The 72,089-nt window shown below is 39.1% G+C and overlaps 3 protein-coding genes and 1 long non-coding RNA gene across 5 annotated transcripts; all 4 read left to right on the top strand.

The window, feature by feature from the left end:
• Positions 1–27,960: 27,960 nt before the first annotated feature.
• Positions 27,961–29,378, top strand: LOC145028969 (putative F-box protein PP2-B12). Its single transcript, XM_078977641.1, has 3 exons — positions 27,961–28,291; positions 28,591–28,709; positions 28,798–29,378. Exons 1-3 carry the CDS (start codon positions 28,019–28,021, stop codon positions 29,345–29,347), a joined length of 942 nt encoding a protein of 313 aa, XP_078833767.1. The 5' UTR covers positions 27,961–28,018; the 3' UTR covers positions 29,348–29,378.
• A 9,031-nt stretch (positions 29,379–38,409) lies between these two features.
• On the top strand, positions 38,410–39,874 carry LOC145028967 (uncharacterized). 2 transcript variants are annotated; one of them, XR_013676295.1, is made up of 4 exons: positions 38,410–38,502; positions 38,624–38,735; positions 39,629–39,690; positions 39,774–39,874. It is a non-coding gene; the product is annotated as an uncharacterized LOC145028967 (long non-coding RNA). The 2 variants fall into 2 exon arrangements; XR_013676294.1 differs by having other exon boundaries at positions 38,416–38,735.
• A 3,791-nt stretch (positions 39,875–43,665) lies between these two features.
• On the top strand, positions 43,666–44,562 carry LOC145029910 (uncharacterized). Its single transcript, XM_078978354.1, has one exon. The coding sequence runs from the start codon at positions 43,666–43,668 to the stop codon at positions 44,560–44,562; it is 897 nt and encodes a 298-aa protein (XP_078834480.1).
• A 3,886-nt stretch (positions 44,563–48,448) lies between these two features.
• LOC145029909 (putative serine/threonine-protein kinase PBL23) lies at positions 48,449–49,036 on the top strand. The gene has a single exon (XM_078978353.1). It carries the CDS (start codon positions 48,449–48,451, stop codon positions 49,034–49,036), a length of 588 nt encoding a protein of 195 aa, XP_078834479.1.
• Positions 49,037–72,089: the final 23,053 nt, after the last annotated feature.

Here is a 72,089-nt window from a genome sequence, read left to right as displayed (position 1 = left end):
CAAAAACATAAAGTGAAAAACCGTAAGCACGAAGCTTAGAGAATTTCCCCCAAATACCACATACCATACATATAAAAGATATAATGAGCCCCGACCGATTAGTGTAACACTCCCCGCTCTAACTCACATATCGGGCCCTACCCATGAATATAACGTGCCTTGCCGTAAATTGCATAACTGACCCCGCCTACTGAGTGTAACATGCCTCGCCTTAACTCGCATAACGGGCCCGACCCACTAAGTATAACGGGCCTCGCCCTAACTCGCATAACGAGCACCACCCAACATACAAAACATACATGTATAACAAGGTGATAACATACAGGATAACCATCGGGCCCCACCTAGTAACCATACAAGCACATACACATGCAAGAGTCACACAAACATCTAGCACCTTAACATAACAAACCATGGTTAGGAAGTGGTGACTTAGACCTACTAATAATGTTGAGGAAATTCACCTCAGACTGCTGAATCTCACAGATAAATCTCTAGATGCTGGTCCAAAAATCCCTGTGCTATCATCATAAAATAACAACCAATTAATCATTGGATCCCGACTCATACTAGGAGTCCAAACTAGGGTAAAAGACCAGTTTACCCTTTACCTAACTTGGCCCAAGGCCAAAGCCCAAACCAATTACTTAAAAAGGCCTCATTCCAAAAATGGTAACTCAAGCCTAATTATGGACCAATCTTCCAAATTGGGCCAAATCCCTTTGTGGGCCTTCATCTAAAACAGTCCAAAAATCAAAATTTGATGGCCCAACAAGACCCTAATCTCCAAAGGTCTAAACATGGCACAAGATTGAGAACCCCAAAATACGAAGCCCATTTGCTAAGTATGCCAGCGAACTCAGCTTGTATGCTTGTCGTACACACTTTAGGTCTAGTACTCACAACGTACCAGCTTGTACGCCCAACGTACTCCCTAGTTGGCCACCTCACATCATTAAGTAATTAATCCATTCAACCCTTATTCCGTACTCTCAGATCTTGTCCCAAAAGATGATTTATCACGTAAAGTTGGCAACTTTATGTGCATGCATGGCTTAATGGGGTTCTAGATATCAAAAGAGCTTAACAAAGGGTTTTAACATATGCATGAGTCCATACACAAGCCCGAAAGAAGATCTGTACAAGTAGTTGACAAGTTATGGAATTTATACCTCAAAATTCACGAAATGAAGGAGCTAAATCTCGATCAATAAGCTCTTCTCCAAAGAATGACTCTTCAATCTTCTTCTACAGCTTCAAGATACAAAAAAAAAACCCTAAAACATGCTACACAAGAGCTTCATAACACCAAAACAAAGGCTAAGAGCGAGGTGAGGGGTTTCAAGGTATGGAGGCTGGTCTAAAATGGTATGATGAGGCTACCACAAGGATTAAATAGGGTGTAAACCCTAAAAATTAGGGTCTCACCCATGCCCATGTATGCTGCGTACTTCATGTACGCCCCCGCGTACGTGGTTAAGACTCGTGATCCTCAGTTGCACTGGTACGCCCAATGTACTCCAACTTTTCGGAAGTTGGCAATTCCGCCCCCTAGGGACCAATTCTACAAAAAATTAACACCCCAGGGTCCAACCTGATAAATACTTTGAAGCGGGTGCTACAACACTCCCCACTTAAATTAGATTTCATCCTCCAAATCATTCCTTACCATCCCATTCATACCAAACAGCCTGAGAAATTCAATTACAACCACAATGCAGACCAAGTAAGTAACAATCAGCATAAAACAGCCTTCCAAAATGCAACCAAACTCATCCTTAGCAGGGCTCCCAAATCCTGACAATGAACGGATCCTTACTCAAATTAAATTAACCCTAGAAGAATAACTATTTCTACTCTACCCAAAAACCGAATCTTAAACTTGTCTGACTCCTCGACAGACAACCCATACTGAACCACTTGCTAACTCAACTCCACTTTGTATACCAAACTGACTACCCAACTTCTGATTACTTGATGTTTCTACTGGAAAGCAGAATCATAGACCATTTGCTACTACCGGAAACTTTCCATTTGACAAAAGGGATTAGATAATCCTTTAAGTAAAAGACTCATTTTGAAGCTAACGAATCCATGAACATAATGCACAACAAGAGATAATCTGGGAGTTAAACCTATAGTGCTAAACAAGTCACTAATTCCTTAACTGATGAATTAATACGCTACTGATATAAATCTAAAGTCCTAAAACTAGCCAAACCTACACACAGGTAGAATCATTCCAAGGCATGATCAATTTTTCTACCCTCAGAACTAAAAACATCCCTTTTTTCCTTGAACCCTTCAGCTGATGCCCTTGGCACATAGATTCCTTAATTCAAACTTTGTTGAAATAAAGACCTTGCATATATACACTCATGATCCCCAATGTGAATTTCAATCAAAAACCAACTCGATACATAACCATAACTGGAGATCCAAGGATTTACATTTGCATTTAACCCGAAATCTTCTGGTTCACGGAAACTATTCACTAATCTGGGAAATAAATATCCCCAAACCACCGCTGACACTATCATTCTTACACCTAGTTCAGCCACTAGGCTCCTGAGAGTCCAACTGATAAGGCTACCCTAGCCTATGCATTACCTTTTTCCACTCACTGACCACATCATCACCCTTACTAAAACCATGATCCAATACCTTGACCCAACAGGTCTCTACCAGGTCCCACATGCACTGCCATAATCACACGGGACTTGCACATGGGTCTCACCCAATCTAGAGCTACATAGGCCTAACCTCGCCTCGGACCCCAATAGTCCTCCTCCTATAACAGAGAAATGTTCTCCGACAATCCTGTCCGCCTTGCCTAAGGCACGAACTTATCCTTCTGTATACCAACAACCCCCAAACAACGGTCTATCTTAATATGGTGAATGCTACAATCCCATCATAGACTTATAACACCCCCATACAATCTGCCAATCCATTTAATGTTACATCCGCTAATAATCTAAGCACACCTCTACCACATCATCCCCAGTTACCTTGATTCGAACCCGCATCTAACTGAATCCTAATCAGGTGTTCGGGTAATGCTTCGAACCCCAAAGCCTTCATTAAACGAGAACAGGTAGCGAGGCTCTAATACAAGCCCCACATGGATCCATCCACATGTCTGTTATACCAGAAGGAAAATGCCAACCAATGTTGGTAGTTTCCTGAACTCCAAACTTACAAAACCTCAATCCAGACGACCACTTGAGTTGTCTTTCCTCTCGACTGGGATGTGAAACTCACCCTAGTTTCAAGCTTGATTCAGCTCCTAGACATATGAACGATTCTCCCCCACTTGGATTCGTCAATGCTCTCCCAACCCACCAAATTTGATGGACTCCAAACCGATCTTACCTCCTTATAATTTGAATTGTCGATGACGTGCGCTTGCCACTACTAATGTTTCATTACTATCGAACCCCGTTGATCGTACAACTCTTGAAATCTAGATGAGTACTCTTCAAAATCTTAGTAAATCCGATAACACCAATCGCTCCCCATGTTACAACACCAAATCCTTAAGTCCTTTATGCTGGTGACAAAGATTATAACCCTAGACCTGAAATGGCGAATCTTCACTCCAATTTCCCATCCTCAGAAGGATCTCTAAATTCTAACCATCTTCACCCCTTATGATTATGAAATTCCACTGACACATTCAATGGCCAAACAAAATCATGCCGCTTCCATCCACTTCTTCATGCTACCGCTCCTTCCCTAGAAACGATAGTGATTGGACCTAAAGGTCCTGACATAGTTGACATTAGATGCTACATGAATAAATGATATCACGTCTGAACTCCGACTTCGCTGATGAACTATTACTGCTGATTCAGCCATAGGTCTTCCAATCAATACCCTTGAATAGAACCCATCGAAATAAATGAATAATCAACTGAACAACTAAATCCCGCTCAACAAGATACGACCCACTAATGACTCTTGGCATGAAAAAAATGGCATATAACAATTCTTGGTGATATAACCCAGACAAAAAAAGATAACTAACCTAGAGATAACACTTACCCATACCCAACAAGATTTCAAAGCAAAGTAGATACTGATAATAATCAAGAGGAAACCAAAAGATAGTATACCCGCAATAGCATCTGATGAAATCTTAACCTCCTTTTCCTGCCAAAGCATCTACAACGGAACGTGAGCTGCCCCAACCACTATGCAAAGGCAATTCAACCTGATATGGCTAGCTGATGACAACGATGACACAATTCTACCTCTAGAGTGCATTTTTGGTGGTGGTGACCCTTCCGTCCTCACATGGCGCATTTAGACTTCCCACACACACTCTCATGTACTCATTCATCATTTGTGTAAAAATCGTGGCACCTCGGGTCTCTAACACTAGCAATGGCAACATCCAACTACTCAGATAGCTGAGTCAGACCATGAGTCTGATTCCTCTTCCCCATTTGCCTCTCTAAACCAATCTCCTACTCCTAAGTCATATCAACCATCCCATCAACCGCCTGAATAGCCATGACCCGACCATCGAACTTTGTGACTAATCTATCAGTGAGATGACCAATGATGTTGGGTAAGTCCATGCGTAAAGCTCATGACGCCTCAGTTGCAATCCAATCATGGGATCGATACCCTTAAAAACATGATGCATAACCCACCTCCGATTCCTAACGACAAGAGCTAGCAGTAAGATTCTCCTTCCTGAATGATTCTAGAGCTCCACCATCTTCGAGCTCTAGATGGTCCCCCTAACTATCCAGCTACAATCTCGATCTGATAAGTCCCGAGATGACCATCCAAGAGTTCTGGAATCCCCTCCTTGACCGAACCAAAGATCAAAGGAGTCCTCTCAAAAAAACCATGGGTAATCACTAAAAAGATGAATAGCTGCATTCGTTCATCGATCGGCCAAGTACCTACACTTGAGCCAGAACCCGCCAAGTACCTACACTTGAGCCAGAACCCGAGCCGAACCTCCTTCCTGAGTGTTCACCATCGTTCTGAAGAACAACAACGGAAATGATCATAACATATCTAAGAATCCTCATCCCACAAGCTTCCTGGATTCTCCAAGACTCCTTGATTCGAGTATGGATCATGTGCTTTCAGTAGTACAAGTTGAATACTACCTTCCACACTTATCCATACTTTTCTCAAGAATCATCTTAAATCCTCTAAGTCACATTGGCAACTGATACTCCAAATGCTCGATAAATAGTGCAAATCAACCCACTGAAGCACTTCCTAGGCTTTCCAAGGTTCCTGGCCTAACCCAACCATTAATTGCTAAAGAACTTTCCATAATGTCAGTTAACCACCTCGTGAATAAAATCACATGCAACAAAACTTAGATAATCCTTCGAGTAAAATACTCATCCCTATAACGGTTAGAATCAAACGAGAGTTGTTCTATAGGTCCAAATCCATCACTCTAAGATTATTCAACCTTTTTCACATGTGACTTAACATATTTACTTAATAGCTAACTCACATCACTTAAGAGTTCCACAAAGCACAAAGCAAGCAACATTATGCAGTACCACTTCAATCAATAGAATAAGTAAAGAACATTCAAACTTGCATACTACAATTCATTCTAGGCAATTCCACTCTCACTGTCGGTTGCCTTATGCATGAAAATTATATATAATACATGATCAAATAAACTGTCAAATAAAAGAATCCACCCTAGGACCACAACCAAACGAGGAACAGGAAATAAGGCAAAATCAATCATTCTAGGGCTACATGACACTAATCGTATACAAATTTTAAATTATACACTTAGCAATTACTGATTCCAAAAGATATTCCTAATCCAACATAGCATCCAATGCTTCCTAGGCTATAAGGCATGATATATCTGACCAACCTATCACCTACATATCAGTACTAGCATGCAAGTCTACAAGCTCATAAAATAGGCATACAACGGCATATCTCCTAGTGTTCCATCATGTAACAATTGAGAAGATCCTTAGCCCTAACTAGCATGTGATTCACAGATTCATAAATCAAATCATATCAGATAACATGCATGGGTATCTTGGGAAAGCATACTTGAGTTCGGTCAATTGCATGCACCACAGCCTTTCTTGTGCTAGAAAACCCTTTTCTTTGAAAACATTTCCTTTTTGAAAATTTTAACAAATACTCGGTTTGAGTTCAGACAAACCCGAGAATATGTCTGAATCCCTCAAACTAAGGCTCTGATAACAACTTATAACGTCCCAAAAATAAGACCCAAAAATTTCATTTTTCAATTAATAAAAACAATAACCCAAAACATTTTTTAAAATCCCAAGTGGAACAAATGTATCAAAACATCATAAAATATCAAAGTTATCATAAAGTGCGGAACAATATCGTGTGTGCATTGCAATTACCCTAAGCTCTTCCCTTTTACAGTAGATGTACCTAAACTATAAATTGAAAATAGTAAGCATGAAACTTAGTAAGTTTCCCCAAAACACCGCATACCATACTTATCAAACATATAATCAGCCCCGCCCGATGAGTGTAACAGGCCCCACCCTAACTCGCATAACGAGCCCCGCGGACTAAGTATAATGGGCCTCACCCTAACTTGCATAACGCCCCCCCCCCCCCCCCCCCCGCCAATTGAGTATAACAGGCCTCACCCTAACTCGCATAACGGGCCACACCTAACATACAAAACATACAAGTATAAAAAGGTAATAACATATAGGATAACCATCGGGCTCCGCTCGATAAGCATACAATCACATACACATACAAGAGTCACACAGAGATCTAGTGCCCTAACATAAAAAACCACGGGTCGGCATCGGTGTCTTAGACCCATTGATCATGGTGAGGAAACTCACCTCAGACTGCTGAATCTCAGAGATGAATCTCTAGTTGTTGGTCTGAAAATCCCCACGCTATCATCATAAAATAATGTCGAATTAATAATTGGATTCTGACTCGTATTAAAAGTCTAAACAAGGGTATAAGACCAGTTTACCCTGTACCTAACTTGGCCCAATGCCAAAGCCCAAACCAATAATTCCAAAGGCTTAATTCCAAAAATGGTCACCCAAGCCCAATTATGTCCAAATCTTTCAAATTGGGCCCAATTCCCTTCATGGGCCTGCATCCAAAAGAGTCCAAAAATTGAAACCTGATGGCCTAATAAGACCCTAATCTCCTAAAGTGCACACATGGCCCAAAACCAAGAAGCCCAAAATACGAAGCCTATCTGCTGAAGACTTCAATCTCCACCACAAGGTATGTTATCCTAACTAGATTCTTGTGTGGTATATAACAATTGTATGCTAGTTATAGGTTTAATACTTTAGAAACACCATTGCATGTAGTGAAAACATAGATCCAAGGTATTTAGGGTTGCATGAACACCTTAGGAGTGTTAGAATGCTCAAAACCCAACAGAACATGCATGTGATGAGTTATTAGATAGAATGGTATAAATACTTTTGAAGGTTGGATTTATCTTCCTATCCTTGATGTCCTGAAAGTATTTTGGGCAGCTTCTCTTCCAATTCCCCTTATCTTGCAATAGAAACACGTTGCATCCTTTGGATCGAAGGTGGGAGGGAGAGAACAGGTTTTTCCTTTGGATCCACTAGAAGAAGATTCATCATGAGACTTTCCCCTCTAGTTCCTTGAGGGAGCTTTCCTCTTCTTTCTCTTTCCTTGTCCAATTTCTAGGATAGAAGCAGTAGGAGGAGTGGATTCAACAACTTTTCCTTTCAATCCACTTTCAGCAGTTCTAAGCAGACCTTGAAGTTTGCTCAATTTGACTTCCTCATTGCTCAAATGACAAGTCATGTTAAACTGATCATAGCAAGCAGGCAAAGAGTGCAAGACTATATCTATAGCCAGCTCTTTGTCAAATTTAACATTCAACTAGATCAAATGATCCACATATCTTTGCATTCTTTGCAGGTAGGTCGTGATGTACTCTCCATCCTTCATTTTGGTCGTGATGAATGATCGGACTAACTCATACCTCTCCTAACGTGCTCTTTGATGATACTTTTCCATCAAGTCCTTACACATCTCGTAAGGAGAGTACTCCTCGTAGAACCGTTGTAGCTTAAGAGTAATGGTGGCTACCATAATACATGACACCTTAGTAGCATCCTTGTAGTGAACCCCATACTCAGTTATTTCTTCGGTAGTAGCTTTGGACTCATCAATCTCGTTCAACGGTTTTTTGAGGACATATTCTTTGTCCTCATAACGCAAGTCCATTCGAATGTTTCGGATCTAATCATTGAAATTGGAACCATCGAACGTAATCCTCGCACAAATTTTCAAGAGCAAGAAAGAGTTGTTGGAGTTGTTGTTGGAGGAACCGGAAGCATTGTTTGAGGTAGACATCTGCAGAAAATAAAAAAAAAATAAAAAAAGGACAAAGTTTTATTAGATAAGGAATCCTTAATATAACACCCAAATGAAATATTAAGGCTAGGACTCAACACAATAATTCACAATTTAGATGAGGGATGCCATAATCCAATTGTAAATTATTTGAAGGTAGGTAGATGACGATTTACCAATTCCACCATGAAAAACGAAATTAAAAGAACTAGGTTTTAAATAAAATGAAATTCCTAGATCTTTTGAGATTCATTGAACTTTTTCAATGGCATGTTTAATCTCGATTATGCCCTTCAAGTTTGTGACTAGGATACCGAGGAACACAAACAAGGTGTGAATAACCATGCAAATTAGGTCAGTAATCTCGATGTTATTTACCACCTAATCAATGTGTCGATTAACCACACACGCTCCATTGATCTATGATAATTTTTGAGCTACCCATTGACACCCTTGTTATTCGAAGTTACTATGCCGGTTAACCACACACGCTCCACTAATGACTTGACAAGGTGCAATGTGCAATTTCATGGATTAGCATCAAATTCACATTTTCCTAAAGTAACTAAGATTGGGAATTTATAAAAAAACATTTAGTTACTTTGTCTTTATCATTATACTTATTAATGAGAGAATTAATGTCCTATCCTACCCTTTCGGATAACGACCCTCTACTAGTCAATAGTGCGGTGGGTAAGAATGGATACCTAAAGCTCGTCATTTTATAGGTCACATCCTAAAACACCCTTTATAGACCAACTTTGTGAATGAGGCCTACTAACGATAAGACTTACTTATCTTATACATATATAGATATATATATATATATATATATATATATATATATATATATATATATATTAATCTTTTAACATTATAATAGTATAAGGGTTGTATTTTAAACTTTTAAAATACTAGGGTTTTAGAATTTAATATTTCAAAATTAAACTTTTAATTTAATTTTAAATTCCAAAACTTAAAGGATGCAATTTGAAACTTTTTAAAATTATTAGATCAAATTTTAAATAATTAATTAATCACATAATTTAGGCATTATCTTAAAATTTGACCAAATCCATCTATTTTGATAAGAAAATCATATTACCATTCAACAAAATCAATTTATGGTAATTATCCTACTCCAAAATAGATCAAAATTTTGAAAAATCAGCTACAGACGAGTCAACTCGTCGAGTTAGGGCATGGACTCGTCGAGTTCCTCTTTGGGCTCGTTGAGATCATCAAGCAGATTGTGAATCTGCTTTGATTTTTGTTCGGACAAATCACTATCGCATCACATATAACAGAAAAACATCCTAGGCTCTGATACCACTGATGGGTATTGAGCATAACAACATTCCTATGTGTTCATGCAACCCTAATTGCTTTGGATCTAAGTTTTTCTCTAGTTATACAAGCAAATAGAAGGTCCAAAGCAATAACCCTAATACTAGCATACAATTTTAGAAATCAATATGAAAACTAGCGTTAGAACATTACCTTTCTTGCTATCTTGTAATAACAAGTATTCCACGAATGATCTTGACTCTTGAAAGATTTAGTGCCTCATGTGTTGCATCTCTAATGGAATCGCAAACACCAAAAGCAAAGGATGAATGAGAGAGGGGCAAGAAATTGGCTAGGGTTTTTCCTTGGGAAGCAGTGGCCGATTTCAGGAGGTCTATGGGCCTTTATATAGTTGTGGTAGCTAGGGTTTCTAGGTGAAACACTAATTCCTTGCTTAGCCTCCAAGCAGCCCATGGACATCCCTTTTGGAAGGCCATATACAATTCCTATAGGGCCTCCCTATAGAAATTCGTCCACCCCATTCCAATAGAGTCCAGGAGCCCAGTTTGCAACTATCAATGATTTGCAAAACTAGTCTTCGTACTTTAATCAGTTCCTTTAATCCCAAAATTAATACCAAATTAATTTCTGATTAAATACTAAATAAATAACATGATTTCTAATTAATATATTATTCTTATAATATATTAGTAAATAATTAAATAACCTTTCTCTCTCTCTCTCTAAAAGTGATCCTGTCAAGTTGTTATGGTGAAGGCAACCCAAAAGGACCATGCTACTATTAGATCAAGTACATACAATTTATAGGTATGGGATTAGATACCTAATGCAATAGATTTTATGGTAAAACCAAAGAAGAGTTATGCCATTGAAGATTTTGATGTCAAACAACTAGATTTACCAGTTAATCATTCGTTGTTCGTCTTTCCTCAGTTCAAGCATGTAGAGAGTTATAAAGATTAGGATGAGTTTAAGAAGCTAAAAATTCCTTTTCATGTTGTTCTTAGAAAAAATGAAGAAGATATGTGGCCTTTAATGATGATTATAAAAATTATGCCGATAACTCCTAATGCTCTGTTCGAAAAAGCTTTTCAAAAATTTTGATACAATGTTGTCCGAGCAAACAACGTATTATTTGACTTCACCCTAGCTTATTTTCCTATAATGAATGTGAATGATATCATGACAACTACAAAGTTAATGGGTGATTTAGGTAAATCTCAAATTCCATATAGAGATGCGTATATTCGTGGATATGGGCACATCCAGAGATTTTTGGATGCTTATATGACACACTTGGCATTAACAGATATTGATCTCTCAATTGCCTACACCAAAACGTCAAAAGTTCCTAAGGATTTATTGAAAGGAAAATTGAACATTGATGAATATAAAGATGTGTTTAAACCCATTTTGAACGATCGGTGGATGCGGAAGAATAATATCTCGAGATTTAACGAGTATAAAAATGAAGAACATATGAGGAGAAATTCCATAGATTACAAAAGAGAGATAAGATATTAAAATACAAGAACATGGGTGGGAGAGAGAACTCTCCCTTAGTGGGAGAGATCCCACCACTTTCTCTCTCTCTCTCTTGCAAAGCTACATGGTGCACTCTTACAAATAAAATGACTAACTCTCTCTTTATATAGGAGAGAGAATATACCAACAATACAATAAAGGGAAAATAATAAACCTAACTTATCACTCAATATTTGTAGAGCATTTGTAACAGCCCGAAATCCAGGTTAGCTTTATGACCCCTCTATTTTGGAGAGTTGACAAATTAGTCCCTTAAAGTTGAAAGGTGGATTTGGTAAGTACACTGGGCGTACTGGGGTACGCCGCGCATACTTGCACGCTTATTCTGTATACAGGTTCATCCGGGTATGCTGGGCGTACCCAAGGTTACGTCGGGCGTAACCGGCCTAGATGCAAAACCCTAATTCCTGGCCTTGCAATATAAAAGGAACATGTAGTCCTTTGCCCTAGCCACCATACACCCTTGAGTGAGTCCTTGGAGAGCTGAGATTCGTGCTTTAGCTTGTGTGTGTGTTTTTGAGCTTGAAGTTATCTTTTCAAGGTGAAGAAGGAGAAGAAGGAGCCATTGTTGGAGCTAGAAGTTGAAGAACAAGTGTAGATCCGAGTTCTATAGTGGTTGGAGATCCTTTCTGAGGTAAAAAGCTCAAACCTTTCCTTGTTCTTCATAAGTTTTGCTTGTTGGACCATTTTTAGGGTTTTTGGTTCAAAGTTGGAGACTTTATGTGCAAAGAGTCTCCATAAGCTTAGATCTGACCTTTTCTGGTGTAATATGTGTTGAGGAGTCACAAAAATCTAGTCTTGGACGTGGATCTTGTGTCATGCATGAGTTATAGTCTCATTATGGAAAGAGGAAAGGTGTTTTGAGCATAAAGATGCCTTTACAGCCATGCAAAGGCTTAAAGGTTTCAACTTTATGGATTAAGTCATATTAGAGGAGTCAGATCTGAAGTTTGGATGAAAGTCTTAACCGATTAAGACCTGAATGTGTTGGATAAAGAAACTGGGCATTACGCTGGGCATAATCCCAGTACACGCCGCGTAAGGGGTCGCGTACCCCATTTCTGGAATGCAAAGGTACGCCCCGCATACAGGATTTGGTACGCCCCACGTACTGCTTGTTGTTGACTTTTGTTGACTTTTAGGGTTTTAGTCAACATGTGGATTTTTGGGTCAGGGAGGGGTAGAATGGTCTTTTACCCTTCTGTAGAATTGAAGAAAGGATTATAGTATAGCCTTGAGAGCCGCTAATGATTTGGAATAATTACTTGATGTGATTAGGCGAGGCTAGGTCGTTGTTGCGAGATTCAGAGATATCGAGCATGTGAGACACTAGACATCATACGAGGTGAGTCTTCTCACTATACTGTACCTAGAAGGGTACCTATGTGTGACCGGAAGGTCTGGTATGATATAAGATATATGCGTTGTATGATATTAGTTGCCTATTTTGTATGCGTTATGTATGTTATGCTTGATATGGGCCTGAAGACATTATGTTATGGCCCGGAAGGCATTATGATGTAGACCGGAAGGTCAGAGAGTTATGGACCGGAAGGTCGACACGGGTAGGACCGGAAGGTTTACCGGGTTGGGACGGAAGTCCCCTGAGACACATGGACCGGAAGGTCATGGCCTGGAAGGGCGTAGGTGTGTAAGTGGTATTTTGGGGAACTCACTAAGCATTTATGCTTACAGTTGTTGTGTTATGTGTTTCAGGTACTAGCGAGGATCGTGGGAAGGCACCGGCATGACTCGTACACACACCCACATGCGGATTTGGATTTAGTTGATGTTGGGATTTGACATGTTTTGTATTATGACTACATTACATTGGTTTTTTATGGTTTGTTTTGAGTGAATTATGTTTTAAAGAAATGAGAAATTGTTTTGAAAAATTACGTTGTTACAAGTTGGTATCAGAGCCTTGGTTTGAGGGACTCGGATGCGCCTTTGGGCGTATCTGAACTCAAACTGAGGATTTGAGAAATTTTCAACAATAAAAACTAAATTTTCGAAAAGAGCAAGGAGTTTTGAAACAAACAGAGCAGAGCAGTGTGTACTATCAGCCAGCGCCCGAACGGTGAATCCCCAGAATACCCTTACATTATGTGTTATGAGATATGCTATGTCATGTTATGCATGCTAGAGTAGGCTAGGTGTTCATATTAGGACTAGAGTGGCCTGATTTGTGATGCCTTAGCGTAGGAGAATCCTGCTGCTATGAGATGCCTTGAGAGCGAGTAGGTAGCCAATGCATAATGAGAATAGAGTACTTGCGATCCGGGATCCAAGGAGGAGGACTTGGGGTGAATGATGATACATTGTAGTCAGTAGTATAGGTCTCGTACTACTGAAGACACCGGATCAGTGAGCAACCCAAGTAAGAATCCTTTGAGTATTGGAGGACGAGTAGGGCTGCGTTATCGAGTGCGAGTATGCTCGATTGAGTCTCTGATACTTTTATGTTGTATTTCAGAGGCATTATGGTTAGGACACGACACACACCTGAGAGCAGTGGGGTCAGTGACGAGGAGATTCGTCGATTGATTCATGAGGAGGTGGCTGCTGCCATCCGGGCTGAGATTCCAGAGATGTTTGGGGACTTCAAGACCATACTGATTGAGACCTTTGATGAGTGGTATGCAGCGGTGACTGAGGTTGCAGATGCTGCAGCTACTACAACTATTGTTGCTGCCAGACCTCAGGGAGGTGACTCGTTGTTGTTTCGGGATTTCAGCAACACGAAGCTACAAAAGTTCGATGGTACGCGGGACCCGATTGCGGCGATGAGGTGGATCACTGACATTAAGGGATGTTTCTATACGTGTTCTTGTCCGGAACACTTGAGGGTGCAGTTCGCTTTGAACCACCTTCGCTTCGGAGCGAAGGATTGGTGGAAGTTCGTGATGGCGAGCTTCACTCTGGCAGAGATTTCTGAGGCGACCTGAGAGAGGTTCACCGCCATGTTCAGGGACGAGTATGTTCCCCCGGTGGAGAGGGAACATTTGGTTCAGGAGTTCTTGATCCTCAAGCAGGGTAATGATTCGGTTACTGTGGTTACCCGGAAGTTTCATGAGAGGGCTATGTTCTACCCTGAGCAGGTGTCTACTAAGCAGGCACGGATGAGCCATTATTTGGGCATTTTGAGGAGGGACATTCGAGAGTTCGTGTCGAACTCGACGTACCGTACATTTGCTGAGCTTCAGGCAAATGCCCGGAAGCGGGAGATCGAGTTGGAGACTCAGGCCAGGGAGGAGGCCGAGTCTCAAAGGATAGATCGGCGGCCAGCTCAGTCTCAGACGGCAGCCAAGTGGGCCAAGCCCGCTGATTCGAGGACTAGAGGCCACAAGGGCCTCACTTGTGGGAAGTGTGGCAAGGGTCATGAGGGAGTTTGTCGATCGGGTGCTTGCTACAAATGTGGCAAAGAGGAGCATATCGCCAAGGATTGCCCCAAGGGATTTATGGTTTGCTTTCATTGCAACCAGACTGGCCATCGGAAGGCCGAGTGTCCACAGTTGCATCATGGGTCAGCCCAGGGATATGCACCTGCTCCTAGGGTTACCGAGGTTCGATCAGTGAAGGCCGAGGCTCTGAAGGCTCGTGGGAGAGCTTTCCAGTTGACAGCGGAATAGGTCTGCGTAGCACCTGCGTTGTGGCCAGTATGTATTATTCTCTCTATTTATTTAAGTTTGAGATATTATGCTTATATTATGTTATGCGTTGGTACTTTTCTTGTGAATTATGTACCTGCCTTAGTGTTATTTGAATCGGGAGCGAGTCGGTCTTTTGTGTCGTTAGCCTTCAATCGTCATATCAGTATTTGTCGAGAGGCCATGAGTCGACCTCTGCGAGCTTCTATAGCTAATGAGCGAGCAGTGTATGCCACGGATGTGATTCGAGGATGTATCCTTAAGATCTTCGGTGTAGATTGTGAGCGTCAGTTGGTGACGATACGAGACCCTAGTGGGGGAGTACTTACGGTGTACGGTGAGGGTACTCATCCTGAGTCAGCATTTTGTTCGGCTGCTAGGGCGAGACAGTGTTTACAGCTGGGCTGCAGAGGGTTTGTGGCCTATGTGATGGAGACGCGAGTGGCCGCTGGGAGACCAAGTTCGATCGATGAGGTCCCAATTGTGCGGGCGTTCCCTGACGTTTTCCCTGAGGGGTTGCCGGGTGTGCCCCCCGAGAGGCAGGTGGAGTTTCATATCGACTTGGTGCCAGGGGTGGCACCTATTGCCAAGGCATCCTATCGCCTTGCGTCGTCCGAGATGTAGGAGTTATCCTCTCAACTTCAGGAGCTGTTGGGAAAGGGGTTTATTAGACCGAGTAGCTCACCTTGGGGAGCATCGATCCTTTTTTCAAGAAGAAGGATGGTTCACACCGGATGTGTATTGATTATCGGGAATTAAACAAGCTGGTGGTCAAGAACCGTTATCCGTTACCGAGGATCGCCGATTTGTTAGATCAGTTGCAGGGAGCGTCTTGGTTCTCCAAGATAGATTTGAGGTCGAGTTATCATCAGATGAGGGTTCGGGATGAAGATATCCAGAAGATAGCATTCAGAACTCGTTATGGGCATTACGAGTTTGTGGTGATGCCTTTTGGGCTCACCAATGCACCAGCTGCGTTCATGGATCTCATGAACAGGGTGTGCAGACCGATGCTGGATCGATCGGTGATTGTTTTCATCGATGATATATTGGTATATTCAAAATCCAGAGAACAGCATGAGGAGCATTTGAGGGAAATCCTCGGAGTCCTGAGATCGGAGAAGCTTTACGCCAAATTCTCCAAGTGTGATTTTTGGTTACAGGAGGTTTAGTTCCTAGGACATCTCGTTAACCAAAAGGGGATATTGGTCGATCTGGCCAAGATTGAGGTTGTGATGAGTTAGGAGGTGCCGGGGTCATCTACTGAGATTAGGAGTTTCTTAGGGTTGGCAGGCTATTATCAGAGATTCATCAGGGATTTCTCCAAGATCACCGTGCCACTCAACAAGTTGACTCGGAAGGGTGTTGCATTTTCTTGGGATCCAGAGCAGCAGACCTCGTTCGAGACACTTCGCCAGAGATTATGCGAAGCCCCGGTGTTAGCCCTTCCGGAAGGGATGGAGGATTTCGTGGTATATTGTGATGCATCGATATCCGGGTTGGGAGCGGTGCTTATGCAGAGGGGGCATGTGATAGCTTATGCATCGAGGCAGCTTAAGCCTCATGAGTCGAGGTATCCCACTCATGATCTGGAATTGGGGGCTGTAGTGTTCGCCCTCAAGATTTGGCGTCACTATTTGTATGGGGTTCGGTCTACAATATACACGTACCACGAGAGCTTAAAGTATTTGATGGATCAGCCCAACCTGAATATGCGCCAGAGGAGATGGTTTAATGCAGTAAAGGATTATGATTGTGAGATCCTATACCATCCAGGCAAGTCTAATGTGGTAGCCGATGCCCTGAGCCGTAGGGCGGAAGGCGCCCCGATTCAAGATATTTGCATGAGATTGACAGTGATGACTCCTGTATGGGACACCATTCGAGGGGCCCAAGCGGAGGCCATGAGACCGGAAAACCGCAAGAGAGAGTGAGTGATCAGGCAGGTATCGGAGTTTGTTACTGATGGTCGAGGACTTATGACCTTCCAGGGTTGGGTTTGGGTAACGTTTGTGGGTGGGACGCGTACCGTCTTGATGGAGGAGGCGCATAGATCGATGTTCTCGATCCACCCCAGGGCCACTAAGATGTATTTGGACCTGAAGAAGGAGTACTGGTGGCCCTGTATGAAAAGGGATGTTGCATGGTTCGTAGAGAGGTGCTTGACCTATCGCAAGGTTAAGGCCAAGCACCAACGCCCGCATGGTAAGTTACAGCCGTTAGAGATTCCCGAGTGGAAGTGGGAACAGATCTCCATGGATTTTATCACCAAGTTTTCGACGATTGTCAGGGGTGTCGATGCGATTTGGGTGATCGTGGACAGGTTGACGAACAGCGCTCACTTTCTTGCTATCAGTGAGAGCTCTTCTGCTGAGAGGTTGGCAGAGTTGTACGTGAGGGAGGTGGTATCGTGGCATGGAGTTCCGATCTCGATTGTTTCAGACTGAGATGTGCGTTTTACTTCCATATTTTGGAAGAAGTTTCACGAGGAGTTGGGTACGAGGCTGCATTTCAGTACCGCATACCACCGACAGACCGACGGGCAAAGCGAGCAGACGATTCAAACGCTCGAGGACATGCTTCGGGCGTGTGTATTGGATTTCAGTGGGAGTTGGGACACGTATTTGCCCTTGTCTGAGTTTTCCTATAACAACAGCCATCACTCAAGCATTGGTATGCCACCTTTTGAGCTGTTGTATGGAAGGAGGTGTCGTACCCCCATTTGTTGGGGCGAGGTAGGGGAGCGTGTAATAGGTAGTACAGAGATAGTGCTTTAGACAACCGAGCAGATACAGCAGGTTAGACAGAGGTTGTTGACCGCTCAGAGTCGCCAGAAAAGTTATGCAGATAGGCGACGATCCGAACTCGAGTATATTGGGCCATTTAGGGGTGATCACGAGGGTGGGCAAGGTAGCGTATCGTTTGAAGCTACCTGCGGAATTGGACCAGATTCATGATACCTTCCACGTGTTGCAGTTGAGGAAGTGTATTGCCGATGAGTCGGCAGTGGTACCATTAGAGGATATCCAGGTGGACGCAAGTCTGAATTATGCTGAGAAGCCGATCGCAATCTTGGATCAGAGGATCAAGGTTCTGAGGAAGAAGGAAGTGCCCCTGGTTCAGGTCCAGTGGCAACATCGGAGAGGGTCCGAGCTAACCTGGGAGCCAGAGTCGGAGATACGGGAGCAGCATCCAGAGTTGTTCACAACATGAGACATCGAGGGCGAAGTCTGGTTCTAGTGGGGGAGAATTGTAACAGCCCGAAATCCAGGTTAGCTTTATGACCCTTCTATTTTGGAGAGTTGACAAATTAGTCCGTTAAAGTTGAAAGGTGGATTTGGTGAGTACGCTGGGTGTACTGGGGGTACGTCGCACGTACTCACGCGCTTATTTTGTACACAGGTTCATCCGGGTACGCTGGGCATACCCAAGGTTACGCCAGGCGTAACCGGCCTAGATGAAAAACCCTAATTCCTGGACTTGCACTATAAAAGGAACATGTAGTCCTTTGCCCTAGCCACCATACACCCTTGAGTGAGTCCTTGGAGAGCTGAGATTCGTGCTTTAGCTTGTGTGTGTGTTTTTGAGCTTGAAGTTATCTTTTCAAGGTGAAGAAGGAGAAGAAGGAGCCATTGTTGGAGCCAGAAGTTGAAGAACAAGTGTAGATCCAAGTTCTACAGTGGTTAGAGATCCTTTATGAGGTAAAAAGCTCAAAGCTTTCCTTGTTCTTCATAAGTTTTGCTTGTTGGACCATTTTTAGGGTTTTTGGTTCAAAGTTGGAGACTTTATGTGCAAAGAGTCTCCATAAGCTTAGATCTGACCTTTTCTAGTGTAATATGTGTTGAGGAGTCACAAAAATCTAGTCTTGGATGTGGATCTTGTGTCATGCATGAGTTATAGTCTCATTATGGAAAGAGGAAAGGTGTTTTGAGCACAAAGAGACCTTTACAGCCATGCAAAGGCTTAAAGGTTTCAACTTTTTGGATTAAGTCATATTAGAGGAGTCAGATATGAAGTTTGGATGCAAGTCTTAACCGATTAAGACCTAAATGTGTTGGATAAAAAAACTGGGCATTACGTTGGGCGTAATCCTAGTACGCGCCGCGTAGTGGGTCGCGTACCCCGTTTCTGGAATGCAAGGGTACGCCCCGCATACAAGATCTGGTACGCCCCGCGTACTACTTGCTGTTGACTTTTGTTGACTTTTAGGGTTTTAGTCAACATGTGGATTTTTAGGTCAGGGAGGCGTAGAATGGTCTTTTACCCTTCTGTGGAATTTTAGAACGGAATATAGTATAGCCTTGAGAGCCGCTAATAATTTGGAATAATTACTTGATGTGATTAGGCGAGGCTAGGTCGTCGTTGCGAGACTCAGAGATATCGAGCACGTGAGACACTAGACATCATACGAGGTGAGTCGTCTCACTATACTGTACCTAGAAGGGTACCTATGTGTGACCGGAAGGTCCGGTATGCTATAAGATATATGCATTGTATAATATTAGTTGCCTGTTTTGTATGTGTTATGTATGCTATGCTTGATATGGGCCGGAAGGCATTATGTTATGGTTCGGAAGGCATAATGATGTAGACCGGAAGGTCAGAGAGTTATGGACCGGAAGGTCGACACGGGTAGGACCGGAAGGTTTACCGGGCTACCGGGTTGGGACGGAAGTCCCCTGAGACACATGGACCTGAAGGTCATGGCCTGGAAGGGCGTAGGTGTGTAAGTGGTATTTTGGGGAACTCTCTAAGCATTTATGCTTACAGTTGTTGTGTTATGTGTTTCAGGTACTAGCGAGGACCGTGGGAAGGCACCGGCATGACTCGTACACACACCCGTAGGCGGATTTGGATTTAGTTGATCTTGGGATTTGACATGTTTTGTATTATGACTACGTTACATTGGATTTTTATGGTTTTTTATGAGTGAAATTATGTTTTAAAGAAATGAGAAATTGTTTTTAAAAATTACGTTGTTACAACATTTCCATGATTCAACAATCTCTCCCTAAATGCTCGCGAATGATGAGGGATACAATAAGTGATAAAAGTCTAAAATACAATAATCCGACTAGCAAGTGTGATAATAAAATGAAACATAATAAGAACCAAATACTGAAATATCTCTGAAACTCTGAAGTGTCTGTGATGTCTAAAACTGGCCATGAATCTCTCAACAGTGAAGGTCTTCAGCTTCAAAGCACCACCAATGAAGCAGAAAAATAAGATCCAAATCTTCAAACTAGTCATAAGCACCATGAGCAAGTAGAAGATCCAATAAAAGAAACACTTCGGCTTCAAAAAGTCTGAAAAACATCTCTAATTCTCGAATCATAATACACTCAAAATCCTTCAAAGAATAACCTGCTGAAAATGTGAAGCATCCATAAAAATGAAGTCTGGATAATAAATAATGTGATTCCACAGTTTCAACAATATTATTTTAAAACTCTTGAAAATATCATGTAAATAGTACCACATGGAACAGAAAATTATGTAATTATAAGTCTTTTATTTTTCTAATTACTTACATAGAAATTAAAATTTTGATGCGACCGAAAAAACAACCTACCGTCTACAAGATTAATAATAAACTAAACAAACACAAATAAAATGACAAAAATTATGCTAATCTACAATACATCTACCTTTTATTATAACAAAAGTTTATTTAAAGATTACGACATAGATAAAAGGTAAATTGTAAAAAATGGTTTTTTTTTTTTTTTTTTTTTTTTTTTTTTTTTGAAATAGAAAATTGACAAAACTGCAAAAATGGTCCCTGTGGTATGCATTTTTTGAGGTTTTAGTCCAAACCACGATTTTTTTGGATTGGTGGTCCTTTTGAGCTACTTTCGTTGCGTTTTTGGTCCCTCTGAATAGTGAAATGATTGTAATACCCATGGGGTATTTATTTTCCATTTTTAAATTCATTTTTTTTAATTTAATAATTATTTATTCATTTTAATTATTAATTTAATTATTAAAAAAATGAAAGGGCCCACCTCTCTCTCTCTCTCTATTTCTCCTCTCTCTCTCTCTCTCTACAAAGTCCATCCCTCCTCCTGTTCAGATAATCAACCACCACCATTTATGTTGCATGGAAGGCAGGAAACCGCCATCCACCATCTTCATCGACGAGAAAACCACCCACAACCACCGCCACTGTTGATTCCGACCTCCATCGAGTTCCCCCTCCTCCTCCACTCGTGTCTCGATCTAATTAAAAAAAAAGGGGAGCGACAGAAGGCCGTCAAAGCAGCCCCCTGCCGCACGCCATCGCAAATTGCTGCCATTCGCTGTTGCTGCCGTCGATAGCCTCCAACCACCGCTGTCTGCTGCTGCCGGCGTCGCTGGTAAGCCATCCATCCCTTCATTCCGTGTAGATTGGTCGTTCCCCTTAATATGTTTCACTAGTCGAATCGAGGGACGAAGGTCTCGATTTTTTTTTATTGTGTGTTGAAGACAAGTCTGTAAATCACGTGTTGGAGAATGGTGGTGCAGGTAAGGAAGAAACAGAGAGAATGTTCGAGAATGGTGGTGCGGGTAAGGAAGAAGAAGAAGAACGGGTAGGGAAGTGGGTTTTTTTCACAGAGAGAGAGAGAGAGAGAGAGCAAGTAGGTGGGCCCCATTCTTGATTTGATTTAACATTTATATTTAAATGAAATAAAAAAAATAATTAAGTAAATGCAAAAAACAAATTAAAAGGGAAAAGTCGCCTTTTCAAGTTTATCGGGGACCAGTTTTACAATGAAACTAGCCCAAAAGGACCACGAATCCAAAAAACTCATGGTTTGGACCAAAACCCCAAAAAAATGCATATCACAGGGACCATTGTTGCAATTTTGTCTAGAAAATTATATTAAAATACCCAAGCCAAGCAAGTAGGTATACAAGAGCATGACAGGAACAAACCAAGAAAGGAATAAACAATTTACATAAAAGAAAATGAGAGATATTCCACTCAACCGAGTTACAATTTCCCTTGTTACCCATGCATTGGATCCATAGATATATTGGGGATTTGATGTAATATTTATGTGTGGTAGGCGAGGTAAAGACGTGTTGGAATAGTCTAATGTTTCTAAACTTCCATCACCCCCCAAATCAATCCATAATATATAGTTTTGAATCTATTGTGTTTTTTTCACATGTTCCCTAATTTACTGCATAATAAAAGTAATTCTTGTACATTATTCATGTCAATATGATTCAATCCACAACATTTTAGATTTTGTTTACGCATCACCTGAGCGTAGGAGCATCTCACAAGCAAGTGATCTGACTGTTCCATTACGCCAATGTAGGAGCTACATAGAGAATGTAAGGTTAACCCTGTTGGAATAAGTGTCCAAGATGATAACAAAATTGGTCAACGTCATCACTAAATTGATATAACTTTATATCATAAAAGTAAAGTCCTCTTTAGGTTGCCTTCTTAAAAAAATAACTACAATTCATAATAAGAGAGATATAAAATGATTTTGTTAATATATTATATGATTAATATAATGATTAGAAAATTTTAATTAATGATTTGTTAATTTATTATATGATTAATAGATTAATTAGAAATAGATGAAATTAAGTGATTATTCACCAGAATTAATTTAGGATTATTTAAAGGTGCAAGGGGTGAAATGTAATTGTTCAATAGTTGAATAGAAGAGACAATTCTAGAACCTCCCATAGTAAGGATGGTTTTAAGGAGCATTCTAGGTTTCTAGAATCCTTTTGGTAGCATATAAGGAAATGATTTGAATTAAAGGTTAAATATAATATTTAATTATTCAAATCTGGATTTATCTATATATTACCTAAACTATAAGTATGACCCTTTAGCTGTGATTTTTCTTTCATGACATTACCTGAAAGATAAAATATGATTTTACTTTTATCTCCTCTTTTTTTTTTTTTTTGTAGTGTTCTAGTGTTTTAGGTGTGAATCATTAGAGGCGTACATACTTTTGGTGCATGCTTTCCATGGAGCATTTGAAGAACTCAAGAGATTGGCATATTTGATTTTTTTAAAGGTATGTTCACCTAATAGTAATTCGATCATAGTCGGATAGAAGTTTTTTTTGTTTCATAAGTATGTTGCTATTAACGGTGAAAAGCCATAGATCCATTTAGGTAGCATGTACCATTAAATGTTAAGTTAAATTTCGCATGTACAATGTTATTGTAACCTAAAGTACCCAATAAACCCCTCTATGAATCAAAGCCATGGCAAAATGTATTCTATTTTGAACTACCCTCCAGGTGAAGGAAATTACTTTAATTGAAACCATATTAGCGCAAACTATTGTCAGGTTTGGGATCAATATATGATAGTGGTCAATCTTGTTCTATAGACCCTCAATTATCTTTTTCCATCTAATGCCAACACACACATCCACTGATCAGTACCATTCATGATTTATATGGAAGCAATATCGGTCTATAATAATTCCATTTCATGAGATAGACCACCTACAAGGGGATACGATCTCCATTGTCATTGACTTTTTGGTGAGTGTACATTTTTTGTGGTTCCAGTTCATACAGACCAGATATTTTCTTTTCATTGTTTCATTTCCAAGCCAACTGTCTTGCAAAAACAATGTGTTTTCATAGTGGATTATCTGTAAACGACGTTGGTACAAATCATATGTTTATTAAACTCTTTTTTGGATTTAACGATGATGTTCCTATGATACTTTCTTGTCTCGTATTATGAATACATGATATTATACAACTCCATAAAGATGAAGGTTTCGATTTCAGCCTCCACCACCATTTAATTATAAAACCTATACTAAGAGCTCGAATCAATCCAACTCCAAGACCCCCTACCCTCCTTGGAAATGGTGACCTTATCCCAAGACACACAATGAATCTTTCCCTTCTCTTTATTTCCTCCCTAGAGGAACTTTCTTCAAATTTTCTCAAGCTTTTTATATTGAGATTAGTGCCTATAGTCATAATAAGTCTGATAATATTACTATACATAATAGTGTCCTTTTGGGTTTCACGCAAGAACCAAATAAAGCAAATAATAAAATAAATTTATCTTAGGGACTTATTTTGTAAATTAATTAATTGTTTAATTAAATAGTAGTAAATAAAGGAATATGGAATACTCCAATATGATTTGAATTCCATAAATAATTACAGTTAAGTTTAGTAATTATATCTACGGTTTCAAATCACCTCCCTACAAGTAGAGGGCTCCTAATCCAGATTTACAACATGCGAAATATACCTTTCCGTCACAAAGTCTCGGAACCCTCAAAAACCTTGAATCGTTGGAAACCCAATTCCTACGACATGGACATTAAATTGCCATGCTGTGGTGATACTCAGATTCGTTTTTCACGAATCTGCTTATGGTAGAAGTTCAAAGGTGGTTTGGATCCATTAGTATTTTGGTTCTTGGGTGCAATTATTAAAAAGGAACTCTACGTTAGGTTCTCCAGTCCAATGAACTGGCTCATCAAAAGAAGAAACCTACAAAGAAATCAAAGTATGTTTTTCCTACTTTGTGTGTCGTATGAAAGTTACATAGATTAGTTGAGTTAGATCTATCTCGGTTTGAGTCTTTGATCAGAATTGTTTATGTTTCCGATACCGAATTATTGATCTCTATGAGTCTCGAAACCCTTTATTTCTAACACCCCGATTAGAGCCATAAATAGGGACAGAAAGTAGGTTGGCAAGTTACATTAAATGTATTTTATGAGTTTTAAACGTCCTCCAAATGATAGCGATTTTGATTTCCCTGATGATAACTTGGAGTTAAATTTATTTATGATGGGTTTCTGTTTTTAGTCAAATTCAAGTTAGCCCCAACTGATACCCCGAGGCATGTGAATGAGAGGGATCCAGCCTCATATCCCAGGATGTTTTCCCAATCCATTGTTTCCAAATTAGAGGCCCCAATCCCAAAAACTATAAATTTATGGAAACTAACTTTAAGGTTGGAGGACACATGGAAGCACCTTAGAAAACGAGAAAGGTTTTTAAGGTTGGATTGAGAACATTCGCCAACAAACATGCATCATATGTATAAAATAAATAAGAAACTATTAGGCCACTATATGGAATTCATACTCCTTTGAAAATGTCTTTTTTTCCTGCTAATTTAAAGGGCACATTTAATCCTTCCATAACGATTATGAATAAGAACGGAGAGACTCAATCGCCTTGGCGAACACCCCTAGTCATGTTGAATTCCTTAGTAAGTGCGTCGTTCATGATTATTGATGCTTAAGACGAATGAAGTCATCCTCGAATCCTAGATCTCCATCTATTACCGAACCCCATCTATGAGAATATTGAATCTGGGTATTCCAATTTATGGAATCAAAAGCCATGTTGAAATCCACCTTGAATAGCAACACCTTTTTCTTGATCTTCTTAACCTATGCACATATCGTGTTGATGATCAATAGGCCATCCAGTATGTCACGCCCTCCACAAAGCCCTATTGATAATAACCGAAACCTAAATTACCCGGTCGACCCATTTTCAATCCGGGTCATTCGAGTCGGGTGACTCGGGTATATATTTTCAAGTATTTGGGTTACCCGATTTTTTTTACCAGGTATAGGGTATATGATTTGGGTTTCGGTTATACCCAAAAAATACCTGATTCATCTAAAAAAACAAAGGGCCCGTTGGGTAATAACCTCACTTATCCATATGTTGTTTACGACTTTACCCTCATTCCTGTTCATTGATTTAAAAAAAATAATAATAATAATAAAAAACCCTTGTCCATTTCTTGAGTCTTCCATCGAAGTATCGAACCCTATGAAGACAAAGAGACATCTCCAGTGGACTTCAAACTTAACTTAACTCGTCGTCACTGGTTATGAAGTCATCACCAACACTCAACGATTTAGACTTCAAACTTCAAAGTGATTACTTGATATTTCAAGTATTAATGACTAAAAAATCTCAATATTCAATGTTTGAGTAACTTCGTTTATGTCTCGTTATTTTTATAAAAAAATACTAATAGAGCACGACATATTTACTTAATTATATTTATTTTCTGGTAATACCCGAATTACCCAAACCCGACCTACTACCCGAATTACCCAAATTTAATTCGGGTTGTGTAAAGGTATCTCTTTTAACATGAAAAACCTGAATTACCCGACACCCGGAAAATTTACTCGATCAACACCCTTACCTCCACTGCTCCACATTAGAGCTGACAAAAATCGACCCAACTCACCAATCCAACTCGAACCCAATCCAAAATTAGCAGGTTGGGTTAAGATTTTAAACATATTTAAGTTAAATCGACAACCTATCTAACCCATTTAATTAAATAGGTTAGGTCGGATAAAAATTATCAACTCGTTTTTAACCCACCAACCCATTTAACTTTAATTTATATTTAATTAAATAATTATTTAAATATTATCGTGTATTAATATATGTATTAGTTTATACATTATAATGTTCCTATTATTATTTACATTTAAAAAAAATGAAATTCTAATTCCTATTTTTTTCTTGGCAACCACAACTCTAGTTGTCAAGAAAAATCTAATATCACTTAGAAATTACATATCTTTAATGTTATTTGAATAATTTCTTTAAATATATGAATTGAGATTGTGTTTTTGTCATATTTTGAAATGTTATTTAAGTCAGTGGTATAATCTTTAGTTAATTAACTTATTTATTTTTATTTTAAATGGATCAATCCAAATTTAACCTATTTATTTAATAGGTTGAGTTACGAACTATATACAGGCAATGTTTTAAAAACTGGGTTTTTAGTTGAACCGGTATGACGATCGGTTCGCGGTTCAACCGGTTTAACCAGTTCGACCGCCGAGTGAACCGGTTTTTATATTTACATGTTTTTTTCTATTTTTCTACACATACACACGCATATAAATTATGAATTTGATGTTTACAAGTTGAAACATTAAAAATACACATAAAAATAAGTTGTAAATGAATCCAAATACATTAAAATAACACATAACCATAAGTTTTAATGTTTTACATCAATCCATATACGCCAAAAAGAAAATAAAATATAATATCGAAACCAAATATAATTTTAGATGAATATAACCACATCAAAAAACTTTATAACATTTAACATATGTTTTTATTTAGAGAAAACTAAATAGTTTTGAAAAAAAAAACATCAAAGTTTATTACATAAAGGATTCTTTTTCATGTATTTTTATTCGGTTTAACCGGTTTATTTTGACCGGTTCAACCGGGTTTTTCTAAAGACCGTCCGATTCAATCTGGTTCAGAAATCAATGTAAAACCGATGATAGTTGAACCGTTCCCTCCACCGGTTCCCGATCCAACCGGTTCGACCGGCCGGTTCAAACCGGTTTTTAAAACATTGTAAACAGGTTAACCTGATAACACCCATTTATCTAAAAGGTTAGGTTGGATTGAAAATATCAACACACTTAAATAAAAAGACCGGATTTGATTGAAATCTTCGACCCATTTAATAAATAGATTGAACATGAATCCAACCTACATCGATCTATTGCTATCTCTACTACACATAGACATTGTACATCATCCATTACTCCGCCAGCTCTACTCCACGTAGACATTGTACATCATCCATTACTCCACCAATTACGGATTTAATCCTAGCGGCCAAAATCTTTGTAATTATGTTATACACGCATCCAATAATTATCTTATACCGTCAACTAAATGTCTCGAAAAAAAGATGGTATTGATCAAATTGTTCTAAAATTACAATTATAGAAATTTACGTAAAATTAATTAGTCTAAAGGAAAAAATAATAAAAAAGATATTAAAATGAGTCAAAAGTTGATAGAAAAATTGATTTGTTTAGACATAATTTTTACAACTTTTTGATAAATAATTTATTTTATTGGACTGACGGTGGTTTTGACATTTTGACCATAGTGTGTATATTGAATTCCCCACCCTCCGAAACACTTCCTGTTCCTGACATGTTCGGAAGGCACGAAAGTACTTTTGCAAAATTCAACGAAATTTTGGTCTTCAATTATATTTCAATTCTAAGCAAATTATTTTAGGGCTACTCAACATTCGCCATTTGTAAATCGAGAGTCCGAGACTAGCACACACAAACACACACACAAATAAAGCAATAGAGAGAGAGAGATAGATGATTAACAAAGCAGCCAGTCTCTCGGTGTTGCCGGAAGGATGTCTGTCGGACGTACTATCACTAACTTCACCGAGGGATGCGTGCAGTTCTGCCTCCATCTCCAAAGGATTCAAATCAGCGGCAGATTCCGACGCCGTTTGGGAACGGTTTCTGCCTCCGGATTACCGTGAAGTCATTGGTAGGTCGGTTTCTCCGGTTGTTTTTGGCTCTAAAAAGCAACTCTATCTCAGCTTATCGGACGCACATATCCTCCTCGATCGTGGCAATTTGGTAAATCGAACATCCTTATATTACACTATTTCCCTTTTCATCGTTAATTGTTAAGTACGTCTACATATCCTCTTCAATCTGTGTGCCCAATTGTATAAAATTTCCCCTTAAAGTCGACTCTTGAACTCTTGAAAAAACTTGTTGGAGTTAGGTGAGTTATATGAAGGGTAGTCATTGAAATTAGATATTTTTTTTTTGTTCAAATCCTATAATACATTCCTACCTGAGAGATATAGAGTTTTACGATGTATGTATTAAACAACTTCTGCTAATATTTAGCCTCATAATTCCACAAACAGAGCTTCCAGCTAGATAAGGAGAGTGGGAAGAAGTGTTATATGTTAGGAGCAAAAGAGCTATCAATTACATGGCAACACGACACTCAATACTGGGAATGGGGTCATATACCTGAATCAAGGTCTCTTTCTTTCTCTCTTTAGTGTCATCACGTTGTATTGTATCATATGTTACCATTTTACATTCACACATAATTGCCATTTGTGCAGGTTCCCGGAGGTGTGCATACTTACACAAGTTTGTTGGCTTTCAATCCATGGAAAATTAGCAGCTGTGATGCTGTCCAAAAACAGCACATATGTTGCGTATCTTGTTTTTCGAACTACTGAGGATTCCTGGGGGCTTAATATTCCAGCAAAAACAAGGGTAAGTTTTGGTGGGATAGAAATGGAGACTGAAAATGTTTATCTTCGAAGACCACATCGTGTGCAAGAAAACTATGTGTTTCCTCATAGGAGAAAGGATGGGTGGATGGAGATGACGTTGGGAGAATTTGAGTGCAATGAAGGAGATGATGGAGATGTAGAGATGGCGTTTGAGGAAATTGAGCATTTAAACTGGAAGAATGGTCTTATCGTGGAGGGCATCGAACTTCGGCCTAAAGAACTTGCAATGGATAAGGTTATCTTATTCATGGATGTAATACAAAAACTCTTTTCATCACCGTGTCATGTCAATTTTACAATTATCGGATTGCAACAATGTGATATATTCGACTCCTTACTTATAATTTATAATACATATGTTACTCATTTTTAATTTGTAATATTTATTCAAATACTAAAACTGATATGGTACATTGGTACTTTGTTATTTAATTGCTAATTACTAGGGTTGGGGTGGGGTTTACTCTATTTTATATACACTAAGGTATGTTTGATGGTTGTGCTCACGTTGGGTAATGTAGGTGTTTCCTTCACAAACGTGCGCAATATATATAACATCATCAATTACCACTACTAGAAAACAGCCTTTTACGACGCTCATTGCGCGTCGTAAAAGGCTCAGACGACGCGCAAATGCGCGTCAAGGAAGGCTCTGTCATAAAGAGAGACGACGCGCATTTACGACGCTCATTTACGACGCGCAATTACGACGCGCGTTTACGACACGCAATGCGTATCAAGGAAGGCCCTGTCATAAAGAAAGATGACACGCATTCGCGTGTCGTAACCTTACGTCGCGCGTGTTAATGACACGCAATGCGTATCAAGAAAGCCCCTGTCAAGAAAGGCCATGTCATAAATGAAGATGACATACATTTTTGCGTATCATAATTTTAAATGTTTAAAAAAAATATTATTTATAAATTTACTTATTTTCAAATTAAATTTATATTTAATGTTTCATAATAGAAAATAAAATATTATATACAAAAAATAGAATCCATTGCATAAATTTAATGTCATACAAATAATCGTTCCATGGAATGATAAAACAAATCAATAAAAGTTGTAACAAAAATTTACAAACTAACTAGATACAAGAAATATAAAAAAATATACCCTCAAATGTTTTTCAAAGTCTAATATCCATGTTAGCTTTTCAACTCACTTCTGCAACCATTGGTGGTTGTTGAGTTCACCCGACATCCTTGTTGGAAAAATCAGGGTTTCCTTCAACTTTTCTCACTTTGTCCACACCCTCAAGCCTCTTTACTGTAGCCTCATGAAACCTTAATCTCAATTCCAATCCTTGTATCTCATCTTCCCTTTGTTTTGCCCACAAATACCCCAACAGACCACAAATCAACTGTTGCACCTACAACAACGGAATTAAGTGTTTCAACTTTCAACTATATAAGCAATAAGCAGAAAGACATTTGAATAAAGGGTAAAGGGTAAAGGGTATAACTGTAAATTCCAACCATTCCCCATAAATAAAGGTACTGTTTTCTGATGCACACCCTGATAAGTCCTCTATACTATATATATATATATATATATATATATATATATATATATATATATATATATATATATATATATATATATAGGCAAGCAACTTTTTCATTATAGAAGAAGAAGAGGGTTGAGACTAGTAATACCTGGCTAGATCTAAATGCGCTTCTCTTGTCACGACGTTCACACATCACACATGCATGGCTCAAATTTTATCTCCTGATAAATCATGAACACATAAATATGATTTCACAAACAAACAAACATGCAATGCAATGCAAGAACACCAGAAAACATACCTCATAGAGTTCGATTTCTTCATCCAGACTAAATCCAGCCCTCTCATTTAATTTTTATGTAATTTTAGTTGATTTACCAGAACTCTTGACAAAAAACCTACCAACATATCTCCAAAAATAATATAACATATGATATGATTACACAATAACCCCATCCCATTAGGCTACTGAAAGATATAACTAACTTGTTGAAAGTACTTGAGTTCTTCCTTCACGGGATCATAAAGCTTGAAGAAAATAAGTATATCATCCTTGCTTTTCTCAGGTGGTGGAAGAGGATGCAACAAATCCTGAAAACAATGTTCGGTTCTTAATCGGGAGAATTAGGAAATTCAAAGGTACCAGACCGACCAGAGTGAATATCAAATCCAATGCAAATACAAACTGTTCTACATTTATACTATACATGATATTATAATATATATATATATATATATATATATATATATATATATATATATATATATATATGATACTTACAACTCTGTAATAAAAAAAAGATGCAACAAACAAAATTCAGAAACTATTCTGCATGGCTATACTATGTAAGGGCATGTTTCTTTCTTTTTCTTAAAGTGTTGTTTTGAATGGATAAGTGATGTTTCTTTGGAATAACTGATATAGAGTAGACAAAGAGTGTTTCTTTTTTGGAGTGAATTACCATTTTACCCTTGCATCTATAAATAATGCTTAATAGCAAATTACTATTTATCTGAGAACTATTATGACTTAAAATTGTAAACGACAAATCATAAAAATTGGAATATACTTAAAAAAAACAATTGCTATAAATAATGATACAAATGCAATCATAGTTGGTCAAGATATCATTAAGTAACTTGAATAAAAAAGAAACAAGTACTTGTTGGATTAGTGTCTAAGTCCATAACTATTTTGGTATGTACTTGACCGGATGGTGCATGGTCCTTTTGGGTTGCCTTCACCAAAGCAACTTGATTGGAGAAATGAATAAAGAGAGAAAGGATAATATGATTTATTAATATGTTATAAGAATAATATATTAAAGGAGAAATCATATTTGTTTAATTAATATTGGTCAATAATTAATTAAGAATTAGTTTTGTGATCAAATGTAATTAATTAAACTAGAGGGGCTGATTTGTAATTATGTGATAGTTACAAAATAAGGTAAGGATTATCTTATTTATATGGTGGACGAATTTAAGGTTGGAAAGCCTTAGAATTCGAGTATGATAAGGATTCAAGGATTATCTTATTGGTTGCTTAATGGATAATCAACTAGATAAGGATAATGACTGAAACCCTATCTCTACACCTATATAAACACCCCTAGGGTCATGAATTCGTGTATCCCTTCCCAAGAGGTCCTAGATACGAATTCTAACCTCTCACCTCTCTCTTTATACCTTCTCCACTTGCTTATGGTGTTTGTAAGCCATTAGAGGAGTGACACTTGTGACTCCAAGCCTTCCAAAGTCAATACAAGGAGGAATTAGGATTGTTATTGCTACATAACAATCAAGGTATGATCTTAAACCTAATTACATATTAATATGATTACTTGTATGCTAGAATTAGGGTTTATAGTCTTGGATTCAAAGCATGTACAATAGAGAAACCTAGATCCAAGCATTAGGGTTTGTATGAGCACATAGGATGTCTTATGACCAAAACCCATCAGTACTAAGTCCTATATGCGTCTGAAAGGACTAAGTCATTTCAAGATTTGATAAGAAATTAAAAAATTATGAGAAAACTAGTAAACTTCAAATTTAGAATGTGAAAGGGAAACGGAAACAACCCAGCCACATTAATTTGCAACAATCCACAAGTCATATATGGATTGAAAAAGTACCAAAAGGGACGGAGTACAAAATGGAAAAATCATAAACAGATTACCGAAAGGGAGAAACAAACAAGTTAATTGCTTGAAAATTTGTACCTCGTGAGATTCAAGGGCTGAAATCAAGGTTTTAAAAATGTAGTTCGTTGTTGGAGGGTCTAAGGTGTTATTATCATGTGGCTTTTTGAGCTTGAGCTTACTCTTTTTAACAACCATTTCCACCTGCATACACAAACACAAACAGAAACATATCCAGTTATGCTGAAAGATTTTTCAAATTGTTGATTAATTTTTTTTCATACAAACCCAACGCCACCTGTCCATCCTTCCGGTGGCTTCACAAATACAAAACCAGGCCCTTTATTTTAATTTATATTTTATAATAAACCCAAAAATTATTAGGTTTAATTCAATGCAACAAACAACAACCTACTATCATTGATTTGTTTATCATAGGTTTTTTGTTACTAAGAATAATACCTACCTGATTCAATACATAGTAGACTTTGAACCGGTTAGGGTAATTAGAAGTCCCTCCATGGAACTTAAAAAAAACGTTTTAAAGATCCTAACTTTATTCAAAAGATATAGAAAAAGGTTAGAACTTAAAAAAAAAAGTTTTAAAGATCCTAACTTTATTCAAAAGAAGAAGAAGAAAAGACTCACTTCAATAGCTCAACCAATCTTGGACATACATTTGCTTCAATAACAGCTTGGATTTTATCATTTGTGCCATCTGAAAGATATGAAAGAGCCCAACAAGCATCTATCAAAACTTCTTCATCGTTTGAATGAATAAGTTGCTGTAAAGCTGGAAGTGCAGGTTTTGTCTGTGAAAAGTCAAGACAAATCAGAATTCATCATTACAAATGTTGAAAAGATAGACCCAAAAGAACTATGTGGGTAGTTTAGTCTTTTCAGAAACAAACCTGACTAAAAGAAGGTTGTGGTTTGCCTCTGCAAAAGTTTGAAAGTGTCCATGTGGCATTTCGCAACATGGATAACATAGCATGCTCGTTTAATTGGGATAGTAGAGGAATCAAAGCACCTTGTGCAAGTACAAGGTCACGACATTTAGGGGAATCACCAGCAACATTTCCTAAATCCCATACAGCCTAACATGTAGATAAAGTGAAATTGAAGTCATGATAATGAATTTGTGAATTGAGTTTATGAAATACAAAAACCTCTAAAAGATACCTGTTCTCTAACATCATCACTTGGAGATGCAAGAAGCTTCACAAATATTGGAACAACACCATGATCAATCACCACTTTTGTGTGTTCATATGTCCCCGAAGCAATATTAGTCAAAGCCCAAATCATAACGATCCTCTGTAAAAAAGTTAGAAATAGATATAGTAGATATATAATTGAAACCCTCCCCGACTAGAAAAATTACCTTTCCATGCCCTAAAATGATTGAAAATGATAGTGGAGCGAGTACTCTATGACTACATTCATAATCATCACGGAAGATTGAGGTATCCATAAAATATGAAATGGAAAAATCATTTTTTACAGAACACTCGCAAATCAGATGACGAATCTAACAAACATAGGATGGAGAAGTGTGGTGAACCAGAGAGAAGACGAAGGGTGGTGGGTGCCTGGGTGGTTGTCGAGCAGTATGGGGTAGAGAGAGAGAGTGTGTGTGTGTGTGTGAGAGAGAGAGAGAGACTTGTAGATTAAGACCATGGCGGATGAGGCATTTTATCAAACATGTTGCATGCATCATCGATTCTTCCCCATTTACTGTATAAGTTGATTTCTCGATTTCTATTTCTCTTTCTCCCATTCCAGTCTCCGACTTTCTGTTGCTGTGATAGAGAGTTTCCTTCCGTCGCTGGGATTTGAGTAGTGCCACTACTCCTCCGAAGGCTCTGAGTTTTCTCAGTCTGGGTCACTAGACCTAATGTTGCTGGCAAGGGCAGGCGAGGTGAGATTGCCGGAGATGAAGGACTCCATCGGCTGGGTGACGCTGGAAAGCATTGGACGGTGGGGCGGGGCTAGATGGAGGTCAGAGGTGGGAGGCTCCAACACCAAGAGAAATGTCGGAGGTGAGAGAAGTTGTCGACGTTGAGAACCGAGAAGAAGAGAAAGGGTTTGTCGAAGTGAGAAGGAGAGAAAGGGAAGTTGAAGAGAGAATGAGCAGTACACGAGGGCATAATCGGGGCAAGTTCTTGAAAAAAAAGCCCTAGCTACTAGGGAAATTAAAGTGGAGGGAGAAAAAAAAGGAAGGCGGGATTTTAAGTTTTTGGGATTTCATTTTCCCCGGATGGAACCCGCGCGTTCTATTAAAATTTATAAAGCGACGGTCGTAGACGACACGCAGGTGCCCTCCGTGTTTTTATTTTTTTTTGTTTAGACACTAATTTTAGGGCACGCAAAAATGCGCGTCTGAAATCCTTTAAATTTTGGAAGAGATGACATTATTTTTAGACACTCACCTTTGCGTATCATAAATAACTACGTGTCATAGTTCGCACGTCGTAAAAGGCTATTTTTCTAGTAGTGTACTTGAAAATATATGCACACAGATTCTTAATCTGTTTTGGATTCATAGAAACCAAATAATAAAGGAGTGATGAATTGCATGAGGAAAAATAATACTTAAATTGATTAAAAGAAACCAAACCTCAATTTATCAAAGTTAGATAGGTGAAACTTGAAACTTATGAAAGATGATTTACCAAATTAAATTTACTATTAAACTTGAAGGGTCAAAGATGTAACTTTCATTAATTTGCTTAAAAAGATATAGAATGGAGAACGAACCCATGTCACACAATTAATTTGCTTAAAAATGGGGATCGAACCCATGTGACATGGAAAAATAGGCGCATAGATGAGCGCTTTAGCAGTTAAGCTAACCGAAGTTTAGTTTCTTACTTGAGCAATATACATAAAATGACTAGACAATTTTTATTAAAACAAGAGCCTTATTTTTTTCCGGGTCTTCACACCTTGCACACCCTTAGGGCTGGCCTGCTCCCACCAACACAAAGCACCACCATTGGCCATCACCTCCCCCGTCATTGTCTCATATTCGCAGTGAACCACCACCTCCGCTTTTTCGTCTTCGGTGACGTGATTCCGTCGATTCTCTTTTGTGTTTTTTGCTTAGATCTATTTAGATCTGAATGCCTCTATTTCCTCATCTCTAGTGGTATTCTTAATCTAGATCTGGTAAGATCTACAACCTCCGTCGATGTCCATAAAACAGCTCTACTCAAACTTCCTCCTCCACCTACCATCGAAGCATGTCGTCGGCCTCCAAGAGTTTTCGTTTTCATCATATCTAGAGTGGTTCGGTCCAGATCTATTATCTCTGGCAATAGATCTACGATCTACAACGACAAATATACAATTTTTGCCTCTAAATTTATCATTTACGCCTTCAGAACTTTGTGCTTCAACCAGATTTGCTCTGGTGATGTTTCATAGAGATCTACAAAAAAAGATGGAGACGAGAAATCGGTTGCCTCTAAATATACTGGTCGCTGCTTATTTTTTGATGTCGCTCGCGATCACAACTCCGACCGTCTCAAGCTCTAATCGAACTTGACCATCGGCCGTCGGTGCTACAACTGGAAAAATGCGCTGCTTCTCTTGCATTTGATTTATATTTAGGTATGTCTTTCTCCTTTTTTTAAACTTCAGGTTAAGTTGCTTATGGCGTATGCATGCAAAGTCTACCTACATATTAGAAGAATCAAAGTTTAAACCTACTTTAAAAAAAAGGCTAGCATTACTTTTGTAGCAATTATGTTTGACATGAGTTGTCTTGTTCCTAAGTATAATAAACAAATGTAACTATTAATTTAATTTATTATAATAAAATCATACTGAATAATATATGTTTGAATAAATAATAATATATGTTTGAATAAATAGATTGACGTGAATCTAGAAATAATATACATATTTATGGATTTAATGTAATGAAACCAAAAGGATATACTCTTGTTGTTAGATATAATAAATGATTATGACTATTAATTTAGTTTACTTTTCTGATTTATTTTTTATATATATTATTTGTCTTTGTCGCTTATAGATATATATAGTTAGACAAAATTGCAAAAATAGTCTGGTATTAATTTTTTTGGAGTTTTAATCCAAATCATGATTTTTTTGTGAAAATAATCCATCCAAAATGACTATAATACCCTTAGGGTATTTATTTTTGATTTTTTATTTCATCTTTTTTATATTTCATATTTATTTATTTATTTTAATAATTAAAAATAATAGAGGACATCTCCCCCCTCTCTCTCTCTCTCTCATGAACATAACACCAAACATCTCCTCCCCCCCTCTCTCTCTCATGACCATAACACCAAACACAGAACCACCACCACATCCATGAAAAAACGATGTGAATCTCGAGCACCACCGCCACCAAAATTGTAACACTACCACTAATTCGAAGCTACCTTGAAAGAAAACAAAAGTTTAAGAGATCTCAGTCTCTGTATGGAAGGAAAAATCTATAAAATCTCGAACCATAGTGTCAGTTCCTTCTAGTGTTGACCAACATCCATTCTGAAGGAAGAAATCAGATGAAAACTCGATGATAAGAACAGAAGCATCCTACCCTTTTAGCCCTGCAAATTTAGTTTCCAAATAGATCAGCGAATTGCTCCTTTTAAAATACACATCATCGGGCGTGTTTGGCACGGAGCTTTTGGAAGTGTTTGGGAGCTTCTAGCTTTTAGCTTTTGACAAAACGCTCTAGTTTAAACAAAAAGCTTCGTTTGGCAGTACGAGCGTTTAGCTTTTAGTTTTAACAAAACGCTCCGATTCTAAAAGCTACTTCATGTAGCTTTTAACAAAACGCTCCGGAGCTTTTGAAATCAATTTCCGTAATTACCCTTAAAAATATATTTATATATTTTTTTATTTTTAATAAATTGTTCTTTTATGTAATTTTATATATTTCAAAAGCTTCTAGCTACTTTTGCCAAACATTCATATAACAAATAAAAGCTACATCTTCCCGCTACCAGCTACCAGCTACCCGCTACCAGCTAACTGCTACCCGCTTCCAGCTAACAGCTACTTTTGCCAAACACGCCCATCATCCCTCAACTGTGTACCACCATTCTGCCTTCTTCCACCTCCACTCCATCATATCTTTTCCACTATTACTACAACAACCGCACAATCGGACTACCGTCTCACCACCATTGCACCTTCAAAAACCCTAGCTGTCACAATAATTGCACCTGTGTCAGCCACCCCCAACCTAGAAATGCAGCACCTGTATTCATCATTTCGATTTGTTTATGCAGATAGGTTTATGCCTTGATGAGACGTCCTGCAGCTTCTGACGAAGAAAAACCTCCGACACAACTTGAATTGAAAGAGTTGGAGCTCGAATTTGAATAATGATAGTTACATTCCCCCTAGAGATTACATAAGCAAATGATTAAAGTTAACTGATATTTAGACCACTTGGCCAAAGCACACCCAGCTCCACCGAGTTCATCCCTTAAACAACGAGATCTTGTTGTCTGACGGAGTGAAGATTCGCAAGGATAACAGTTTCCCGGTGAGAGAGGGAGGGGCTCTACAAATAAAATAACATTTAGTGGTACAAAGTTTTAGTGTCATAATAATTTTGTGCCACTATTGTTATGTTTTAGTGGCACATTTTAAAGAATGAAAAAAACCTTGCGCTCACTCACAAAAATGAAAGGAATGATTTGTCCAAAAAATTTAAAACCTCTGCTTTTATCCGCAAAATCTTAAAAAGGGAAAAAAGCCCTCGCTCAAATGAAAATCGGAAGCTCCCTGATCAATTGCTCTCCATCTCTGTCTTCTCGATTCTACATATCATCATCCCTAAACGCATTCCATTATCTTCTGCATTTCTCAAAAGGGGTTAGAAGAATGGGAAGTTGATTTTAATTCAACTCCTGCTTGGTTTTTCTTGTTCATATATGTCGCTCTTTTTTCCCTTCTTAAAAGAAATTCATACTTCTTTTTCTCTCTCTTCTTTTAGACGACCACAATGGAGGGAGGATGAAGCAAGATTATGTTATAGAGGTGGTTGTCAGGGAGGCGGTTGTGAACGGAGTGACAATGATTATGGCCATGACCATCAATCGATGACTGTACGTATGGATTATTTCCTTCTCAAAACTTTTCTCAGTATCTAGCCCTAACTTCGTACATTGATTTTTTTTTTTTTTTTTTTGAGTTTGTTAATGTTGTAAAGATGGTTTTGGTTTTGATATCCGGCATTAATAGTAAATTCAATTTAACAAACATAATTATTATTTATCCCCTTCTATTGCAATAATCATTTTGTATAGGTTTTGATATTGGGAGAAAGAAATTATATAATTGAAGAGAAAGGAAAAGAAAATCCCCCATTTAAGTTTTGAATATTTTTCTCTCCTTCGTTTTTTCGGATTAATAGTTTAATATCCTTATTTCTTAATTTTTTTTTCTTGAAATGTGAAAAGAAATTTAACAATCAATATAAGGCAACAATAGGAGTGATTTCTTGAGAAAATAAATGGAATTTGAGGATAAACGATTCACTCTACAGGTTAGTTGTTAGTGATGCTTATTTAATAGAGATGCATATCCGTTTGAAAGCATTATAAACTTGGTTATGTGGGTATTAATCAGAAACATAAAAAGAGATGTAATTAAATATTGTGACAAACTTGAAAAGGTTTAGGCTTTAAAATTCTAATTTCTTGATTCTCACTACCGATTAGGAATATATTATTAACCCAAATATAATCCCATGTAAACTGGTTAAAGTTTTTTCTTCTATGTACATCTAAATATCAATCTTTCACCACTCCCATGATACCATCTCTAACATCATATACACGGTAGCTAAAGAATTCATTCAACCTCTAAATCAAATAAAGTTATGATGGAAAGTTAGTTATAAAATAGTCCTAATTCATTATTGAAACTAACACAGGCCATGATGTACAACACCATGATTACATTTTTTTTTTTATATTCTTGCTTGTTTTTCTTGCAGAAACTTACCTATTAGTACACGAAGAAGATTGATCCATCTTCAAACAACGCTGCTTAACTGTGGTAAAGTATTTTGGATTATTTATCAGCATTAATAACTTTCTATAATGATAATAACTTTTATTATAATTGGTTTTGTTTTGTAGTATTTCCTACAAGCTATTTCAAATTATTCCGCAAACACACAAGGGTCAAAAGACTATGCAAATGATGATCTGCTTTGTTTTCTAATCTTTCATACTAGCACAACATTTAGATTTATTAATTTTTAAAGTCATTTGTATTTTATGTATTGAGAATATTAATGTTAGAGAAATTAATTTGAACTTAAGTAAAGATTTTGTGTTTTTCCATTTAAATTTAAAAAAAAATAAATAGACCTAATTATCAAATATAAATATTTTATGATAATAGAAAATATCATAAAAGCATAAAGATTGCTTTTTATTTTACCACTTATAGTATCATTAAAGAAGTTTTACAAAAACCAAAAGTGTGATAGTGGCATAAAAAAAAGTGTCGCTAAAATCCAAAGGGCTGCAACAACATAACCAAAAAGTGCCACTAAAAGCTTTTAGTGGGAGCGCTTCTAGTGACGCTTCTTTTTTATGTCGCTGATTGTAAATGGGAGTTTTAGTGATACTTTTTTATTTATTTTTAGTGACACTTTTTTGTGCCACTAAACATCATTTTATTTGCAGTGGGGGGACTCACCTGACCAAATGCCCACAAACGGATTTGAGAACCGCCACTGATACCGTCAATGCTTAGACTCACATAGCAGCAAAACTTAAGATCAAGGGGGTGATCTTTGGGTGAGTGTTTTCAATCTGGTAGGTAATGGAATGGAAGCACGATGTGTGTGTATGTGTGAGAGAGAGAGAAAGAGAGGTGGATCCAAATTAATTAATTATTTTCTTTTTCAATTAAATTAAATAGAAATATATCAGAATGGTATTATAGTCATTTCAATTTTACGAGGGATCAAATCTACGTACAAACATGGCCAAAAGGACCATGAAGTCAAAAAAGTCAGGATTTAAACTAAAATCTCAAAAAATTCATACCACAAGGGACTATTTTTGCAATTTTGTCATATATATATATATATAGAGAGAGAGAGAGAGAGAGAGAGAGAGATAGATAGAGAGAGAGAAAAAAAAAAAGAGTTAGGATCATATATAATAATCAAATATTGTATGAATGTATGACTGTTTCTGAACCACTCATTTGATAAGGATATAATTGAAATTTTAACGTTATATAATTATGGTAATTTAGATAATTATGATAAAAAATTAAATAAATTAACAATCCTATAAACTAGGCATATTAGTTTCATATATACCGTCTTGGAAAAACCCTCCCTCTCCACCACCGTAGTTGGAAGTGCCGCCTCATCCTAACATCTCCCTCCGATCGTCTTCCTCCTCCAACGTCCTCCAATGCCGGTAAGTTTTTTTCCTCTTTCGTTTTCATTCTTGAACAATTATTTTGCTTGAATGATTCCTAAATCATCTTTTTGTTGTCTTTTATGAACGGTTTTGAAATCATTTTTTTCATACTTGAACGATTATGATTTCATTAAGATTGTTTGTAGCCTTAAAATCAATTCATCAAAGCTGGTTCATTAATTCTTATGCAATATATTAATAATTTCATAATCTTCGATTTTTTTGTGTGTTTCTCGTAACCTAATTAGTCTATTGGTTATACCTAAAACTATAGGTTTCACGGCAATTACATGTCCATGTTCCTCTATTTAGCTATGATACATTAATCGATGGATTGGTGTTATGTTTTTTTTTTTCCTATATGTTGATGCTTTTGAATTAGAATTTATTTTTGAAAATATGTTTTTACTTTTAATGTATACTTTCTCAAATACTTATAAGTTAATTTAATTATGAAAAACATGGACAGTTGGGAAAAAGGGGAAAAGCTTGACAATAGCTAAAAGACAAGTATTTGGATGAACTTTTAAGAATGTAAACGATGGAATGAATTTGGTATTGAAACAGATTGTGTATATATGTTTACTAATATAATGTATATTTGAAAATTGCAGGCATATTGTTAAAATAGCTTAGCAATATCGAAGAACAGAATATTGGTTTTGAAAAACCATTGAGAGATGAAGTGGAAAAGTTTTTAGATAAGGCAATTGATATTTTTGTTATTGTTTTAGAATGTTGTTTATTCCATTCTTACATATTAGCATTTTTTTTATGCATGTCATAATATAATTGAACTGATACTGAAGTATTTTATCATATATTCTAAAAGAATAAGGACACATGTGTAGAGCTAGGCGTTGATTTATCTTCTCATGGAAATTTCGGTTTAGTGTCTACAAAACATTTCCAGATCAACGCATTCAAGAATGATGATAGATTCTTAAAAAATTTAATATAAAAGATTGTGTATATTTTTCAAAATGGTATATATATATATATATTCTTGTTTTATGTTATGAATTCTTTTTATGTTAGAAGAACGGTTATTGTTTTATAATGCATTCTTAATTATATTGAAACACATTTGTTTTAAAGAATGATATATTATTGTGTAATATATACAAATGTATTATTTAAGAATGTTACTTTTCAAAAAATTGTATTCTTTAAGAATGAAGGAATGATTTTTTTTTTTTTTGGAAATCGTATTCTTTAGGATTGAAAAAAAGAAAAAATGTGCTAATATACAATGTGTATTTTTAAGAATGTTACTTCTAAAAAAATTATATTCTTATGAAATGAAACAATAAAAAACTATTGAATCTCAAAAAATTGTATTTTTATAGAATGCAACAATAAAAATCTATTAAATAAGTTCACATTCTTTAAGAATAAGGGAATCAAAATACGTGTTCATAATTGTTGAATGAATACGTATTCTAAAAAAATATGTTTTAACTTAAATGTGTTGAATAAAATATGAGATTTGATTTTTATTAATTGATTTTAATTAGTTGCTTAAAATATAGATTATTTTCAATTCTCTCTCTTTAGTTACCTTATTTATTTAATAATAGAAATTATATGGTACGTGGTAGTCCGTGTTAATAACATGCACCTGATGATCACATTCATTCATTCTTTTTAATCTAGTGACCAGAATTTTATCACACATTTACATAATAATTATGATTCACATTTGATCCTATATATATATATATATATATATATATATATATATATATATATATATATATATATATATATAACCCGTGGACATATAGAGGTCCATGACTTTCAGAATTACCACAGCAAGTCGCAACCCAACCACTTCTGATTACAACACTTGTAATCTCTCAATCAATCTTCCGACTTTAGCAATTTTCTACTTTATATAAAATCATCTTATATTAAAACTTACTTAACATCTTAAAAACAAAATAGAGTATTTTAAGAGGGTTTCTCTGCACTCAATGACGTAGTTGTCTAACCCTTATGAAGCGCATACTCCGCTGTAATCGTGCTTGTTCGACTATGCTTACACTTTACACTCAAAAAAGGAATCACTCGAATAAATTCGCTTGGACTTGGTCTCTGTCTGAATCATCTAATTATATAACCCTCGAGCAAAAAGCAGCCAGCATAAATCCTCCTATTTTCATTTGACTCTTTCATAGCTAGCTGACCCACACGTTTGTATCTCGGTTTAAAAGTTACAACTGGGATGCATTTATCGTATGCAAGGTTGAGAATACAATAAATATAAAAAGTGCAATATTACTGTTAGTCAATGTTGACCATGTATTTTAGGAGAATAAAAAGGCACGTTGAGTTGTTGAAGAACGTTGCTGTGTTTTCTGATTTTCTGTCATTTTTAGCCTATTTAAGTATCTTAGTTTAGCTTCATTTAAGATGCAATCTCTGTAACAGCTTTCAGTCACTTTAATAAAGCATTAAGCATTCGGCTACTTTTCATTCCTCTTTTACCCCTGTTACTAAATTAGCCCTACCTACCAACAAGTGGTATCGGAGCTTAAAGGTTCTGATCATTTGTATGCCCAAGATTATTAGATACGACACCATGACAGTAGCTTCAACATCCAATCCACCCAAAGACAGCCCATACCCCCTTCAATGCCCGATGCTAACCTCATCAAATTACAATACATGGTCGATAAAGATGGAATCTATTATGGATGCCCATGGTTTGTGGGATGCCATTGAGCCACCAACCGGTGAGGTTGTGGATGAGAAAAGGAGTAAGCAAGCTCGAGCTTTCATCTTCCAGTCGATCCGAGAAGAGATGCTTGCACAGGCAACAAAGAAGAAGATAGCCAAGGAGGTTTGGGACTCTCTAAAGTCACGGTATGTAGGTGCAGAGAGGGTCCAAAAGGCAAGGTTACGGGTACTGAAAAGCGAATTCAAGGCACTCCAGATGAAGGAAACAGAGACCATAGATGAATATGCAGGGAAGCTATCTGCTATGATTTCAAAGTTTGGAAGTGCAGGGGCAATTCTGGAAGATGAAGAATTGGTAAGGAAGCTATTCGATACTATCCCGGAAAAGTTTATAAATCTTGTGGCATCAATTGAGCAAAGCTCCGATATGGAGTCTATGCCATTTGAGGAGGCAATTGGGCACTTAAAGGCTTATGAAGACCGACTCCGGCTCCGGAAGGCAAACTCAGGTGGTGATAATGCCCTGTTACTTGCAAAATCGGAGGGCTCCACAAGTCATCGAAGTCCAAGCAAGACTGGGGGTCGGGGGAGAGGTACAAGTAGTGACAAAGGTGGAAGAGGTGGTTCACGGGGTCGGGGGTCGACTCGTGGAAGAGGCGGACGTTCTGGTGGTAGTTCACGACAGGAAGCAAATAACTCCAACCGGAAGCCACGAGACAAAAGCCATATAAGGTGTTTCGAGTGCCAAGAACTCGGCCATTATGCTTCTGAATGTAAAGCCATGAAGCAGCAAGATTAGGAGGTGAACTTAGCTGCAGATGAAGATAGACCTGCCCTGCTATTAACTGTACATGGAGAAGAAGAAACAAGTATGGTTCTTCTGAATGAGGAGAAGGTGTATCCGAACCAATTAAAGGAAAGAGAAGATAACAACATGTGGTACCTAGACAATGGGGCTAGTAACCACATGATTGGTTCTAAAGATTTATTTGCAGAATTAGATGAAAAAGTGACTAGACAAGTAAGATTTGGAGACGGTTCTAAGGTTCCTATCAAAGGAAAAGGAACTTTACTGTTTAATTTCAAAAATGGTGATCAGTTCATTATCCCAGGTGTATATTATATCCCAGCTCTACATAGCAATATAATAAGCCTGGGACAGATGACTGAGGAGGGATATGATATAGGAATGAAGAGGGAATTCCTGAGGATGTATGATGAAGCTGGGTGTTTGATCATGACGGTACAGAGGTCAAGAAATAGATTATATAAGATAAAACTCACACCTGGGAAACCTACGTGCTTGGCTGTGAGTATGGTTGATGACTCATGGCTATGGCATGCACGTATGGGCCACACAAATTTCAGAATGCTGAAAGAGATGACATGAAAGCAGATGGTGACAGGAATGCCTCTAGTAACTCATCCAGCACAGGTGTGTGAAGGATATATTATAGCTAAGCAATCTAGACAAAGCTTTCCAAAGTTGGCCCAATGGAGAGCTAAGGAACCGCTTCAATTGTTACACACAAATCTTTGTGGACCCATCACACCTGCAACAAAGGGCGACAATCAGTATTTTTTACTAATTGTCGATGATTATTCCTAATACATGTGGGTGTACCTGATCAAAACCAAAGACGAGGCGTTTGGGATGTTCCAGAAGTTCAAATTACAAATAGAGAAAGAGAGTAGCTATAAGATCAAGATGCTAAGAACCGACCGTGGGGGAGAATTTAACTCCAACCAGTTCTTGGAGTTTTGTGAAGGAGCTAGAATACGACGACAACTAACGACTCCACATATGCCCCAGCAAAATGGCATAGTGGAACGCCGCAATCGAACGGTTCTGGAGATGACGAGGTCGCTACTCAAGGCCATGACGATGCCAGATCAATTCTGGGGTGAAGCGGTGAGACATTCGGTGTATTTGTTGAACAGGACTGGAACAAAAGCACTCAAGGATGTGACTCCATATGAGGCCTGGAAGGGTTCAAAGCCGTTGGTTGAACACCTTAAGGTTTTTGGGTGTATAGGCTTTGTCAAGAAATTGCGAGGCTTAACCAAGCTAAGTGACCGGAGTGAGACTATGATTCATTTGAGGGTTGAAGAAGGAACAAAGGGGTATCGGCTGTACAATCCCATAAATTGCAGAATTGTAATTGCAAGAGATGTCGTGTTTGAGGAATCCAAGAAGTGGGCCTGGAATGAGGAATTAACTGGAGAGCCACTTACCACACCTTATTGGACTAATGTTTTAGCCCAAGATATAAGCCAATTACAGCCGGCCCAAGAGCAGCAACCATCAGACGACATGAATCAAATTCCCTTGAGTCCGATGAACAATCACCCACATGCCTTTGATTTTGGAACGAATAGCTCCTCTGTTGGAGAATCGCCTTTGTCAATCTCACTTGGAGATGGGTCGCGAGAAACACCCTCAAGTCAATCCTCAAGAAATTATGAAGATGGTGGGTCAGCAGCCTCATTCGATGATACCTCGGCAAAAGGATTTCGCTCAATTAACGAAATCTATTTGAATACCGAAAGAATGGGTGATGACGAGGTACAGAGGCTGTATGAGCAAAATCAAGAACTACTACTGATCGATGACGAGCCCACAACTTTTGAAGAAGCGTCAACCAAAAGTAATTGGAAGATAGCTATGGAGGCAGAACTGAAATCGATCGAGAAAAACAATACCTGGGTGTTAACCAAATTGCCACCAAACCGAAAGGCAATAGGGTTAAAATGGGTATTCAAGTTGAAAAGAGACGCAGAAGGTAACGTGATCAAGCACAAGGCCCGATTAGTCGCCAAGGGGTGTGTTCAAGAAAAGGGTGTCGATTTTGAAGATGCTTTCGCACCAGTGGCTCGTTTGGAAACTATAATGTTAATTCTGGCGCTAGCAACAAGAGAAAAATGGCTGGTACATCACTTAGATGTCAAGTCTGCATTTTTACACGGTGACCTCAAGGAGGAGGTGTACGTCTCATAGCCAACTGGGTTCTCGGTCAAAGGAAAGGAGAATCTGGTCTATCGTCTCAGAAAGGCACTATACGGATTAATATAGGCTCCAAGAGCCTAGAATATGAAGCTAGATCAGTCACTCAAAGGACTAGGATTCACCAGATGTGCTCAAGAACAAGCAATCTATAAGGTACACAAATCCAATTTAATCCTCATTGTAGGAGTATATGTGAATGACCTTATAGTTACTGGCTCAAGTGAGAAAGGAATTCTAGAATTCAAGAAAAGAATGAAGCAATTGTTTGACATGAGTGACTTGGGACTTTTATCCTATTACCTGGGAATAGAAGTACTTTAGGGGAAGGATGGTATCATGCTCACACAGCAGGGGTATGCAAAGAAAATCCTAAAGTTGGCAGGAATGAAAAAGTGTAACAACTCACAGTATCCAATGGAAGCAAAGTTAAGGCTAACCAAGGATGAACAGGGAGAACCTGTAAATGCGACAAATTACAGGAAATTGGTTGGCAGCCTAAGGTATTTAGTACATACAAGACCCGATTTGAACTTCAGTATTGGAGTTGTGAGCAGATATATGCAGAACACAAAGCAAAGCCACTATGCAGCCATAAAACATATCCTAAGATATGTGAGAGGAACAACCGGGTATGGCCTAATGTATCACAGAGGGGGTGATGGCATGCTAGTAGGATACAGTGACAGCAGCTACAGTGATGATCGGGAAGATGGAAGAGGAACCACAAGTGTGGCATATTATTTCTCAGGAAATTTAATAACATAGGCCTCACAAAAACAACAAACTGTTGCTCTAAGCTCGTGTGAGGCGGAATACATGGCTGCAACTGCAGCTGCCTGTCAGGGATTGTGGTTGAGAAATTTGCTAAGTGACCTTGTTGGAAGAAAAGCTCAAAAGGTGAAGCTACTTGTGGACAATCAATCTGCTATTTCTCTTATAAAGAATCCAGTTTACCATGGGAGGAGTAAACATATAGATACCAAATACCATTTTATTCGTATTTGTGTTGAAAGGGAACAGATTAATGTGGAGCATGTAAGTGGGGACCAACAAAGAGCTGGTGTATCGACAAAAGCAATGCCACAGATCAAATTTGCTGAGATGAGAAAGCTGATAGGTGTTGAGGACCTGAAGAAGAAGGTCAACATTGAGGGGGAGAATGTTAGTCAATGTTGACTAGGTATTTTAGGAGAATAAAAAGGCACGTTGAGTTGTTGAAGAACGTTGTTGTGTTTTCTGATTTTCTGTTATTTTTAGCCTATTTAAGTATCTTAGTTTAGCTTCATTTAAGATGCAATCTATGTAACAACTTTCAGTCACTTTAATAAAGCATTAAGCATTCGGCTACTTTTCATTCCTCTTTTACCCCTGTTACTAAATTAGCCATGCCCACCAATAATTACCAAGTCCAGTTTGATGTTCGGTTAAGGAAAGTCCAAATTCTGTTTTTATTATGTTGACTTCGAGTTTTCATTTTCACCTTTATTTTGACACTTACACCTATTATATGATTTTAATAAGCTAAAATATACAAGATACATCATTTAAGTTTTAAAGCAGTTGATGCTAGTCAACGGTTATAACTCGCTTCTAAAGCAAACTCGGTTCTATATATATCGACAGAAAAGCTGCTACCACCATAACCATACATATTAATCCATCACCAATATAAAGATCAATGTCTTCATCAGAGGTAAACCTAGAAGAATGTCGAATTCCACTTGAGGAGATCATTCGGGCCACACAAAACTTCAGTTCAGACAATTGGGTCGGAGATGGTGGATTTGGTAACGTGTACAGAGGACAACTCTTTGAACGCTGGACAAACCACTTAGTAGCTATCAAACGCCTTGATCGTAATAGTTATCAAGGAACCAACGAGTTCGCTAAAGAACTCAACTTGGTTTCAAGTTTCAACTATCCAAACATCATCCCATTTTTTGGCTACTGTGATGATGCAAACGAAAAAATTATAGTTTTCAAGAGACGTTGTCTAACATGGGAACAACGCTTGAAGATATGTTTGGGGGCAGCAAAAGGAGTCAAGTACCTTCACTCGGGTGTTGAGGAGCACAACAGAGTAATTCATACAGATTTCAAGAGTGCAAATATATTGTTAGATGATAATCTCGAAGCCAAAATATGTGATTTTGGTTTGTCAAGATTAAGTCCAAGAAATCAGCCAGGATACCCATGTCAGTACAAGAGCTGCTGGTACAAGGTTTTACATGGATCCGATATACAACGAACGAGGTATGCTCTCTAAGGAGTCCGACATATACTCATTTGGAGTGGTAATGTTCAAGATATCTAGTGGGATGATGGCTTATCATGCAAGGCGGTTTGAAGATACTAACGAACTATATCTGATCGACCTCGTCCGAAGCTACTATGATGATAATGGACTTGTTGACGGACTTGAAAAGTTAATAGATCCCATTATCAGAGCTCAAATTGATATGAGTTCCTTTGAAAAATTTAATGAAATTGCACATGAGTGCATTAACGTGGACGTAAGGAAACGCCCTATGGTGGATAGGATCATCAATACAATTGCGGATGCATTAAATATTCAAGTAAGTCTTTTGTTATACTTATTTTGAAGCAAACAAATTTTCATAGCAAGAATGAAAACTATAATGCATATGATAAATTATTTCATTCAAGCCTCTATATCGTAAGTACTCTCTCCTTAGCTTGTTATCTAGTTGAAACACCTGATTGGAGCCTTGAAGGTCGCGATTCAAGGTCGAAGGTTGTGGTTCAAGGTCAAAGGCCGCAATTTCTGAAGAGAGAGGTGTTGTCGTAGTTAAAGGTTACATTTCATGAACAAGAAGGTCGTTGAATACTGTATTTTTAAGAACAAAAGAACAAAGATGAGAGAAAATGTTGTCTTTTCAAAGATATCCTAGGGATTATGATATCTTTACCAAGAATAGAATCGTTGCTTGCCATCAATGGTTATGATTGAAAATGAGGCCGGAGTAAAATCGATTTCAATTCCCGCTTTCAATTTTGCTTTCAATCGTTTTAATTTGGAATAAAATGTATTCTGGTTTTAAACCTAAACAAGAAATTAGGCCATACCTACCGGTGTACTACTATTTAAGCCTAAAATTATTAGGCCCCTGGTGGAGGGGAGGATGGACCCTGTTCATAAGCACTCCTTGAACTTGCATTGGGCCGGCCCTGATATATATATATATATATATATATATATATATATATATATATATATATATATATATATATATATATATATATATATATATATATATATATATATATATATAGGGTGAGCAAAAACCACATAAACCGCAACCGCAATAAAGAATGATGGTGTGGTTCTCTGTTTTTCAAAAACCGCAAATTTGTGGTGTGGTGCGGTTATTAGTTTTCAAAAACCTCAAAAAAAAAAAAATTACATCGCACCGCATATATTATATACACTTTTTTTGTTAATTATTAATATACTAAATATTAAAAATAAGATAAGTTTTATTGATTAAAGAAGGATAAAATTCTAGAAGACAAAAGTGTGGGCTTTTCATATGTTTAACTTTGGAAAATTGTGACAATTTTAATATATTTATTGTTAATTACTAGTGATTTAAAGTTTTTAACACATTAGTTGCTTGTAATTTAAGTTAATTGTTTTATACCTTATGTTTTTTTCTTATTAAAAGTTATATGTTTAAACTCTAAAGTGCGGTTAAAAACCACACAAAATAACCACACCAAATCCATACAATTAATTACGAAACACACAATATACAAAACCGTACCGCAAAAATAACCGCCTTACCGCACCGCAAAAATAACCGCACCAAACGGTTTTGAAAATGGATTAACCGCATTTGCGGTTAGTGGTGAGGTTTTTGCCAATAACCGCACCGAACCGCACCGCTATATATATATATATATATATATATATATATATATATATATATATATATATATATATATATATATATAGAGAGAGAGAGAGAGAGCTAGGTTCCGGTGTTTAAACTAATTATTGTGTTATTGTATGCATAAATGTGGGCCACTTAAAATTAAATAAAAATTTAAATAATTAAATAAATAAATAAGGGTAATTTAGTCATCTCTTTAATAACATCGAAAAATAATCCCTATAATCATGGTATCTCTTCAGTTTAAATCTTGGAACCATCTTCGTAAATATGTCAACGAATAAAGGGAAACTCGCGTTACAAGCTCGATTAGGGTTCTTGGCATTCAGTCTTACATTCCTCCTCTCTTCATCGACAAAAGTGTAGCACCTGGTTCCTGGTACGTAAAATTTATCTAAGTATTTTTCATTTTGGCCTTGGACTCGGCGAGTTGTAGGTCCGACTCGCCGAGTAGGGATGCGGTCCGGGGGTACGTTCAAGTTGGCGACTCGGCAAGTCCATATGTGGGACTCGGCGAGTCACCGCTGTTTGATGAAACCCTAAATTTCAAGGGTTTGCACCCTATTTAAACACTCATTTCCGCCCCAACCTCGCCCATTCACCCTCATAGCTCCCAACATCGTTTTGCCCTTTTCCTTGTGAGATTTAAGTGTTTTGGGTGTGTTCTTGAAGTTTTTGAGGAGAAAGAAGAGTAAATCAAGAAGAGGAGAAGGAGGCCAAGCATTTTTGTGTCATCCCAATGTTTTCCTTGAGGTAAAGCTCGTTTCCCCTCTGTTTTCAAGCTTGTAGTCCCTAATAGCTTCATGAAAGTCTTTTTTGAGCCATTCTTCAAGCTTGTTTGTGCTTTGTGGGTTGTAATAAGTTGTTAGCCTTTAGATCTAGGCATGATTTAGTCCCTGGAGCTTGGATCTACTGCCTTTATGGAGTCATATTGCATGAAAGTCCTAGATCTACCCCTTTTGGTGCACTTTGAGCCCTAAAACCTTCATTGGTGATTATCTATACGTAAAGCTGGAAACTTTACATGTAAAACAGGCCCTAGGAACCCAGATCTATGAATGGCATAGACTGGATTCAAGCAAAATCACGTGTATAGTTTTTGCATGAGGCAGACTCGACGAGTCGTTCATTTGACTCGGCGAGTCGTGTCGCGAGTCCCCGGGTTGTTCCCCTTTTTGTGTTTGCGACTTAGAGTGGTGAGTCAGAGGGTATGACTCAGTGGGTTGGAAGCCAGAATCACTCATGAAGTCACTCGACGAGTCAATGCCATGACTTGGCGAGTTCATGGCAATCTTCTTGTCTCAAGAACAACTCGACGAGTTGTTCATACAACTCGGCGAGTCACAGCTTAGAGTGTTCTTCGGATGAAGGTGAACTTGACGAGTTGTTCATACAACTCGGCGAGTAGGATGAAGGACTATTGGACTTGGGTATAGAGAAAGGGACTCGACGAGTTGGCAAGCCAACTCGGCGAGTCTGGTCAACTGGCAGTTGACTGTGACTTGACTCATGACTTGTTAAGGATAAATGGACAATTTACCCTGAGGGCGGTTAGCCGTATTTGACTAAGTGTTTGGTGGGAATTATAGTCGGAGGATTTCCGAAGCAGCAACAGCAGACAGACCATTCCCACACCGATCAGTAGCTACTATGAGGTGAGTTACCTTCCAGTAGTGGTGGGTCTAAGGCCACAATGTCGGCCCACCAGTAGGAGACGTATGATAGATGATTGTCGTTGTGATATCATTTATGTTTTCTATTACCTGATATGTTATATGCTAGCATGATATATTGTATGTGATAGTAGTAGAGTTTGGTTGTTAGGACCGAAGGGTAGTTAGACACCCCAGATACATCTGACAGTATATGATGATATGTTTGCATGCTGGCTTGTTATGTTATATGCGATAGAGGTAGTAGGAGGGGACTAGTCCCCGAGTTCGGTTGCTAGGACCAAAGGGTAGTTCAGGCACCCTTACGTTATGATATATATGATAGTAGCAGTAGGGGGTGAAATAGTCCCCGAGGTTCGTTCGTCAGGACCGAAGGGTAGTCAGCACCCCAGAATTGCTTGACATGGGTAGTCAGCACCCCAAATGGCTTGACACGGGTAAGTCGGCACCCCAGAATGGCCGTACTGGGTAGGTCGGGCACCCCAGGAATGCCTTGCAATATGTATGATATGTGATTGTATGGTATGCGGTACGATGGGGGAACTCACTAAGCTTCGTGCTTATAGTTTTCAGTTTTGGTTTCAAGTACCTCTTCTTCGAAGGGGAAAGAGTTGGCGTGGTAGCGGCCCATCACACACATGCTTCGTATTCCGCATCACGAGATCTTCCTGGGAAATTGTACTTTGACATTATTATGTTTTTATGAAATGTTTTCCAGACATGTGATATTTTTATAAAATTTTATGATCAGTAAACGTTTTAATTCGAATGTTTGCTAAATATATGTTTTCAAAATGAAATTTTTGTCTCGTATTTTTGGGGTGTTACAAGTTGGTATCAGAGCCCTGGTTTGAGGGATTCGGACACACCTTCGGGGGTGTTCGAACTCAAATCGAGGGATTAAAAGATTTTTGAAAGAGAAAATGTTTTCTAAAAGTCTAAGTAAAGGGTTTTAAGGAAGAACAAAGTGTGTGATGTGCGCGACCGGCCGAGCTCAAGTAAGTATTCCCCAATGTACCCATACAAGTTTATTTATGTTTATCAGTTCTGTAGAACAGCATGCTAGAATAGGACTAAGGATCTAGGAGTGATGCCTTATGTGCCTGCTTTATGTGCTTCAGTATATGAAAAAGTTGCATGCTAGAATTGAGCAGACAGCAGTAGGGTAGCCTGTTTAGGTTATTCCTGATAGTACAAGTTTAGCATTGTATGTAAGTTCAGTTTTTCTCTACGAGGATAGAGTTGCTTGAGATTGTTTTCCTCATGTCCAAATGTTGTTTGCTTTGTGCTATGTGGGCTTTGAAGTGATGGGAGTTAACTGTTAGGTGAATACGTTAAGGTCACATGTGATCAGGGTTGAATAATCTCAGAGTGTTGGATTTGACTCTATTGCGTAGCTCTTGTTTGAGTCCTAACCGTTGTAGAGATGAATCCCTTACTCGAAGGATTATCCGAGCCTCATCACATGTGATTGTATTCATGTAATAGTTAATTGGAATCACCAAGAGGCCTTTGGCAGCTGAGGACTGGGTTGGGTGGAGTCAGAGGTTTCCTAAGGAAAGCCTAGGATAAGAGTAGCAGTGATCAGTGGTAGTGGAAGGGACCTGGTTGAGTCAAGGCGGTCTTTGGGGAAGGTACGGATAGATGTGGAAGGTAGTATGGGTCGGTACTACTGAAAGCAGAGGATTCGTACCTGAACCGAGGAAGGCTAAGATAAGACAAGGGAACTTGTAGTGGGTGTGATCCCTCCAGGGGTATCAGTATCACTAACAGTTGTTATTTCTTTTGTATTTCAGAATGGTGGTACTATGCCCGAGGCCAGCAGTTGGCAGTTCAAGAGAGGGATCGGGTTCGAGATCAGGTTCCGAGCCAGTAGATGAGAGGCTACACGAGTTCATCGCGTCTGAGATCACCAGAGGTATCCTTGAGTCGACCCCCATTATCTTCGGGTCGATCAAGGAAGGGATATTGGAGATGATGGAGGATCGCCTCCGGGCATCCAAGAGCAACATGGCATCTGGCCAGTCGGGATCTTGCACACTGTCCTTCAAGGACTTTCGGGGTAGTGGTGCGCCGGATTTTCATGGGGCGAAGGACCCCATAGCTGCCAGACGATGGATTGCAGACATTGAGTGTGCACAGATGATTAGCTTCTGCCCCGAGGGGTCGAAGGTGAGATATGCAGCAGGATGTTTACGTGATCGAGCTAGGGATTGGTGGGAGTCCGTGAGCAACTCGTTGGGAGCCTTGACTGTTGAGGCTATGTCATGGTCGAACTTTGCGACCAGGTTCAGGGCAGAGTTCTCGCCGGCTGTCGAGCTTCAGTAGCTGGCCAGAGAGTTTTTGGACATGAGACAGACGACAGAGACTGTGGCGGAGATCACCGCCAAGTTCCGGGAGAGGGTATTGTTAGTGCTCCAGTATGCGGGTGATGAGGACATGAGGAGGACCCGCTACCATCACATGCTTCGAGTTGATATCCGAGAGCATGTCAGTTTTTCAGCTTTCCCTACCTTGGACTCTATGATTTCCAGGGCGAGGGAGAGAGAGATAGATCTGGAGCACGTCCGGAAGAGGAAGACTGAGGAGGGACAGACAGGAGGGGATTCGCGGAAGAAGCCCAAGGGATCAGATGGTAGGCCGAAAGGCCAATTAGGACCGAGCCGCTGCAGGAAATGCGGCAGGCTTCATGAGGGGACATGTAGATTGGGATTGTCGAGCTGCTATAAGTGCGGCAAGACGGGGCATTTCAGCAGGGATTGTACTGCCCCTGCACCTGTGATACAGACGTTTGAGTTGCTGTGTTTCCACTGAAACCAGAGGGGCCACAAGAAGGCCAATTGCCCCCAGTTGACATCATCAGCACCGGTTAAGGCGCTAGCTCCAGCTACCCTGCGGATTACAGATGGCCGTCAAGGCAAGGCAGAGGCTCCAGTGGTGAGGAGTCGGGCGTTTCAGCTGACTGCGGAAGAGGCACGCACCGCACCCGATGTGGTGACAGGTATGATTCTTTCCTTCTTCTTTATTTTATGATGTTATGTTATTGATATGTGCTCTGTGTATGTGCATTAGGATCGTTCCATGTGAACGGTATTCTGGTTCAGGTGTTGTTCGACTCGGGTGCCACCCGATCATTTGTTTCCCTTGCGCTTAGCAAGAGGTTTACTGAGTCCTCGGGCATGTTGGATTGCCCTTTAGAGGTAGAGATTGCCGATGATCGATTGGTGCGAGCATCAGTAGTGTTCAGGGATTGTGTTTTGAGGTTATTTGAGGAGCGTTATTTGGTGGATTGCCATTTTTCTTGACACTTTAACATCAAAACTTATTGAAAAGACATTTTCAGCTAAGATTTACTTAATAAATAGCTTAAGTCCTTCAAAATGAGGTTTTCTCGGTTGGAACCCCCATTTTTTGCAATCTTTACAATTTTGGCACAAAATGGAAATTTTTTGCCTTTTTGATCCCTTTTGAATTTGAAAAGCCTTTTTGACCTTTAAAATAGTTTTAATACACTTGTAAGCCCCTGTTTTACAGAAACCTGCATTTTCAGCCCCTCTATCCAACAAATTTCGCAATTTCGGGCTTATTGGGTCGAAAAGCCCATTTTTAGCCCATTATGTTTAAAATTTACATTTTATGCCCCTCAAAAGTGTTGTTATTCAGAAAAATTATATTAAAAATTGTTTGGACTCTTTTCAACCTCTAGAAATTTTCATTTGTCATTTTGGGCCCTTAGTTTTTGTATTTTTGACAATTTGAGCCCAAAATTGGGTTTTATGTCTAAAAATGTCCATCCTAATCAAATAAATTATTTTTCTTGACTTTATTAGTGTAAAATGGTATAAGTTAAGTTTATTTCATTTCTCTTGTTGTAGATCTCGGTTTTTAGGTATTTTTAGCCAACATAATCATCACATAACACATAAAATCATACATACAAGCATAAAAATCACACAAGGCATACATTTACTCATAGATCTACACATTTGCTTGTATTCTCCCCCATAAAAACCGCAAAATAGGGGGGATGAAGCTCACCTTGGGTGTGGTTTCAGTTTTGGAAGGAAATGATGAGAAGAATTCGTTCCTAGCAACCTTCCTTGGAAGATCTCGAACTTGGATGCTTCTTAGGTGCTAGATCATGAGTTTGAATGAATTAAGAGGTGATTTTTGGATGAAATGAAGTAGTTAGCTTATGGATCTAAGAGATTTCTTACCTTAGATGATGATTTTTATGGAAGAAGCCCTTGAACTCTTCTTAGATCTTCGAAAATATGGAGGAGAAATGAGGGAGTTTCTTGAGAGAATGGTGAGTGAAATCTGTGTGTGTGTGTGCTTGAAGTCGGCCGAGAGCAAGAGAGAGAGGGAGAAGAAGAGAGTGTTGCATGGAAGTATGGGAAATGCATGGAAATCCCATGAATAATTGTGAGGTGGCACACACAAAGTCAACTCTTTCCTCTTTGTGGGCTTAGGCCGAGAATGGAGAGGGAAAAAGGAGATTTTTGGGCCTTAAAGGCTTAAGCCCACTTTCATAGTTATATTGAGTATTTTTTTGGTCCTAATAAATATAAGTGTGATTTTTATGACCTATTAGGGCTCAATTGGGTTAATTATTCCCCAAAATGGCTAATATAATTAATTTATTTCATTCTAGGCCCAATATGGCCCAAAATATTGAAATACATGGAAGTGGGTCCAATTAGAGCCCATTTAAGAGTTCTAAGCCCAAGATAGTCAAATTGGAAGATTATTGGTCCATTGGGCCCAATAAGGAAGTCCTAGTCCAAAATGGACTTAAACAAGAACTCCTAGGGTTTCCAATTGCTTGTTGACTACTTGAAATGCTTGCATGGGGTGTTTGTTTGAAATTTTGTTGTAATAGAGTATGCATCATACATATTCTTATGTCTTTGATTCACAATTTGACTTAAGTGTTGTAGTTACAAGGCACACAAATTTCTACCTGTGACATCATCCCCCCGTTAGAGGGAATTTCGTCCCGAAATTCTTTTGAAAGCTAGATTTGAGAATGCTAGAATAGGTTAGGGTACTTTTGCTTCAATTGGTCTTCGCGCTCCCGCATGAATTCTGGTCCACGCTTCGCGTTCCACCGTACTTTCATGATCGGGATGCGACTTTGTTTAGTACGCTTCACCTCCCTGTCCATGATGTCGACTGGTTCCTCAACGAACAGGAGATTCTCGTTGATTTCAATCTCATCAAGGGGAGTGTCGAGAGTTTCATCTGACAGGCACTTTTTTAGATTGGAAACATGGAACACGGGGTGCACAATGCTGAGCTCAGCGGGTAGTTGCAGTTTGTACGCTACTGGACCTATTCGCGCAACGATCTCGAAAGGTCCAATGTATCATGGGTTCAGTTTTCCCTGTTTTCCGAAACGAATGACCCCTTTCCAGGGTGAAACTTTTAACAGTACTCAATCCTCGACCTAAAACTCTAAGGGCTTTCGCCGTTTATCAGCATAGCTCTTTTGTCGGTCGCGCGATGCTTGTTGTCGAGCTCTGATTTGAACTATCTTTTCTATTGTTTCACGTATGATCTCCGGTCCAGTTAACGCTTTATCCGATGCTAGTTCCTTTACTAGCTGGGTGTCTCCCACCTCAGCCCAACACAACCGTGATCTACACTTACGTCCATATAGTGCTTCGAAAGGAGTGACTTTGATGCTCGAATGATAACTGTTGTTATACGAGAATTCAACTAAGGGTAAGTGGGTATCCCTAGACTTCCCAAAGTCTATCACACATGCGCGAAGCATGTCTTTGAGTATTTGGATGGTTCGCTCGCTTTGACCGTCTGTTTGTGGGTGGTAAGCGGTGCTCATGTTGAGATGGGTTCCAAGTGCTTTCTAAAGTGATTGCCAAAAACGCGAAGTGAATATACTGTCTCTATCTGAGATGATAGACACTGGTACTCCATGAAGTCTCATGATTTCTTGAATGTATAATCTTGTCAGTCTGTCCATCTTGTAGGATTCTTTTATTGGCAGGAAATGGGCGGATTTCGTCAGTCGGTCAACTATTACCCATATAGTGTCTAATCCGTCTGACGTCTTGGGTAGCTTGGTCACAAAGTCCATGGAAATCCCTTCCCATTTTCCACTCGGGGATCACCGGTTGCTGTAATAACTCCGAGGGCTTCTGGTACTCCACCTTTACTTTGGCGCAAGTGAGACATTTGCTGACATAGGTGGCAATTTCTGCCTTCATGTTAGGCCACCAATAATGTTGTTTAATATCCAAGTACATCTTGTCTGAACCTGGATGGATGGATTATCGCATCTTGTGAGCTTCATTCATGACTACCTCCCTAAATCCTCCGAGTTTAGGGACCCAAATAGGGTTCATGAAGTAGTATACTCCGTTCTCCTTTACCTCTAGATTCTTCTCCATTCCGCGTAATGCTTTGCTTGCTCTATTTTCCGTTTTCCTGGCATCTGACTGGGCTACCCTGATATGAGTTGTTAGGTGAGATTTGATGGTTATTGAGAGATTTTTCACACGACGATTAGAGTACTCCTTCCGACTCAAGGCATCATCTACCATATTGGCCTTGCCTGAGTGCTATTTGATTTCACACTCATAATCGTTTAATAGTTTAACCCATCTTCGTTGCCTCATATTCAGCTCTTTGTGATTCAAGATGTGCTGGAGGCTTTTGTGGTCTGTGAAGATGGTGCACTTCGTACCATAAAGGTAATGCCTCCAAATCTTCAGAGCAAAGACCACTGCTCCCAATTCCAGGTCATGGGTCGTATAATTCACTTCGTGTGTCTTTAGTTGGCGGGATGCGTAAGCTATCACTCTTCCACGCTGCATGAGAACGCAACCTAAACCCTGATTTGACGCGTCACAGTAGACCACGAAATCTTCCGTTCCCTCCGGTAGAGATAGTACCGGGGAACTGCAGAGGGATTGCTTCAGGGTTCGGAATGCAATTTCTTGTTTGTCCGTCCATTTGAATGGTGCGCCCTTTTGTGTAAGCGATGGAATTGGCTTGGCGATCTTAGAGAAGTTTTGAATGAACCTCCTATAGTAGCCTACAAGGCCTAAGAATAGGCGAATTTTTGTGGGTGTCGTCGGGACTGCCCATCCTTCGACGGCTTTGACCTTAGAAGGATCCACATGGATTCATTCCTGACTAACAACATGACCTAGGAAGTTCACGCTACAGAGCCAGAACTCACACTTGGAGAGTTTTGCGTATAGCTTTTCCGTTCGCAGGGTTTCCAGGATTTGTCGGAGATGTTGTCCATGCTCTTCTTCGCTTCGCGAATAGACTAGAATGTCATCAATGAAGACGATAACAAAGTTGTCGAGGAATGGTTGACAGATTTGGTTCATCAGGTCCATAAATGCGGCATGGGCATTTGTTAGACCGGAGGGCATTACGACAAATTCATAATGTCCGTAACGAGTTCGGAAAGTGGTTTTGGGAATATCCTCTTCCCGAACCTTGAGCTGATGGTACCCGGACCGTAGATCTATCTTAGAGAAGTAACTAGCTCCTTGGAGCTGGTCAAATAGATCGTCGATTGATGGGAGTGGATAGCGATTTTTGACAGTGAGTTTGTTTAGCTCCCTATAATCGATACACATCCTAAAAGATCTGTCCCTCTTTTTGACAAAGAGGACCGGAGCTCCCCATGGTGAGTAGCTGGGTCGGATGAATCCCTTGCCCAGGAGTTTGCTGAGTTGGCTGGACAATTCCTGCATTTCAGCAGGAGCTAGCCGGTAAGGCGATTTAGCAAGTGGAGTTGCTCATGGAACGAGGTCAATTCGAAACTCAACTTGTCTCTCTGGGGGTACTCTAGGGAGATCTTCAGGAAATACGTCTGGGTATTCATGTGCTATTGGGATGTCTTGAATGTTAACCTCTTCCTTGGTTTTATCCACTATGTGAGCGAAGAACGTTAATTTTTTCTTTCGTAGATGCTTCTATGCCTGGACGTACGAGATGATGCAAAGTTCCGTGCTAGGTTTGTCTCCGTAAATAACTAGGGTTTCATGATTGGGAAGATGAAGGCGAACGGCCTTCTCGTGACACATAATTTCAGCATGGTGGGGGCTTAACCAGTCCATACCAATAATCACATTGAAACTCCTAATGGAAACAGGCATCAAGTCTATTCGAAAGACGTGTTGATTTAGAGTTAGGGTACATCCGATGTAGATTTCCCCAGTGGATTCGGTTTTCCCATTGGCCATTTCCACCGTAAAGGTTTCATTGAGCTTCTGGGGTTGTTGTTTTAACAAATGTTTAAACTTATTGCTCATAAAACTTTGCTCCGCTCCGGTGTCAAATAGGATGCATGCATAAGTGTAGTTTAGGGGAAACGTACCAGTAACAACAACGGGATCCTGAATCGCCTCCCCCTGACCCATGGTCATCACTCTTCCGATTCCTCCATTTCCGGGATTATTGTTGTTGGGGCAGTTTCGACGGAAATGCCCAGTCCTTCTCTTGTTGCTCTTCCCCTTCTTGATATCATTTTCCTTCTTAACTTCAGTCTCCACTGGCTTCTCACCCTTCTTGTTGTTGTGGTCATATAGCTTCTTGGCCAATCTCTTGGCATTGTCGAAAGTTTCAGGATTTGCAGCTATCACGTTTCCTTGGATCGGGGAGGTTAGTCCCCAGATGAATCGCTCGATCTTCTTACCCTATGAGGTAATCATGCCAAGGCATAACAGAGACAGTTCGCTAAACCTGGATATGTAGGCATCTATGTCGGCGTTCTGGACAGTGAGATTCCACAACTCTTGTTCCATTTTCTGAATTTCACCACGAGGACAGTATTCGGCCATCAGCATTTCTTTCATTTCTATCCATGGCATGGAATTGGCTACGGGGAGTGTCATGGATTCCACGTGTCCGTTCCACCAAGTGAGCGTTTCGTCAACAAAAGTGCATGCAGCAAACTTCACCTTCATCTCTTCAGGGCAGTCGCATATCTCGAACACCGATTCCACCTTCTCGATCCATCGTTTCAGGGTGATCACTCCTCCAGTGTCGTTAAAGGTTCGTGGTTTGGCGTTAGTGAAGTCTTTGTAAGAGCATGTTTTGGTGGGTCCTTGATTCATTTCGTTGTTCGAACTTCCGGCCCCTTTCCCATTGACTCTTCGATTGTTCCCTTGGTGAATTTGTGCCATTGCTGCGGTAACCGCGGCAGATACAGCTGCCTGGAATGCGGCTCAGTCAACTTCGGGTGGGGTTGGTCTCGGGTTTCTGCGAGTGGGTCGTGGAGGCATCTTTCTGTCATAGAACGGAAAGATGTTGAGTGTATGTGGTTTTCGTGAGGTTGTGATCCTATAAACTAGGTGCGTGGCACAACTTATGTACTTCTACAATTTAGCATACAATCATGGATACATAACACATAGCAGATTATAACATCATAATAAAACATATAAAATCTTTCATTACTATTATCCGCACTTTGATACATGAAAATTTTGCTTGAAAGAGCATACATAAGCGGTACTAGTTCGACAGCATAACGGCTCTATGAGTAGTGTAGTCACTTAAACATAGAGTCGGGGTACATAACATAGTTCCTAATGACCTAGTAAGATAAGTCTATCTCTAGCACTCCATGGTGTGTCCTAAGTTAGTGGTGAGATCATATGCCGAAGTGTTGAGCCAACAAATGAGCCATCTCAGTCATGTCTCCGATGACCTCATCCCTCTTATGCTCAGCTTGCACTGCACGTGCTTCCATGGCGAACAGTTGTTGTCGCAGGGCGGCAATCTCAGCTTCGGGAGAGCGATTCTCCCTTGCGGGGTTCACTGGTGGGGCGGGGTGGTCCGGTTGTGCCTCACTGACAAATGACGTAGTGTTATCCTTGCCCGAGTCTTGTCCTTCCTCCATGTCATCATCGGTCTCCTCAAACTCGTAGTCAGTGTCCGTGTACTCGTCAGGTCCGGCGTCGTGTGCTTCCCCTTGATTCCCTTCAGGTTCATCTTCAAGCATCCCGTGAGCCACTAGGGCTTGTTGAAACTGAATGCCCTGTTGCTCTCCTTCCATGAAGACTGGGAGAAAGTATATGAATAAACTATCATTATCCTATGACTCTACAACTATTGTACAGACTAAACAGATGTTTTATTTTTGGTGATAAAGAGGTATGTTCTTAGGTTCCCTAGATATCACGATCTCCTCAGAACGTGTGATAGTTATACCTTGGAGGGAATGTAGTTGATTAGGCTACATCCACTTCTTGATATGACTAGAACAGTTCTGGGTTAACCAAGATACTAGTATTATCTTGTTCGGTTCGGTATTACGTTCTTTTTCCTAATACAGGCAAGGATGTTTTTATTGTTGTGTTTTACTTGTTTTGTTTAGAGTTGTGTTAGTCCCTCTTTTTGGTTTATAGTTGCATATCAATGTGTGGTTAGATATGCTAGTTCACTATAAAACAGAGCTCTGATACCAACCTGTCACACCCCCGAACCAGACGGCGGAAACGTCCGAGGGCTATTGTGACTCAATTGAATACCATCACAATGAATATACATGAATCATAACATCATTCATCACCATGCATTGAAATATTACAACAGATATTGTTTACATTCGGTAAATTGTTTTGAACATTACATTTCCAATACTTAAACCGTTCGATACTAATTTAAACAAAACACCAAGACATCACTGGATACCTATTCTTTGATTTACCTGTTACCTGAGAATACAACTATTTTGAAAAACGTCAACATATGAAATGTTGGTGAGTTTATATGTCATGTTTGAAAAATAATGATTTTTGTGAAGTTTGAAAACCCAGAAAATCCGATATTTTCTGAAACAAGTTTTGTATATAAGAAAAAGTGTGGAGATCCGTAGTATGCTTGTCGATTTTGTAAGCGTGTATAATTGTTAAACCTTGTATACATCAAATAGTTAAAAGTGTTGATTTCCCGGTAAAACCCGATGTTTTCCCAATACATAGAATTACATGTCTTATTTTTGTTATACCGATACAATGATTGTTTATGATTACCCAGGTAACATTGGATTAATTATGGGTTGTGAGTCATTATAATCACGCATTAACGAAAATGACTAGTTTATAACTACCAATTACAAACGATCCTTTAAGCGTCGTCCATAAGACTCACTTAATCCAACCACCCTGACTTCTCATAGCCCCACAACTGAGGAGAAAGGAAGGTACGAAGCCCCCGTTATTTCCATAAGTCGTTCAAGGCTATCGTGAATGCGAAAGACACTTGGCCCGACTCGCATTTGACTTCTCGACATTGCTAGCAGTACCAATGGACCCTTGGGGCCCAACAGCACAATAAAGCTATTGAAAGTCCTTTTGCATAGAGTTAGGTCATAGAAGGCCCAATAACATGTAAGCGCGTTCTCTTCGGGCCTAAAGATCATGTCATTGGGCTAGCTAGGCCCAACAAGCACGATTGGAAACTTTCAAGCCCAAAGATTGAGTATTGACTTCTTGTAAATTTCACGTCTTTTATTGAAGTACTAATGTTTATTGATTTTTGTTTTGTAATTGATTCGAGACCGAATCAAATCGTTTGTTAACGATATTGGTGTTGAAGGTGTATTTGATATTACGTTTCGCCGGTAGTCGTAGTGCTCGTCTTTTACCTAATGGGATTTATTTGTTTATAAGTAAAAGTTTACCTTTTTGTGACACTGCTTGGATAAAATTTACACTTTTAATTCTTTATATAAAAGAATTTCCATTTTAGTCCCTAAACCATTTTTCTTGACACTTTAGCATCAAAAATTATTGAAAAGACATTTTCAGCCAAGATTTACTTAATAAATAGCTTAAGTCCTTCAAAATGAGGTTTTCTCGGTTGGAACCCCCATTTTTTGCAATCTTTACAATTTTGGCACAAAATGGAAAATTTTTGCCTTTTTGATCCCTTTTGAATTTGAAAAGCCTTTTTGACCTTTAAAATAGTTTCAATACACTTGTAATCCCCTGTTTTACAGAAACCTGCATTTTCAGCCCCTCTATCCAACAAATTTCGCAATTTCGGGCTTATTGGGTCGAAAAGCCCATTTTTAGCCCATTATGTTTAAAATTTACATTTTATGCCCCTCAAAAGTGTTGTTATTCAGAAAAATTATATTAAAAACTGTTTCGACTCTTTTCAACCTCCAGAAATTTTCATTTGTCATTTTGGGCCCTTAGTTTTTGTATTTTTGACAATTTGAGCCCAAAATTGGGTTTTATGTCTAAAAATGTCCATCCTAATCAAATAAATTATTTTTCTTGACTTGATTAGTGTAAAATGGTATAAGTTAAGTTTATTTCATTCCTCTTGTTGTAGATCTTGGTTTTTAGGTATTTTTAGCCAACATAATCATCACATAACACATAAAATCATACATACAAGCATAAAAATCACACAAGGCATACATTTACTCATAGATCTACACATTTGCTTGTATTCTCCCCTATAAAAACCGCAAAATAGGGGGTATGAAGCTCACCTTGGGTGTGGTTTCAGTTTTGGAAGGAAATGATGAGAAGAATTCGATCCTAGCAACCTTCCTTGGAAGATCTCGAATTTGGATGCTTCTTAGGTGCTAGATCATGAGTCTGAATGAATTAAGAGGTGATTTTTGGATGAAATGAAGTAGTTAGCTTATGGATCTAAGAGATTTCTTACCTTAGATGATGATTTTTATGGAAGAAGCCCTTGAACTCTTCTTAGATCTTCGAAAATATGGAGGAGAAATGAGAGAGTTTCTTGAGAGAATGGTGAATGAAATGTGTGTGTGTGTGCTTGAAGTCGGCCGAGAGCAAGAGAGAGAGGGAGAAGAAGAGAGTGTTGCATGGAAGTATGGGAAATGCATGGAAATCCCTTGTATAATTGTGAGGTGGCACACACAAAGTCAACTCTTTCCTCTTTGTGGGCTTGGGTCGAGAATGGAGAGGGAAAGAGGAGATTTTTGGGCCTTAAAGGCTTCAGCCCACTTTCATAGTTATGTTGAGTGATTGTTTTGGTTCTAATAAATATAAGTGTGATTTTTATGACCTATTAGGGCTCAATTGGGTTTATTATGCCCCAAAATGGCTCATATAATTAATTTATTTCATTATAGGCCCAATATGGCCCAAAATATTGAAATACATGGAAGTGGGTCCAATTAGAGCCCATTTAAGAGTTCTAAGCCCAAGATAGTCAAATTGGAAGATTATTGGTCCATTGGGCCCAATAAGGAAGTCCTAATCCAAAATGGACTTAAACAAGAGCTCCTAGGGTTTCCAATTGCTTGTTGACTACTTGAAATGCTTGCATGGGGTGTTTGTTTGAAATTTTGTTGTCATAGAGTATGCATCATACATGCTCTTATGTCTTTGATTAAAAATTTAACTTAAGTGTTGTAGTTACAAGGCACAAAAATTTCTAGCTGTGACAGCTGATGTGTTCTCGAAGAAGCTTCCTGGAATACCTCCGGAGCGTCAGGTAGAGTTCAGGATCGACCTAGTTCCTGGTGCGGCTCCGATAGCCAAGGCACCCTATCGGTTGGCTCCTCCCGAGATGCAGAAGTTGTCTACGTAGCTGCAAGAGCTGCTAGACAAGGGATTTATTCGTCCGAGCAGTTCACCCTGGGGAGCCCCGATCCTGTTTCTGAAGAAGAAGAATGGGTCGCACCGGTTGTGTATAGATTACCGGGAGCTGAATAAGGTAACGGTGAAGAAGCGTTACCCACTCCCGAGGATTGATGACCTCTTTGATCAGTTGCAGGGAGCATCTTGGTTCTCCAAGATCGATTTGCATTCAGGCTATCATCAGATGAGGGTTAGAGAGGAGGATATACAGAAGACCACGTTTCGGACGTGTTATGGCCATTATGAGTTCGTGGTGATGCTGTTTGGGCTGACCAATGCTCCTACCACGTTCATGGACCTCATGAACCACGTATGTAGACCGATGTTGGATCGGTCTGTGATAGTTTTCATTGATGACATCTTGGTTTATTCCAAGACTCAGGTGGAACATGTGGAGCATCTGAGAGAGGTTTTGGAGATCCTGAGGAGGGAGAGCTTGTACGCTAAGTTCTCCAAATGTGAATTTTGGTTGCGCGAGGTGCAGTTTCTTGGGCATCTCGTCAACCAGAATAGGATTTTAGTAGACCCGGCCAAGGTGGAGGCCGTGATGAGGTGGGAGGTTCCGAAGTCTCCATCTGAGATTCAGAGTTTCCTAGGATTAGCAGGCTACTATCGGAGGTTCATTCAGGATTTCTCCAAGACAGACGTACCCCTGACACGGTTAACTAGGAAAGCCGTGGTTTTTTAATGGGGGCCTGAGCAGCAGGCAGCATTCGAGACTCTAAGCTAGAGATTGTGCGAGGCGCCGATCTTAGCCCTGCCCGAGGGCGTGGAGGATTTTGTGGTATATTGCGATGCGTCGATCTTAGGTTTAGGTGCAGTGTTGATGCAGAGGGGGCATGTCATTGCTTATGCCTCGAGGCAGCTGAAGCCTCTCGAGGCGAACTACCCGACGCATGATTTGGAGTTGGGGGTGGTGGTTTTCGCCCTCAAGATATGGCGGCATAACCTTTATGGCGTTCGTTGTACCATTTACACGGACCATGAGAGTTTGAGGTACCTCATAAATCAGCCGAATCTGAACATGAGGCAGCGTCGGTGGTTGGATGTGGTGAAGGATTATGATTGCGAGATCCTTTTGTTGGGTTTTGAGCAATCTAACACTTCCTAAGTGTGCATGCAACCCTAATAAACCTTGGATCTATGTCTGTCTAAATACATGCAAAATAATAAATTTTCCAAGGTTTATAACCTCTCTAACATGGCATGGGGAACATTTCAACATAAAAGAGTTAGAAGAGATTACATACCTTTTGGTGAGTTTGGTTCTAAGGAGTTTGAAGGCCAAGCACCAATAGTGTGAATGCCTCAAATGGAATCACAAAACACCACAAACTCTTGGAAAACATTGAGAGAGTATACACACTTGTATAAAATCGGCCACACACAAGCACATACACACTAATTCACTAGTTTCCTCTTAGGCTCCATTTCATGCTGCATAAGCATGCTTATATAGTGTGCATGGTTAGGGTGAAACCCTAATAACCCATGTCTCTTCCTTTCCAAGGATCCATGGGTTAAAAGCTCCATGGATCATCCATGGACTTCCACATAAGCCTAGCCCATTAACAAATGAGTATTAGCCCACACTATATAAAACAAATAGCCCATAATCTAATTAGTCTTCCTTTTAATCTCTAAATTAATTCATAATTAATTTAAGACTAAAACTAAGTAAATAACATAACTTCATATTAATATATTATAACTCATAATATATTAATAAACATATGTGTATAACTCTCATAAAATTATCCATAATAGTTTGGATGAGATGCAACCCAAATGGACCATGCCGGTCGGGTCAAGTATATACCAAATAAGTTATGGACTTAGACACCTTATCCAACAGACTCCCACTTGGATAAGTCTAATAACTGTATTTGCCTATAACTTCAGGAACCAACCAGCAATCATAGCTCTCAAAAACTCCCTCGAACTATGAAGACTCTGTTGAACTATGAAGCGCCATTTTAGATAAGTGATCACATAATCCTCTGTTCTCATGATATCAGCCGGACAAACACATGGAACTATATCTTGCTTATTGTCTAGCAGTTGTTTCTCGATTTTCCGATTTGTTTGACGAAGAACTTCACTGAACACATCGGTTTAGTTCTGACCAGGCCTGGTACATGGGTCAACACAAAGTCATCGAGGGGCCCAGATATCGCTTCTATTTCTAGAAGGAACAGATAAACTTCGACTGATATGCTTGTTCTACTACTTATTGAATTGTACACAAAGGCACGTTTTATAACATCAAGTTACTGATGCGTTTACGTAAAATCAATGCACAACCAACTCATAGGTAACAACTCATATCTCTAGGTTTGAAGATTTATATGATATTATCGTCTCACGATCACTCGAGATAAATTCCATGAAGTGATACAAGTGAGCATGGGATTATACCAATACTCATAACTTATGAGTACTCATGAATGTTGCAGCAACCATTACCATGGCTAAACACCTTTAAGGCATCTACAAACCCAATTCATGACAATCTTGATTCATACCTACTTCCGACATATGATCGATTGTGGAGGTTTGAATAAATTAATTATTCTGGAAGTCAAAACATGCAAAACTGAAACAATAGTAAATAATTGACAATGAAAGTAACACTTTACTCATAAATAAATCACAAATTTTATTCATCATCAAACGTCGATTACATTTTACAAGTTTCAGGAAAATTATCTAATCTGCAAAACTAATATCGTCCCTCAGCCCGATGCGTCTCACATGCTAAAAATGCTTAACCCTCGTCAGTCCCTTCGTAAGGGGATCTGTAGGATTCTCATCCGACGATATCCTCCTTGTCACAAGGAGTCCTTCTTCAATCTTGTGTCTTATGAAGTGATATTTTCTGTCAATGTGTCGGGATCTGCCTTGATCTCTTGGTTCCTTGGCTAAGGTAACCGCACTATTGTTGTCACAGAAAATATCTATAGGTTCCTTAATAGCTGGTACAACTCCAAGGTCTCCGATGAAGTTCTTTAGCCATATCGCCTCCTTCGCTGCTTCACTCGCTGCTATATACTCTGATTCACAAGTCGAATCAGCCAACGTCTCCTGTTTGGAACTCTTCCAAGAAATTGCCCCTCCATTTAAGGTAAAGATCCAGCCTGACTGAGAGCGGAAATTATCCCTATTAGTCTGAAAACTAGCATCACTATACCCTAATACTCTTAAGTCATCACTGCCACCAAGGGTAAGGATCTAATCCTTAGTCCTCCACAGGTACTTGAGAATTTTCTTTACTGCGGTCCAATGAGCCTTGCCAGGGTTCCCCTGATACCTGCTGACCATGCTCAAAGAAAATGCCACATCAGGACGGGTACAAGTCATAGCATACATGATCGAGCCAACTGCAGAAGCATACGGTGATTGGCTCATCTCAGCTATCTCTGCCTCTATACTCGGACTATGTGTCTTACTCAGTTTGGTATTGCTTTGGATCGGTAAATCTCCTTTCTTGGAATTCTTCATGTTGAACCTTTTCAACACCTTATCCAAGTAGATACTCTGACTAAGTCCAATTAGTCTTCTACTCATTTCTCTTAATATCCTTATCCCTAGGATATAGGCAGCCTCCCCTAGGTCCTTCATAGCAAAGCACTTCCCAAGCCAGGACTTAACCTCCTTCAAGGTTGGGATGTCATTTCCTATGAGTAGTATGTCATCCACATACAGTACCAAGAAGCTAACTATACTCCCACTAGCTCTGACATACACGCAAGACTCATCTTCGCTTCTCAAGAAGCCAAACTCTTTTACCTTCTCATCAAAACAAAGATTCCAGCTACGAGATGCTTGTTTTAATCCATAAATGGATTTCTCAAGCTTGCATACTCTATTAGGGTACTCTGCACTGACAAAACCCTCTGGCTGATTCATGTACACATCCTCAACCAACTTTCCGTTAAGGAAAGCGGTTTTGACATCCATTTTCCATATTTCATAATCATGAAATGCTGCAATGCCTAACATAACCCTAATAGACTTAATCTTTGCTACCGGCGAGAAGGTTTCATCATAATCAATACCTTGAGTTTGAGTAAAACCCTTCGCAACCAGTCGAGCCTTATAAGTATGCACTTTTCCTTCCATGTCTGTCTTCTTCTTGAAGATCCATTTGCACCCGACTGTTTTACGGCCTGGTACATGGTCAACCAAGTTCCAAACTTGATTATCATACATGGACTGTATCTCGATGTCCATAGCCTCCTTCCATTTAGCAGACTTCGAGCCTGCCATGGCTTCCTTAACACTGCTAGGTTCATCTAAATTTACTAATGTACTATCACTGATAAATGTATTACCTTCCATAGTAATATGAAGGCCATAATAAAACGAAGGTGTGTTCCTAACCCGTGTAGAACGCCTTGGAGGTACAGACTCGTCAGCTGGATCAACAGGAGTTTCCTCCTCAGGTTGATTGCTAGTGTCTGAGGTTCCTTCACCAATTGATTCTTGAATTTCTTCAAGATCAATCTGCCTCCCACTGTCTCCTTGGCTTATAAATTCTTTCTCGCGAAAGATCCCTCTTCGTGCTACAAAGACCACATTCTCACTGGGTCTGTAGAAAAGGTAACCAAAGGATTTCTGTGGGTAGCCGATGAAAATACACCTTTCACTTCGGGGTTCAAGCTTATCATGAGTTTCACGCCTCACGAAAACTTCGCAACCCCAAATTTTGATGTGGTCCAAATTGGGAACCTTCCCAGTCCACATCTCATGAGGTGTTTTGGTAACCTTCTTTGTAGGGACTAGATTAAGAATATGGGCGGCAGTCTCTAAGGCATTCCCCCAAAAAGAGATTGGTAACGAAACTCGACTCATCATAGAGCGAACCATGTCCAACAAAGTTCGATTACGCCTTTCAGCTACACCATTCAGCTGTGGTGTCCTGGGAGGAATCAATTGTGAGACAATCCCACACTCCTTAAGATAGTCAAGGAACTCGGTACTAAGATACTCACCACCTCGATCGGATCGAAGCATCTTAATGTTCCTGCCCAATTGATTTTCTACTTCCTGTTTGAATTCCTTAAACCTCTCAAAGGTTTCTGACTTATGTTTGATTAAGTAGACATACCCATATCTACTAAAATCATCAATAAAAGTCACATAATACCGATTAGCATCCCTTGTGGCGGTTTTGAATGGCCCACATACATCAGTATGTATTAGGTCCAACAAACCCTCACCCCTCTCACAAGTTCCAGTGAAGGGTGATTTTGCCATCTTTCCAAGTAGACAAGATTCACAATTATCATCCGATTTAAGGTCAAATGATTCCAAGACTCCACTATTTTGGAGTTGGCCTATGCGTTTCTTGTTTACATGTCCAAGACGACAATGCCACAATGATGCTTTATCTAGGCTAGTAGAAGAATCAATATACAACAAATTATTTCCTAAATTGTCTACAATCGACACAGTTTCATACACACCATCACAAGGTAACATTCAGCTTCAGCAAACGGTCCACATACCTTTGCATCTTTTGCATGTGGCCCGTGACGGATTCACCGTCCTTCATGTGGGTAGTTATTATGGAGGAGATTATTTCATACCATTCCTGACGAGCACTCTGATGGTACCTTTCCATCAGGTCTTGGTGCATCTCAAAAGGGTAGAAATCTTCATACGACTTTTGGAGCTCGGCTGTCATCGTGGCCATCATGATACATGCCGCCTTAGTAGCATCTCTCTCATGAGGCCTGAATTCCGCGATCTCCTCAGGAGTAGCAGTAGACTCATCAAGTTCTTTTAACTCCTTATCGAGGATATATTCTTTGTCCTCGTAACGAGTAACCATCCTGATGTTCCTAATCCAATCCATGAAGTTGGAACCATCAAAGATGACCCTCCCACAAAGATTCATGAGAGGGAAAGAACCAGTTGGGTTAGATCCTGAAGCATTAGTGTTGGAAGACATCTGAAAGAAGAGAGTAAGTTTAGATTAGATATATAGGATCCTTAATAAGACACCCAAATGTAATATTAAGGCTAGGACCCAATCACAATATATTATACTTACAAGAGGGATGTCGTAATCTAAGTAATAATATATTTGAAAGGTAGGTGAATGA

This window comes from Lactuca saligna, chromosome 2, assembly GCF_052625555.1.
Source record: "Lactuca saligna cultivar CGN05327 chromosome 2, ASM5262555v1, whole genome shotgun sequence".
NCBI classification, from domain to species: Eukaryota; Viridiplantae; Streptophyta; class Magnoliopsida; order Asterales; family Asteraceae; genus Lactuca; species Lactuca saligna.
This window is presented reverse-complemented; position numbering and strand designations above follow the sequence as displayed.

Bases quoted from the DNA above. Each gene is read 5' to 3' on its own strand.
- LOC145028969 (XM_078977641.1), top strand. From the start codon at position 28,019: ATGATTAACAAAGCAGCCAGTCTCTCGGTGTTGCCGGAAGGATGTCTG. The intron at 28,292-28,590 runs GTAAATCGAACA...TTCCACAAACAG, and splicing joins TCCTCGATCGTGGCAATTTG to AGCTTCCAGCTAGATAAGGA. The intron at 28,710-28,797 runs GTCTCTTTCTTT...CCATTTGTGCAG, and splicing joins GGTCATATACCTGAATCAAG to GTTCCCGGAGGTGTGCATAC.
- LOC145029910 (XM_078978354.1), top strand. From the start codon at position 43,666: ATGACAGTAGCTTCAACATCCAATCCACCCAAAGACAGCCCATACCCC.
- LOC145029909 (XM_078978353.1), top strand. From the start codon at position 48,449: ATGTCTTCATCAGAGGTAAACCTAGAAGAATGTCGAATTCCACTTGAG.